The sequence below is a fragment of the Cornus florida genome, unplaced genomic scaffold, assembly GCF_030987335.1.
Source record: "Cornus florida cultivar Cherokee Brave unplaced genomic scaffold, ASM3098733v1 CherokeeBrave_3.0.0_Hap2_Chr07, whole genome shotgun sequence".
In the NCBI taxonomy this organism is placed as follows: domain Eukaryota; kingdom Viridiplantae; phylum Streptophyta; class Magnoliopsida; order Cornales; family Cornaceae; genus Cornus; species Cornus florida.
In genome coordinates this window covers 49,610,415-49,682,503 of record NW_026775577.1, presented here as the reverse complement: position 1 = coordinate 49,682,503, position 72,089 = coordinate 49,610,415, and the positions used below count along the sequence as shown (strand labels likewise).

The window sequence follows — 72,089 nt, the reverse complement described above, 5'->3', positions numbered from 1 at the left end:
AGAATAAAAAGCTACCCAAGGGCCACACATTATTTATCTTTGATTTTTGCAAGATAGAGGAGGGAGAAGAGAGCAAGAAAGGAAGGTGTTCTTGAAGCTAACAAAGGGGAGCTCGAAAATTGGAGATGGAGTTCAAGCTTCTTCTTCATTCTAAGGCTCCAATGGGTAACTAACTCCTCTTCTAGGGAGGTGATGAAACCCCTCCCTTGTAAGCATGTGTTAGTATAGTTTATTTTTGGGGATTACAATGTATTTTTGATAGTCTTTCCATGGTCAAGAGCCTCATTTTTGTTGTAATGAATGTTGAATGTTTATAAATGATTATTGTGAGTTATTCATCTTGTCTTGGATGGTTACTTTTCGTAATCATATTGCTTGCACTTCCATGGTGACAATGGAAGTTAGATCATGGAATGGTTTCAATGGCATGGAGTTGGAGAACCTAGATAGTTCATGGCTTAGGGTTTCCCTTTGATGGTCTATACTTGATTCTTTGCTTTATGTGCATTCACCATTTAAATTAGGGCTTGATAATCCTTGACTTAGTAAGCATGTTCTAAGCTACATTTTAGTTTAGGTAGTTGATCATGTGAACATTTGATGGTTTATTCTTGCCTTCCTATTTAAATGAACTTCTTGAGGATATTATAGCAACCTAGTATTGTTATGTATCATGACTATCATATATGTTGTTTTTCCCTTAAATTATTCTTAACCTAGCATGTGTATAGGGATGGAGGTGGATTCATTTCCCTAGCCTTCTTTACTTGTACTTCACTCCCTTGAATTCTTGCAATTTATTGTTTTATGCACTTTTAATTTCCTAGCTTAAGTGACATCCAACAAACCTCTATAAACCCCTTATCATTCTAAGAACAATTCTAGACACTTAGGTAGCCATAGACTAGCGCAGTCCCAGTGGTTCGACTTACCTGACCAATAGCCCTATTTTACAATGATTCGTGCTATTGCGAAGGTTGATGTATAGTTGATCAACCGATTAATTTTTGGCGCCGTTGCCGGGGACTGCAAACGGTTTAGCAACCAAAGTTCTAGGGTTAAATTTAGTTTGATTGTGAATACTGTGTTTTGTGAATATTTCTTGTGTGGTTTAACCATTTTTGTGTTGTAAGTGAGATTCTAGGAACTCGAAGCTCGCAGTGGGGAATGCTAGCAAATTGTAAGTCTAGAGGCCCCCAGGTAAGTCTCTTGACCTTCTAGTTTCGAATTGTGAATATCGTGCATGTGTTAAGCTTAGAAGTAGATAAATTTCAAGTCCTTGTCGAGGCTTTTTCAATTGTGTATTTTCAATTCCAAGCATCGGTCCTTGTCGTGGCCATTTATTTTCTGTCTTGATAATTGAGGAGAAAGGGAACATCGTATGTGGAGTTGATGATAAAGATTTGTTGTGATGATGTTGTTGTGAATTGTTGATGTTTGGCCGTAGGTCACTCTCTCTTCCCACACTTGACTCGCCTATTGATATAAATTCACTTGAAAGAACTCTTAGACGGAACCTTAGGGAACCTACTCTTACAAGGGACCTTGAAACTGAATTCAATATAATGGGGGATAACGTAGGAAATCCGGGGATGAAAGGGCTGAAATTCCTAATGTAGAAACAATGACTCTTAGAGATCATTTCATTCCTACCACCTATGCTTCTCCTTCTTGTATAGTGATGCCAAACATCGATGCAGCTCAATATGAGATCAAGTCTAGTACCATTCAAATGCTTCCATCATTTCATGGCTTTGATAATGAAGATCCATATAAGCATCTTGATGAGTTCCTTGAAATCTGTTCGACCATCCGGTTGAGAGGTTTTCCGGACAATGCACTTCATCTCCATCTTTTCCCATTCTCCCTAAAGGATAGGGCAAAATATTGGTTGAACTCCCTCACTCCCAACTCTATTACTTCTTGGGCTCAATTGCAACAAGAATTTCTTAAGAAGTACTATCCGGTGAGTAAAACCAACCAAATGAGGCGTTCCATTCTAAGCTTTTCTCAAGTTGATGGAGAACAACTCCACGAGACTTGGGAAAGGCTACAAGATCTTCTTCGAAAATGTCCTCATCATTTGATCCCAAAATGGCAATTAGTGCAAGCTTTCTATGCTGGCTTGACCGAAACCCATAGATTCATGGTTGATTCTTCTTGTGGTGGGATGTTCATGTCCAAGAATGCAGATGAGGCTTGGACCTTACTTGAGAATTTGAGTGAAAATTCACTTCAACACAATTCTCGTAGGGCTCCGACCGCAACCACTCCAAATAACACCAACCCTTGTCAACCAAAGTCAATAAGGGAGGAATCATCTCAAGTGGATGCCATCGCTCATAAATTCTACCAATTGATGGCACCACATCTTCCTCCTTCATTGTCTCAAAATTTGGCAAGTTCAGTTTGTGCTTCATGTACTAGTCCATTCCATCTCTCGGAAGATTGCCCCACACCGGAGCAATTTCCTAGTCCCAACCAAGAGCAAGCTAATGCCATGTTCTCGCGGCCCGGGAACAATCCATATTCCAACACCTACAATCCGGGTTGGCGAGATCATCCGAATTTCTCGTGGCGGCAACAAGCCCCACAGAATTCCCAATTCCAAAACCAAGGGTGGCAAAATCAGCCCTCTTCTCAATATCAAGGTAGACCTTTCCAAGCCTCTTCAAGCTACCGTCCTCCTTACAATCCAAATGTCTCCAATCAACCTCCTGTGTGTCCAACTGACGAGATAGTAGCTGTAAACAAGCAAATGATGGAATCATTAAATAAGCAAATAATGGATGCCAACAAGCAACTCTTGACATCCTTACAGCCTACTCTCCAAATGGTTCACTCTCATACTCAATCCATAGCTAATCTCGAAAATCAAGTGGGCCAAATAGCTAACTCGGTGAATCAATTGCTTCAAAAGGACAAGGGCAAGCTTCCCTCTCAACCTTTTGAAAATCCTAGAGGAATGCATGTGATTGACGAAACCCCTCCTCCGAGTGGGCCGACTCATGAACAAGTTCAAGCTATCACCACCCTTCGGAGTGGTAGAGTGGTTGACAACAAGGTCGATGGAGACAAAAGTGAGGAAGTTTCTCCTTTGAAAAATCCAAATTCAAGCTCTTCTAATCCAAATTCTTGTCCAAATACCATTCACGGAAATCCCACACATTTCTCCCCAAATGTGGAAACTACTTATGAGCCAAAAGCTCCGTTTCCTCAACGTCTTCAAGAGTCGACACATTTTGGGAACAAGAATTGTAAAATTCAAGACATGTGGGAAGTTTTCAAGTAAGTGAAGATTAACTTGCCCCTCTTGGATGCTATCAAGCAAATCCCTCCTTATGCAAAATTTCTCAAAGATTTGTGCACTCAAAAGCGCACTTCTAAAAATCATTTGCCAAAAAAAGTGAAGTTGACTGAAAATGTTAGTGCTATCATTCAGCACAGCACTCCCCCGAAGTATAAGGATCCGGGTGCCCCCACAATCTCGTGCGTCACTGGTGACAGCAAAATCGAGAGGGCCCTCCTTGACTTAGGAGTTAGTGTGAATTTAATTCCATACTCGGTCTACCTACAACTTTGTTTGGGAGATCTTAAGCCGACTTTCGTGGTTTTGCAACTTGCCGATAGATCGGTCAAGCATCCACGAGGTATTCTCGAGGACGTTATCATCAAAGTGGACAAATTCTACTTCCCGGTAGATTTTGTGGTTCTTGATACGGAACCGGTCCATGACCCAAAAAAGCACATTCCCGTGATCCTTGGTAGGCCATTTTTAGCCACGGCTAATGCATCAATTAATTGCCGAACCGGGGTGATGGACATTGCTTTTGGAAACATGCAAGTCAAACTCCACATCTTTCATGCAACTCAACATCCCTCCAATGAGGATGATTGTTTTCTTGTGGATGTTATCGATGAAGTGGTCGAAGAATCTCTCCCCTTCATCCTAAGCAAAGATCCCCTTGAAACTTGCATGTCCCATTTTGACTTCTCAAACTTTGATGTTGATCAAGCCATTCAAGAAGTCAATTCCTTGCTTGATATTAATGCTATCATGGATGTACCTCCTTGGAAAATTCCAAAAGAACCACTTCCCCAACTTTCCACCAGTCCTCCGGTCCCATCATTGTTATCTCCGCCACAACTTGAGCTTAAGCCGCTCCCGGCCCATCTCAAGTATGTGTTCCTTGGTCCAAAGCAAACCCTTCCGGTCATTATTGCCTCGGACCTTCGAAAAGACCAAGAGACCAACCTTTTAGCGGTGCTCCAAGAGCATAAAGAAGCTATTGGTTGGACAGTGGCAGATTTGAAAGGAATTGACCCCTCCATTTGTATGCACCGCATTCATATGGAGGATGACGCAAAGCCTACTAGAGAGGTCCAGCGTCGGTTAAATCCAAACATGAAAGAAGTGGTCATGAAAGAGGTGATCAAATTGCTAGATGCGGGAATCATCTATCCTATCTCTGATAGCAAGTGGGTGAGCCCCACACAAGTTGTCCCCAAGAAATCCGGGCTCACCGTTGTTGAAAATTCAGCGGGCGAGCTCGTGCCACAACGAACCACCACCGGGTGGCGTGTGTGCATTGACTATCGTAAACTCAACTCATCAACTAGGAAGGATCATTTCCCACTCCCATTTATTGATCAAATCCTAGAAAGGTTAGCCGGCCAAAGCTTCTATTGTTTTCTTGATGGTTATTCCGGCTATAACCAAGTGGCAATCGCCCCCCAAGATCAAGAGAAAACAACATTCACATGTCCCTTTGGTACTTTTGCCTATCGACGCATGCCTTTTGGTCTATGCAATGCACCGGCAACGTTCCAAAGGTGCATGATGTCCATATTCTCCGATATGGTTGAAAGGTTCTTGGAAGTTTTCATGGATGATTTTTCCGTATTTGGCTCAACCTTTGACTCGTGTCTCAAAAATTTATCTCTTGTGCTCCAAAGATGCAAAGAGACGAATCTCATTCTAAGTTGGGAGAAAAGCCACTTTATGGTCCAAGAAGGCATTGTTTTAGGACATGTCATTTCTAAGCGGGGAATCGAGGTAGACAAGGCAAAAGTTGAGTTAATCTCTAATCTTCCTCCTCCGAATTCCGTCCGTCAAATCCGTTTTTTTCTTGGCCATGCCGGATTCTATCGTCGCTTCATCAAAGATTTTAGCAAAATCTCACGGCCCTTGTGTAATCTCTTAGCCAAGGATGTTCCGTTCAATTTTGATGACGCTTGCATGGAAGCTTTCATCAAACTTCGCATTCTCCTCTCCTCTGCCCCGATCATGAAACCCCCTAATTGGTCTCTTCCCTTTGAGATCATGTGTGATGCATCCGACTATGCATTAGGGGCGGTTTTGGGCCAACGTGTGGATAAACTTCCGCATGTCATTTATTATGCTAGCGAAACTCTCTGCGATGCCCAATTGAACTACACCACCACCGAAAAAGAATTGCTAGCTGTGGTGTACGCCTTGGATAAATTTCGCTCCTATCTTCTTGGCTCCAAGGTCATCGTCTTTTCAGATCATGCCGCTCTTAGGCATTTGTTAGCGAAAAAAGAGACAAAACCCCGCTTAATTCGATGGATCCTCTTACTTCAAGAGTTTGACATTGACATCCGGGACAAAAAAGGGACTGACAATGTTGTCGCCGATCATCTCTCTCGCTTACTTATTGAGAAATCTTTAGAATTTGCAGCCATCCGTGATTCCTTTCCGGATGAGCAACTTCTTCAAGTTTCACATTCTACTCTTCCATGGTTTGCGGATATTGTCAATTATCTTGCGGTTGGCAAAATTCCAGCTCATTGGTCCAAACAAGAGAGGGACCGGTTTTTCTCCCAAGTCAAGTATTTCTTTTGGGAAGATCCGGAACTATTCAAGTATTGCCCGGACCAAATCATCCGGCGATGTATTCCTGAAACTGAGGCCACAAGCATTTTAAATTTTTGCCATACTCTTGCTTGTGGAGGCCATTTCAGTGCCAAAAAGACCGCTAACAAAGTCCTTCAAAGCGGATTCTTTTGGCCTACCTTGTTCCGGGATGCATACAATTTTTGCAAATCGTGTGAACGATGTCAAAAACTTGGATCCATGTCCCGAAGAGACATGATGGCCCTCACCAACATTTTAATTGTCGAAATTTTTTATGTGTGGGGGATTGACTTCATGGGACCATTTCCATCTTCTTATAGCTATGAGTACATCCTTGTAGCGGTGGATTATGTGTCTAAATGGGTTGAAGCCGAGGCTACCAAAACCAATGATCATAAAGTCGTGATCCATTTCATTCAGTCTGACATCTTTAGTCGTTTTGGTACGCCCCGAGCAATCATTAGTGATGGCGGATCTCATTTCCGAAATCGTTATCTAAAATCCGTCCTTGCTAGGTATTCCGTCATTCATAAGGTTGCTACACCTTACCACCCTCAAACGAGTGGTCAAGTAGAGATTTCTAATCGGGAGATTAAGCACATTTTAGAAAAAACGGTTAGACCGGACCGCAAAGATTGGTCATTAAGGCTAAACGATGCGCTTTGGGCTTACCGGACAGCTTATAAGACACCCATTGGCATGTCACCATATCGACTACTCTTTGGCAAAGCATGTCATCTCCCGGTAGAATTAGAGCACCGTGCTTATTGGGCCATAAAAAGGTTCAATTTTGATCTCAAACAAGCCGGCTTTAATCGTGCGTTGCAATTAAATGAACTTGAGGAATTGCGTAATGACGCGTATGAAAGCGCAAAAATTTACAAGGTAAAGACTAAAGCTTTTCATGACAAACACATCGTCAAAAAGTCTTTTGCCCCGGGACAAAAGGTCTGGCTTTTCAATTCCCGCTTGAAACTCTTTCCTGGTAAACTCCGATCAAGATGGGATGGTCCATACATTGTCACTACCGTCTTTCCTCATGGAGCAATCGAACTTCATGATCCTGCAAGTGGATCACTCTTCAAGGTAAATGGCCAACGGCTTAAGCCTTGCATTGACGGCACCATCCTAACCCGAAAAGTTGAGGAAGTCCTCTTGACAGATCCAATTTATGAGGATTAGTGCCTGCTCTAGCGTTGTCTAGCTATCGACAGTAAATTTAGCAAAGCAAAGGAAGCAATTCTTTCAATTTCCAAGCTTCCGTCTCTTTGAAATTGCTCATGCCTTGCAAAATTTTCTGGGCAACGGTGTAGAAATGCCAAAATTTCACTTTCTCTGGAACTATCTTAAGTTGTGTTCCACATTTTTAGACTGGCTTCTTAGACCGTCTTAATTCTTGTTTTCATTCCCGGAAGTTTTTGGCTCTATCAGGCAATTTTCTCGGACTTTTGACATGGTACTCACATGCATAGCCTCTCATCTTCAATGCATTGTTGGATCATGGTTTCTCAAAATCATCCATGCGTTGGAAAGGTGTTACATTTTGAAAAACTTTCCAAATTGTCCATGCATTAGAAAGAAGTTGAAAAGTTTTCAAAATTTTCCATCCATGCATTACATTGGAATGAAAGTGCAAAGTTTAAATTTTTCCATGCATTGAATTAACATGGAGTTGCAAAGTTTTAAAAAAAAATATATATATTTCCATGCATTTGAGATGATTGCAAAGTTTGAAAAAAAAAAAATTTGCAAAGTTTCAAAACAAAATTTTCAAAATTTCCCATGCATTGGAATGGAATGAATTTGCAAGTTTAAAATTTTCTCCTTAAATTTCATTCATGCTTTGTGTGATGTTGCAAAGGTTTGAAAATTTTCTTACATCCACCCATGCTTTGTGTGATGTTCTGAAAGTTGGCAATTTTTCCATGCCTTAGAAATTGAAAAGTTTGAAAAAAAAAAAAAGAGAGTTCTTTTCCAATTTTCCATCCAATTGAATGAGAGGATGTTGCAGCGTTTAAATTTTTCCCATACATTGGCTTGAATCCATCAACATTGCATGCATAGGAATTTCATGCTCCTCCAAAATTTTATCCTGATCCGCAAAGTTCCTTGCTTGCATGCATTTCATGCATTTCTATTTTTCATGCATGGTTGCATGCATTTCTCTGATGCATGCATTCTTTCCTATCCGAGCCCCCTGCTCAAATTCTTTATGCTTCCATGTATTAATGATCTCATTCCTTGAACCATCCATGCAAGCTCATGCATGGCCATGCACCAACATTCAAGCTCCATGCCGAGAGATTTAGTTTTCAAGCTTCACTTTAATTTGGCTGCAATTTTCGAGCTCTCTCAAACCCATTCCGAGTGCTTGAACCCCCTCTCAACCTCATCCCCAGCTACTGTCCTCATCTCGAGCACTCGAATTCCCATTTCGAGTGCTCGAGCCTCCAACCAAAAATTTCAGCATGCTCGAAACTTCCACAACACAATTCTGAGACTTCTGCTTGTTTTTGGAGCACTCGAAGCCACATTTCGAGTGCTCGAAATCCCACACCAACATCAACACCATCTCTCTCTCGCCAACACACCCAACACTCACCACCCAACCAAACCCATGCAAGCTCACACCATTAAACCAACCTTTTCCCACTCAACCAACCTCTCTCTACACAACCTAAACCTCCATAACCACCACCAACACCACCCACCAACCTCAACCCTACCTCCCCATCCCCACATCATCCTCACCAACCTACCATCGACCACCCTCACTCTCGGCAACTCAAACCCAACAAACTTCATCCACACTCAACCACCAACCTCACCCCCTCAAACCACCCACCCTCTCATCGACCCACATCTCTCTCAAACCTCAACCCACAGCACCCATCTCTCTCTCCCGTAGCCTCAAACTTCACCACCTACCTCAACTCCTCTCTCTCTCTCCACCACACAAAAACACTTACTCATCTCCAACCAAACAACCCACTTCATACAACCCAACTCACTACACACCATGCACCCGCGACCACCCTGCATGCAAGCTTCACCCAACCCATGCATGCACCCATGATCTCAACCCACCATCATACACCACATCAACCCACTCCACACTCCACCATCTCAACCACCCTCTCGACACATCCACCTCCCATCATGCTTGCCAACCATGCAACCAGCTTTCTCTCTCTACCCAAACCAACCAACCCACCACCCCACAACCAAGCAACCAGCTCGCATGCACACCCCATGCATGCATCCCACCTCACACACTACCAAATTCCCTCCACCAACCTTCCTTCTCCTTCTCACAACCCCAATCACCACCTCCACTCTCAGCCACCATGCAGCCATGCATGTCACAACCATGCCCCCCACACCATGCCAACCATCTCCTCAACAAACCCACCACACCAACCCAAACCCACCCCTCTCTGCCGATTTCTAGAGCACTCGAACCCAAGTTTCGAGTGCTCGCCATTGCCCGAGCTCTCTCATGCAAACCAGCCGAGGCCACTGCCCCCATTTCGAGCACTCGAAGGCACCCTTCGAGTGCTGGAACCAAGTCTCTCTCTCCCTCCCTTTTAAAACCCCAGCCCACCACTCTCACTCAACCTCATCTCCTCTCCTCGGCTGCCAACCCCTCTCCTCCACCAACTCCACAACCCAACCACCCTCAACCTCACCACCCCATGCAAACCCACCTTCAGCTCCTCCACCTTTTTCCCCACTCTCCTCTAACCCAAGCACCATCATCAACCTCCCACCCATCCCCACCATTTATCCCACGCACACAGGGCCTTTGGTTCTCCATTGTGGGGTAAGTTTCTCCTTCTCTTTCTCTTTCCCATTTTTGGTATCAATGGAGGATGGGCTTGCATGCAATGGAGATTTGTGATTGTTTGGGAGTCGTTCTTACAATTGCAGGGCCAAAAATTTTTGGGTTTCATCCTCCACCCCACTCATTTTCACCTTCTCCTTTTTGTGGTGCATGCCAGGTGTTCGCTGAAATTCCTCAACCAAGTCCACCTCTCTAAATGTCTCGTGCCGGTCCTTCTCGCCCTCCTCGACCCTCCTCGGGTGCCCGTGCTGTCACTCGTGAGCGACCACGTGATCCTTGGGATCGCAAACAACTCAACTACGAACTCTCATTTCCGCTCACGGATGCCTTTGACATTCTACCCACAACTTCGTGGGCTGTCGCCGAATTGACTAATTGACATCTGCAGCACATTTGCGCTCCCCTTGCCCGGGTTGCCTACCCCCGTGTAGTGCGCCTCTTCTATCAGAATCTCCAATGCCTTGAAGAGCCGCCCATTTCTCTCACTACATCCATTGATGGCACCACCTATGCTTTCACTATGACTGACATCATTCAGGTTTCTGGTTGCCCCATTGAGTGCCCTGATGACATTGTCAATCGTGAAAATCTTCCTTTATATGAGGAGCCGGATACATTAACTGTGGAGCAGATTGCCGCTGCCATTTGCACTATTGACGATCCTACTCGGCCCCGGTCTTTTATCCGCAAAACCAATCTTCCGGAACGCCTATGGTTCATTGACACTGTCTTCAAGCACAATGTCTGCCCTTTGGTGCATAGCACCGAGCGTTGGGGCCTCCTTCTGCAAGCCTTATATGCCATGGACCAAGGCCAATGGTTCTCCATCCCCGAGCTCATTTGGACCACATTTATGAAGTTTTGGCATGATGCTCATAATGCACGGGTTCCGCGAGTTGAAAATCGGAAATTGCCTTTGCCATTTTTCATCACTCGGCTCCTTCAGCACAAGGGTTTCGTTGTTCCTCCCCATGAACCAAAAGGCGAAAAGATTAAAATTTTTACCCAGCACCGGTGGATCAATGTTCTTAGCCATTCTGGTACCCCTCAGCCTCCTGCTCCCCTATTCATCTACGCTCCTCCTCCTCCTCCTTCTGAGGATGTCTCCACCGCCGCAGCCGCTGCAAGGGTAGAGCCGCCGGTCGACTCTCACCAGGACCAGGCTTTCATCCGGGCTTCCATTGCCGGTATTCATGAGCGACTAGATCGTTTTGAGAATTCTTTGTCCGCGTGCACTCAGACTCTATGTGAGACTTCTTCACGTGCTGAAGAAGATCGTCGTCTCGCTGCTGAAGACCACCGTGTCGCTGCTGAGGAACGTCGTTTGGCTTCCGCTGAACGGCGTAAGACTCAATCTCTCCTCCATTCCATCCTCGCCCGTTTACCTTCTGGACAGTAGCTTGTTGCGAGTGTGGACCTTATCTTTTTGTTTCATATGTAACTATTTCTCTTGTATCTTTTGTTTTCCTTTTGAACTGTAAGAATTTGCTATATATAGGTTGCTCTAGTCAACATGATCCCTGTACAGCTTTTTTTGTCATCATGTAAACTCTTTTTGCAATGCAAATTCTTTCTGTTCTGTTAACTTTCGCTACATTCTTTTTTTGTATTTATGCTTGTGCTATTAATGCTGTTTGTGGTTGTTTCTTTTTGTTCTTCATGTTGCTCTCCAGGTTGCGCAGTCCAATTCAAGTTTGGGGGTTTTTGTCTCACAATGCCGTTTCCTCCCCCTGGGTATTGTTGTTCCTTTTTTTTTACTCTTTGTCATTTTTGTCTCTCACTTGACTCCATGTCCCACATTGAGGACACTGTGTAGTTTAAGTTTGGGGGTGCATCAAAGCATTCTTGGCATATTTTTGGTTTCATAATTTTTGCTAAGCAATGATAATATAACCTGACACTTGTCGAAGATGAAACATATGTTTAATACCTTGTGTATAGAAGCAATTGAAATTTTTGAAAATAAAGAAAAATTTGAGTTGAAATGATCATGTAGATTCAAATTAGTCTGTATAAATGTTTCAATTAGATTCTTACTGGATTTACACTCTTATAAGCTTCACAATGCACAGATGCACATTGGAAACTTAACTGTGAGGCATGCAGCTTGATCAACCTTGACCTTGGCCTAGTTAATCTGATTTGATGAACCTGATAGATGAATATCTTTGGCATGATTTAAGTTAAAAATAATAATAATAATAATAATAAATGAATGAAAAATGACCAGTTGACGTTCGTAGCCTTTCCAACTCGAGCTATTAAGCCCTTTGGAGTGTCTCTACACTTAACACCCTAAAGCCGTCTGGTTTGGGAGTTGTTGGCCTAACGCTTGCTACAAGGGTTGGTTAGAAAGCTTAAAGGACTTAAACATTGCACGGTCATTCAAAAAAAATTGTAATAAACATGGTTAGCTAGAGTTCGTAGCCTTTCCAACTTGAGCTATTAAGTCCTTTGGAGTGTCTCTACACTTAACACCCTAAAGCCGTCTGGTTTGGGAGTTGTTGGCCTAACGCTTGCTACATAGGTTGGTTAGAAAGCTTAAAGGACTTTAGCATTGCACAACCATTCTATGTTTCGCTTATGAGTTGAAATAAATTGTTAACAAGCAACAAAAGTTGTCTTGAAAATAAAATCATGCCTTAGGGACTTCATGTAAAAGGGAATTCATTGATTTGAAAACTTGTGCCTTGGAATTGGAAAAGAAGGTAAAAGCCGCATGTTGAGAATCCAATTCACTTTCACTAGAGTTTGAGTTATTTCCATTTAAGAGATGACAATTGAATTATTTATATGGACTATGATGTTGATGCATGCATGTTGAAATGGTTTTTCCCATTTTTTGTATCAATGCTTCATATATGCAAGGTAGTTTTCCCAATGACCCCATCTCCAGTTTTTGTCTGTTTCAAGTTGTATTTGAGCTATGTATCTATCTCATTTTACCATGGATGATATTTTTGTAGTAGCATGCCCATGGTTGTCTTTTCATTATGTTTTTCATTGTAGTTTTGCTAAGGGACTAGCAAAATGTAAGTTTGGGGGTGTGATAAGCGCCGAATATTGTATATTCAAGCGCCCTAAATTACATTAACAAAGTCCAGTTATTAATTATTTTATGTAGATTAACTCCATTTGCATGTTTTTATGCATTTTCAGGTTAAAGTGCAAAAAGGAAACAAAAATGAAGCCTTGTGGAATTTTGAGCAAAAAGGATGCCATTTCTGAATTTCTGGCAGCAGTGATCCTGACTTTTGTCGCCATTTTCGACCTAGCAAACTCAAGAACTAGACTTCCATCATAACATGAAAGATTTAGATCTCTGAATCAGCTTTCCAAATCTTCAAGTGGTTCATCATTCGGAGTTCGGAGCAGAGAGTTATGATCTTCGTAACAGAGGTGCGCAGAACTGCCTGGCAGCACTGAAGTACTGCCTTTCTCCCCATTTTCGACCAACCAGACTTGAGAATTGGGTCTTCATCAAAACATACAGTTTTTAAAACACCGAATCAGCTCTCCAAATCTTCAAACAGATCATCATTCAGAGTTCGGGGTACAAAGTTATAGCAGTTTTCCCAAAATAGGTCAGCGCTGAGCAAGAGGAACATGTTGCACATTGCACTAAGTTAGAGTGCTCGAGATCACTTTTCGAGTGCTCGAAAATCAGGCAGATTGCACTCGGAAATGGCTCAATTTCAGCCACTTGCACATTGGTTTCCTCAATGCCATCTTCCTTCTTTATGAAGTGGTTGGAGGTGTTCCTTGGAGGAGAGAGAGGGTGTGTTGGAGAATAAAAAGCTACCCAAGGGCCACACATTATTTATCTTTGATTTTTGCAAGATAGAGGAGGGAGAAGAGAGCAAGAAAGGAAGGTGTTCTTGAAGCTAACAAAGGGGAGCTCGAAAATTGGAGATGGAGTTCAAACTTCTTCTTCATTCTAAGGCTCCAATGGGTAACTAACTCCTCTTCTAGGGAGGTGATGAAACCCCTCCCTTGTAAGCATGTGTTAGTATAGTTTATTTTTAGGGATTACAATGTATTTTTGATAGTCTTTCCATGGTCAAGAGCCTCATTTTTGTTGTAATGAATGTTGAATGTTTATAAATGATTATTGTGAGTTATTCATCTTGTCTTGGATGGTTACTTTTCGTAATCATATTGCTTGCACTTCCATGGTGACAATGGAAGTTAGATCATGGAATGGTTTCAATGGCATGGAGTTGGAGAACCTAGATAGTTCATGGCTTAGGGTTTCCCTTTGATGGTCTATACTTGATTCTTTGCTTTATGTGCATTCACCATTTAAATTAGGGCTTGATAATCCTTGACTTAGTAAGCATGTTCTAAGCTACATTTTAGTTTAGGTAGTTGATCATGTGAACCTTTGATGGTTTATTCTTGCCTTCCTATTTAAATGAACTTCTTGAGGATATTATAGCAACCTAGTATTGTTATGTATCATGACTATCATGTGTATAGGGATGGAGGTGGATTCATTTCCCTAGCCTTCTTTACTTGTACTTCACTCCCTTGAATTCTTGCAATTTATTGTTTTATGCACTTTTAATTTCCTAGCTTAAGTGACATCCAACAAACCTCTATAAACCCCTTATCATTCTAAGAACAATTCTAGACACTTAGGTTGCCATAGACTAGCGCAGTCCTAGTGGTTCGACTTACCAGACCAATAGCCCTATTTTACAATGATTCGTGCTATTGCGAAGGTTGATGTATAGTTGATCAACCGATCACCTTTTTGGATAAAAACAAATCTGAGATATTTTGAAGATATTTTTGGAAAAAAGACAAAAGTGGTTGGTAGGGTTGTGACAACCCTGATTTTTAGGCCAGCGTGTCCTGTAAGGATAATCTGATAACGGATTCGAATACGGAAGCGAAAATAGAAAACAAGACTCTAAGAAGTCAAAGTGACCTTCCATGAGGTTGTGGAACTCAACAAGAACTGATGTGGAAGCAAAAGATCGAAAATATGACAAATAAGCCCCCAGGGGCAAAATAGTCATTTCTAAAAATTGTAGATTTAGGTACCACCGAGCACATCGCTAGAAGGACAATGAAAAACTAATCTTGATGGACTCAAGAATCGCATGATTCGGAGTCCGGACGAAGGAGAAACGGCATGATGAAGAAAAATAAGCACTTAAGGCAAAAAGGGTAAACTGGTAATTATCCAGTAAGAACCAGGTGCAACCACACTGTTGGAAAGACAGCGAAAAATTAGTCAAGTTCAAAAAAAAATTCACTTGAATCTGAGTCCAGACGAAGGAGAAAAGGCCAAAAGAAGAATTGACGTCGCGGCGGCCCGACGAGGGGGCCATGACAGCCCCCCATGCGCGCCCATGCGCACACCCATGCATGTCGCGCATGCGCTGGGCGCACACATGACTGCCAACAGCCCAAAAGCTGCTATGTGTTTTTTGTTTCAAAAAAAAATACAGAACAAAGGCTAAATTTGGAGGCCTAAATGAATTTTTTTGCAAAAACACAAAGAAGAAACCCCCCTCAAAATTGAGTTTTCTACATGACTCGCGAAGAATTAAAAAAAAAAAAACGCAATGTAGGATGCCCAAAATGCCCCTCCATGAAATCTGGTCATGGAGGTCCAAAAAGCTGCTAAATTGAAAAAGTGAGAGCTGAACTTCGTAAGCGATTTCCAATATCAAGACGACATTTTCTGGAAAAACACGGAAAAGAAACCCCCCCTAAAATCATGTTTTCTATTCAACCATGTTGAAAGAAGAAAATAAAACCACTGTAAAAAGTCTATAATGCCCCTAGATCAGAATATGCAAAAAAAATGCAAAATGAATTCACAAGAGGCTCAAAACACAAACGATAAGGTTTTGCCCGGAAACGACCATGCACGCAAACGTAACTTACCTATTTGGACATGCTACAATGGTCCACGACTTAAAAATGCCATCGATACAAAATTCGACCCCCCAACGGGCAAAAAGGCAAAAATGGAACTTGGAATGAAAACTCGGAATCCAAAAATACAAAACGGGATCAAATGACCGTTTGGCCCTTGGCCGTACTCCAAACACGATTTATGAGACCCTATGAAAGAATGAAAATGGAATTCCCACACCCGATGCAACCATGGTGAAGCAATGACTTGCGATTTTTCAAGATTTTCACAATATTTCATGAAGTTAAAAAGTACACAGAATACAATATAATGGTCATTGGCCTCCGGCCTCATCTCATATATATCAAATACATTGAAAGGAGTGTACTTAAGTACACATTACATACATGGAATCAAATATACCTATTTTGACATATAAGTCTACAAAATGAAATTTCATTCTAACATTTGCATGAAATGGAAACTTGAAAACTACACGACATCCAAGGAATGCTAGGCGTCATGAACCAAGTCTTCGTACCTGAAATATGCCCCAGTATCGTAGGGGTGAGTAACATAAAGCTACTCGTAGGAGATGAGCATGCATCGACCTAGCATTTTACAAATTTATCACCTTAAGGTGAAACATGTTAAAGGGGTTCATGCCACCTAACGTCTATATCGAAATGAGACTCATGGAGCATCTTAAGCTACCTTAGAGTGTTTTTAGCATAAATCACATCATCTATGCCATTTAAACAATATGGAAGCACGTTATACAAAGCAACGAGATATAGGTTCTTAAAGGTATTAACTTGCAATCTCGAATACGGAAACAACTAAAGTGATCATGTTACATAACGTCTATGTTCTAAATAAGTCTAAGGAATCATCCTAGGCCATGCTGAACAATCAAAATGCAATTTACAACTTCAATGCAATCTAACCACATAAAAGCATATTATACAAAGTAACAAAATACAATTTCTTAAAGCTATCAGCTTGAAATCTAAAGCACGAAAATAACAGAAGTGGGTCATGCCACCTAACGTCTAAGTCATAAATGAATCAATAAGGTCAATCATAAGCTTTGTTAAAACGTTAAAACACAATTTTCAATATCGATGCAATTTAACCAACATTGGAACTTCCAATACAACGCATAAGCATAATTTCGCAAAGTTAACATCATGTAACTTAAAATGGAACAACAAATAAGAAACAACAAGTTATAACATCATCTAGTTATCAACTTGAAAATGAAATGCAAAATCAAACAAAGTGGATACTCGAACGTCACGCCGAATCAGACCGACAACATAGTTACTTTAGGGTTACTAGCCCATGGGTAACCTCCCTATGTGCGCACTAGACTATATAAAGGGACTATCCCCCGTACTAGAACCACGTCCTAGCCATAGTCAAACAACGACATCCCCAAGTTTCCAAAATCAATAAGTTATGCAACAACGCATATATCAACAGGAATATGCAAGATAATCAACTATCTACCAAGCACAACCAAATTTGGAAACATATACAATACATGCTCTAAATCCACAACTAATATGATATGATGAATGTCGAATCTTCAGTGTGCGATTCGTTACACGCTATGCATGAAAGATATTAAATACGAAATGTGCAAATCATTACACAAGGCAACAATATATTCAATAAGGGAAACATATTCTCATGAGTGCAACATAGCAACTGCATTATCCAATGTTCAAAACATAACCAAATGAATATACAATAAGTCTAAGTCCATGATTTGAATATAGAAACCACTTCTAAAACACAACTAGATCATGGAGCAAATTGATAGAATTTAAATAGATAAACACCGTTAAATTCTATAGATTCTGATTCAATTCCAATTAACCTCAATTTAACACATGTTAAAGGACATGGCAAAGTCATCACCTATATCCATTCTAAAACTCAATTAGGTTGTTAGAACAACAAAGTAGAACTTTAATTAAATCATGCTAATTTAAATCTCAAGGTTCTAAAACAATTTCAGATAGTCCCAAATTAATATATACTAGTAAACAAGCCATGGTCAATACAAATATCAAGTTAAAACCTTAATTAAGCTAATGGGACCACAAAATAGATTTTAATTAATTCTTTTAATTAAAATCTCTTGATTTTCAAACTTAACCAAATGCTCTCAAATTAACCTATGTTGGAAAGCATGCCAAAAACTAATGTAATATCACATTACAAGTTTATTTCATTCAATTTAAGACCATGTGAATTAAACTTTCACTAAAGTTAAATATAAATTAAAAGTTGCAATTCTAATGCAATTAATCCCAATTTAATATATATGAACAACTATACCTAAGCTTAATTTTCTAGCATGCCACAATACAATTCCAAGTTGTATATCACCATGAGGATTAAATCTTAAACATGGAATTTAATTAAATAAAAGGTTTCAGAACCTAACCGAATATTACAAATCAAATATATGTGAAGCTATATGGCATGTAAATCAAGAATATCAAGTCGGAATTCAAATAAAGTGAATAGTGCACTCGGGGTAAATTAATTAATCAAATTAATTAATAATTACTAATTTTCAAAACACCTCCAATCACTTTCAAATTCAACTATGTTGGAGAGCATGCTAAGGCCTAATTTAATATGCTAACACATATTGATTTTAAGCTAGTTAAGGCCATATGATTTAATATTTTATTCAAGATAAATATTAAATAAAATCTTTAATACTTGTTCAAATTCCCTCAATTTAATATATGTCAATGACCATATTATAGAGCATTATATTACCATGCTACATGTTTAAAACAAGTCATAAGCAACCGGGAAAATCAAATCCAATACAAGAAAATTAAATAATAAAATTTCTAGATTTCATATTTAAGCATGCAATCAAGTTGTATAAGCATCAATAGCATGTTATATAACAAGAATTAAACCTATAACACCTCCTACCTTAATTTGAGATGAAAATCCTAAAGGCCCACCAAAATAAAAGTGCTCCAAATTCGACGATACCGAGAGGTTTTGTCGGGGACAACACTGTGAACAAGAATCCGCAAGAAGCCCCATGAAAATCTCAACTTGACTCCAAACTCGAACTCGAAAAATCGTCGAAAATGGATTCTAATAAGGGCAAAAGGTAGAGCACGTCGAAGGAAGCAATAAATGCTAAGGCCGAATGATTTCTACCAAGGAAAAGTGGACCAAAGAAGGAGAGAGAATGTGGTAGCCATGGCTACTAGGAGATCCGGCCAAGAGAGGTGGAAAGATGACCAAAATCTGATTTTTCACTTTAGGGCATCCTATTTATAGTAAGTCTCAAAAACTGCCCCGAAAGGGCCCCGCCAGGTCCGGAAAAGTGGATTTTGAGTAAACGAGCTTAAACGGCAAAACTCCGTGAACAAAAAAGATTCAAAATGAGAAAATATGAACAACAGAAGAAATGGCGTTGAAAAATGAGTCCCGAACATAAAGTTATGCCCCGAACAAGTTCGGCGGCAACCGGGTCCAGAAACTCTGAAACTAGAGAAAAATGACCAAAAGGAAATTCTATGAATTTACGAGTCAACGAAAAGTGAAAATGAATCCCGTACGAGAATCCAGGCTCCAGACGAGACATTTTGCAATAACTTTCGTTAATTGCACAATGGCCCCTATAAAAAGGGTTAATTGCGAAATTACCCCAAAATGAAAATATCTTCCAAAAAATATTTTCTTAGATGCCCCTGAAATAAAATATCTTCAAAAGATATTTATGAAAAACACCCTAAGAAATGAAAAAGATTCTAAATAATTATGCATCTATGCCCCTGTGGGAACCGGGAGCAACCAGAGTACTTTCTTGCAAAAGTAAAGATACGTATTTCAAGGAAACCACTCAAGATGAAGGCACGTCAAGTCAAAAACCAACTCTGAGCATAAGAAGTGAGGTTGTGCCAAAAACTGACAAACGGAGATAAGACAAAATAGGAAAAAGGACGAAATAGCGCATAGTGTCGAAAAACGAAAAATATGAAAATGACTCGATCCTCAAAGGAAGTTGTCAATCCATGGAAAAGAGTCTCAGGAACCAATTTCGAGCACTCGAGATGACACTAAGCGACACGAAATAGAGTTCAGAAAAGAAAATTAAACGAAAAAAATTCATTCGTAAAATTTCAGGAAGAAGGAAAGGAAGGCAAATGACCGGGTCATTACAAGGGTAGTACAGCTGGATAAGATCTGGCATGTGGATAAGGACAAGAAAGTTCGATCGATCAGAGAATGATGTTGGATCGATCGAACTTTTGGGATCTCTGAAGATGACATCATGGCCTGGATCTATCTTGGAGTGCTGAGATCGGTGAAAGTTGGATCGATCGAATATTTCTTGAGATCGATCGAAGTTGCTGAAATTCCACAATTTGCTTCCTTTTGCTCTACTTTGCTCCCTTCTTTGATTCATTCCAGAATTACTTCAATTATGCTCTTATTTGGTTGAGTTAGCTTATTTTTGGGATAAGTACCTGAAAATGGAAATAACACGAAATCAATCTAAGACGGGAAAATAAGATAAATATAGGTTCTAAAATACCTGACCTTAAGGGGTTTAAATACGCACTTTTTAGCGCTCATCAATCATGACCATTGAGATTGAGAGTCCCAATCGTGACCGGTTATGAGCTCAAAATCTCATCTCAGTCTTAATGGCCTAAAAATTCCACTCTTCTTAATTTCCAGCCTTAAACCTGATCACCCTGATTAGAATGACCATGGGTTGACCAAAGGTTCGGACCTTGTAATCTCTGACCACATGGCATGATTGCCTCGAATTATATTTTAGGTGTTAACAATAGCCCATTTAATTGAGACAGCCGACTTCATTGAGGAAATTTCTAGGTACTTTAATACTTGTTGCATCATACATGGCGAAATTTCTAAAATTCTTACAGACTTTTTTTCATTCCTTTTGTTTTGTTTTTTTTCTTTTTTTTCCTTCCCCCAAAGACATAAATTAATTTTCCATCTCCACAAAAATGAAAGAGAAAGAAAGATTCCTAAATATTCTTATGGTTCTCTGATGGTCCAGTTGAAATTTTTAGGGTATTCTTCTTTTCTATCAAATATTTAAAAACTCTAAATGATCAATGCTTTCAAATTTGTACTACGCTTAAAAGAAGCATAAAAATGGAAGATTGATTTGGACCATTTGGTTGAATTATGGTCCAGCCATCATCTTACTTTTCCGTAAATTCATAAATGCAGACACTTCTCAAATTCTTTGATCGACAATGTGATTTGACAAATTATGAGTGATATATTAAAAAATAAAAAAAAAATGTCAAAATATATCACTTTTAAATTATGACTAACTACTGATCCAGGCACTAAGAACTTGTACACATTATTTACAATATACATCAAACAAATTCAATCAAACTAACAAAGAATAAAACAAACTAATACTGAAAAATATATATATATATATATAATTTATTAAAATTAATTTTATATCTCATTGAAATTGTTCAATCACTTCTAAATTCGAGACAGTGACGACGACCCGAGTAGATCTACATGGAATAACAACATCAATTTGTCTCGCAATATTATACATATGAATTAATAATTCTATATCAATAGAATTGTCTATATAATATGATAATTTAAAATTTTCTTGTAATTGTTCGGCTATTTGTGGAATGTAAGTTTTAAATTTTGAAATAAAAAACACATCCCTAGTTGAAGTAAGCTTGATTTCAATATCCATTCTACCTATTTCAATACCTGTAATTATATTAGATTTTAAGTTTGGCATTAAAATATTATTATTATTAAGGGAAAACTACATATAACACTACAAGAAATGTGGGCTTTTACGACATAGTATTTACGGAGCTTCTTTATTTTGCCTCGTGATTACCACCATTTACGGAGTTTTTAAAAGAATCCTCGTAATTGTTACATGTTTTCACGAGGATTTAGTATAATCTCCGTAGAAAATGTTTTTTACGGTGTATTAAAGAGGTCGTGAATATTTAGATATATTTATGGCATATTTGTACACTTTTCACGGGATAAATGTTGCTCGTTGATAAATATTACATTTAAGGCCTTTTTGTTTCCCCGTAAATAAGCAATAGTACTTAAATTACTAAAATTACTTTAAAAATATATACAGAAAAGAATTAAAAAAACGAACTTAAGTTCTTTTACGGTGTATTATAGACGCCGTGAATAGATTTCACATCTAAGGCGTATTTTTTGCCCCGTAGAAAAGCAATACTATTTTTAGCCTTCCCCTCGCTGGAAACTTAGCGCCAGATAAATTATTTTTTTAATTAAAAAATATTATTAAACATAATTAAGTTCTTTTACGGTGTAATAAAGACGCCGTGAATAAATTTCACATTTAAGGTGTCTTTTTTGCCCCGTAGATAGGCAATATTTTCCAAATAAAATTTTCCCCACTAGCGGGAAACTTAGCGCCAAATAGCAAATTAAATGAATTTTTTTTTAATAAAAAACATAATTAAAAATTTGACAAAAACGACGTAGTTTTTGTCAATACCTTATATATCCCTTTTCTCTCTCTACTCCCCTTTTATCACGTTGAAGCTAACCCTAATTTTCCCTCTGTGCTCTCTCTCTTTAGACGAAAAAGATGCAGATGATGATGTCCCTCTGGTTCGCCTCTCTATTGGAGCAGTGAAAGTCCAATCGAAGCAAAGAAAGGCAAATCGAAGAGCCCTAGAAAACCCAAGGAAAGAGTTCTTAATAGAGTTAGTCTGTCTCTCTCTCACTCACTCTCTCTCTCTATATATATAAATAATTATTTACATCTACAATTTTGCATTATTTATTTATTTGTATATATCGATATTGCTTGAGATTTCTATGTGTTAATTTGGGTTTGGGTGATTCATTTGTTTTTCTTCTTAAATAGAGTTAGTCTGTTTCTCTCTCACTCACTCTCTCTCTCTCTATATATAAATAATTATTTACATCTACAATTTTGCATTATTTATTTATTTGTATATATCGATATTGCTTGAGATTTCTATGTGTTAATTTGGGTTTGGGTGATTCATTTGTTTTTCTTCTTAAATAGAGTTAGTCTGTCTCTCTCTCACTCACTCTCTCTCTCTGTATATAAATAATTATTTGCATCTACAATTTTGCATTATTTACTTATTTGTATATATAGGTATTGCTTGAGATTTCTGTGTGTTAATTTGGGTTCGGGTGATTTATTTGTTTTTCTGCAGAATCACCGGCTGAGTTTTTTACTGAGAGTAAGAACATTGCTGGGTTTGATAATGTGAGTTTCTTAGCCTCCTGTATAATTTCTGTGGGTATTTTTTTTTTTTTTTTTTCAGTACTTGTATTAGTTTGTAGCTGAATAATTTTGATATGTACTATTTGTTGCATTAAATATATAATCTCTCATATGTGATGATGGAAGCATGGTGTTAGTATTAGGAGAGTAATTGGCGAATTTATATCTAGTCCAGTGCCTCGATTGAATTAATTTGATTGGGAAAACTTTTTTGTTGTAAATTTCTGAAATTCTTTTTTTTTTTTTTTTTTTTCGGGGGGGGGGGGGGGGGGGGGGGGAGTTAGAAATTTTCCATTTATTTCTCTATGTGGGTGAAAACTAGATAAATATTCTCCTACTAAGAGAATTTGCAAATTTAAATTGTCTGAAGTTGGTTGTTAAATTCAGTGAATTAGGGGCAAAGTTAAATTCCGGATATCTGTATAGAAATCTATTAGTACAAGTTCGTAGCTGTTCTTTTTCCTTCAATCGTCAATTTCTGCATTTTATTTTGCTTTCAGCCAGGGAAATCCCTCTACAATACTGTGAGAGAACTTGTTGAAAATGCTCTTGATTCAGTAGAATCCATATCTGAGCTTCCTGTAGTAGAAGTAACAATGTAAGTGCATTTCATTTGTGCATATTCCTACTATGGATATTAGCATGACTTAGGTAGGCAAGCTTTAACATATGAGATAATCAAGCATGTCATTTAATACTTTAGTTTTACTATTTTCAATTCTTTGATGCTTTAGTGAAGAAATTGGAAGAAGCAAGTTTAATTCTATGATTGGTCTTGTTGATCGTGAACACGTTGATGAGGAACTTTATGATGATTTTGAGATAGCCAAGGCTTGTGAGGTGTGGGCCTTATACCTAAAATAGCCGAACAAGTATACCCACAGCTTCCCATTTTTAGGTGTTATCAAATCCACAATTTTTGTCTTAAAAGTTTTAAAAAATGTGGCAAATTAGTTTTAAAAAATCATCAACAAATGGCTTGAATAGATAAAAATATTTTTATCAGTTGGTCACAGGATTTGTTAGGTTGAAGAAAAAATTTACTGCCATGATAGATTTTGTGATGTATCCGTTTATTGTACTCTGTACGCTGCTATACCCCAACCTTGACTATACAATATATAGTATTGTGGCATTTAATTCGATGGATAGGATTTTCATTGATTGAGCTTTTATTGGTCCACATGATTGATATTAATTACATTTCACCATGGCTAAAGGAAGCAGAAGGGGTGTGTACATATTTAATCACTTATTGATACTTCTATAAACTTTTACTTATTTCTGGAAGCTGTGTGAATATATCTATCATGTATAGCGCACATATTTCTCATAAACCATGGATAATTTTGATCGACAAGAGTGATTCTGCAAAGGACATTCATGGTAATCATCCAATTTATTAGCACCCTTTAGACTAGAGCCAATCACACCTTTACATAATTCCTTGAATTTTAACATTGATTTAATAATTCACATTTGTAAATTGTGGCTAGTAGCAGGCTACCACTTTACTATGTAATCGTTTCACCATTCATCAACTGGCTGCTTGCCCTATTATATTGTCATCAAATATTTGTCCATAATATAGACATGTCACATGGATGAGACCAATAAGCTGAAGGCCCAACAAATTTTAAGAAGAGAGAAAAACTAAATAAAAATCAAATAGGTAGGATCGTATGATCCTTTGATTCAAATCGTAACTTTGACAACCATGTTTGTTACTGACTCTTACTAATGTAAAACGTGCTTCAATTTAATGCCCTACTTGTTGAGGATCTCTTAAAATCAAATCTTGTATATTTTCAGGTGCAATCACTGGAGCTATAACAACTCCTCTTGATGTCATAAAAACTAGATTAATGGTTCAGGTACAGATAATGGATCTTTTTTCTTACTTTTCTTTCTGTCTTAATCTTTTTCATAGAAGGGGAGTAATGCAAATTCTTTCTTCATTTCATCTTTTCAACCTTTGCAGGGGTCAGCAAACCAGTACAAAGGTATATTTGATTGTGTTAGGACTATCATTAGAGAAGAAGGGACTCCTGCTCTTTTAAAGGTATGCTCTTCCACGCTACGCCTTTTATCCCATAAGATGCAATTCAAAGTATAGTAATCATTCTTTGTGTTCTTTTCTCTCGTTGCTCTTTTCAATTTACATGATAGCATGGGAAACTATTAAGAAAAATGTCCTAATTTTGTTAAGATAGACAGCATTTCTAACTTACGGACAATGAGGGTCATATTTGAATAGGAATTGACTTAAATTAAAATTATATAAAACACTCTTAATCAAAAAATCAAAACTAATAGATACATATACAGAAAGAGATTGACGAACCTTGATTTTTTGCTCCAAATTGATGTGTATAGCCATCTGAAATTCGAAGAAATTGTGGATTCAAAATAGGAACCCTAGTTTCTTCATAGAACAAACAAATACAAGCAATCTTCGATGCCTCCCTCAATGAATTGTCAAACTTTGCTTCAAATTAGAGCAAGGATTAGGGTTCTTTTATGGAGATCTTCGTTTCAAAAACTCATGTCTGACAGCTTCAACAACTTGAATAAGTTAGCTTCAAATCAAATCTCATACATCTACACCATATCAAAATAATTTGTGAAAATAACACCTAGAACAACCCACACATCTACACTTTCATACACACATATATGCATACACGAAAAATAATATCTAAAAAGAAGGCAAAATACCCAAACTCTGCCACACATCTACAACACAAGATCTCATCCACCAACACCATACCAAAGTAAAATAAAACAAGATAATTAAGGACCAAAATCAATAAACTAAAATACGCTCAGAGTGTAGTGAGAGTTATTTCATTACCAACTTACTGTCACACCCCAAAATCATAGGGCGTGATAATAAGGTTAAAACAAAAAAAAAATGGAACAGCAGTTTTCAGCTTAAGAAAATTCTGCACAGCGGTTCCTCAAAAAAACATAGAAAATTCAATTATTATCAAAATGAAACAAACTAAATTTTTTTAGAAACTAGACTCAGATGACAATGTGACCGAGTCACTCCCGGATGCTAGAAAAACACCAAGGAAAACAGTTTTTGGAAGGAAGAAAGCTCTCACAGCTTGTGCTGAAATGGAACCAAGTGTAAAACTTTGGCCTGCTTAGTCTTTTAGAGAGCCAATAAAATTTTGGGGCCTTAACCTTAGAAACTAGACACTTGAAATAATAAAACTGGAAACTTTCATAATTTATTGATTTCGGGAAGGCCGTCAAATTCTTTTCTCAAATTCAGTTTCCAAACTGTGACCAGAAACCAAACAGCAGATGATATAAGATTTTTTAAAAAATATCCACCAATCGAAAAATTATAAAAATTTTGTGAGAGACTTTATACACAAAGGGAAACATATGGTAAAAATTTCACAGCGTTTGAAACACTACAACCTCTGATTAAAATTTGTTTCCAAGAAAGTACTAGAGGAAATTTAAAACAGATTTTTTTTTTTTCTTTAAATAAAACCCTCTAACAGAAAATTCAGAGCTTACCCCCATGAACAACTTATATAATACACAGGCATAACAAAGATCTAAAGAGGCTAAGAATATATATATTGCATAAAGTCATCCATAGAAAGATAATTTCAGTCCAAATTTGTACACCCAAAATAAAGAGTCACAGCTCTGATGCCCAGTCACTAAGTACATATGCTACCATTAGCAGGCTATACACAAAACATCTAGATACAGTACCCTGTCCTAAAGAACACATAGCAGAGAGCATATTGTCATCTTTACTCTAGCACAACAACCACGACCTTAACATTGTTTCATAAGGCATCAAACATGAACAAAATAGTACTTCAGGCTAATATTTTACACAAAAACACCAAGCAGAAGATGCTCCACAAAAGGATCCCATCTATGGGAACTCAAGCTTGGGTCTAGCATTGCCGTCTTGAGTACCAAGACCTGAAAAATAACAAGGGTGTGACAATGCCCAGTAGGAAAGCCTTTAACAAATGCCTCCATGAGGTTTTAACTTTTAGGTACATGATCTGATTAAGCAGAATTATTTTGGCGTAAAATTGATAATATACATCAGTCTACCAACATGCTAAGTTCTGATTGGAAAACAATTTAACCATGTAAAGTTCTGAAATAAAATCATAAGCAATACTTGTATGTAACCAAAACTCAGATCATGACCAAGCATATGTATAATATCTTAGCTAAAATCAAGCATTTGACTACAAGAAACTCATGTACTTGTAAAAAGAAAAACTAGAATTTCATGGAACATTAAATTGGGAAACAGAACTTTAAAAAAATAACTCTCAAGGCTGCAAGAGTTAAAGAGAATCCCTACCCAATTGAAGTTAACAACTGGAGGTGGTGAGATTAGATGGTGTGTGGGTAAAATGCCTACATTTTTAGCCTTAGTCTGAACCCTTCTTCTTTTTCTTCACTTTCTGTTCTTCTTTCTCTCTGTCAGACAACCCACGGCTAGAAGTTTTCTTTTAGGCTTGGGATGCAACAACTATGAGGGAACTAGTTACAAGTGTAGTGCTAAATAATTAAACGTGTCTCCAAGTTTTGCATATGAATGACACCTAGTTCTAGATCCCCTACATGCTGCCACATGCAAACCCACTAAACCACATTCTATTAAAATCTCAATACTCCCTCATTTCCAAAAGTAATCACTCAATGGCTCTACCCATTTTATTTATTTCTTTATTTCTTTATTTTTATTATTATTTGTTAACAACTAAATTCATCCCATGAGTAAAATAGAAAAATTAAATGAAACTTATGACTATAAATTAAATACTAGATCAAAAAATTATATACTAGACAATTAAGGAATTATAAATTGCCAACGAACCGTGCACAACCGATGCATTTAAATAAATTCCAAGCAATTAGGGATGTACTAATATTGAAATGCAACACATGAAATAGGTAGAAAGAAATTTAATCAAAAATCATGTAATTCTGGTCCTAAACATAGGGAAGACTTAATTAAATTTAAGGTTGTCACACTTACTCTTTGAATAGACTATTTTCTGCCTTTATTCACATTATCATGAATATGGTTAGATATTCTTCTTGCTAGAATTTTGATAATTTTTTTTTATCTTTTGTGATAGGTTAGTAGACAAAATAATTAATCAAATAGTGATGGATAAAGAATGGATGCACATGACTTACAGGTTATTATTTGTAGTGGAGTGTGCTTATAAAAGTTAATATTGTCTACACTAATTTTAAGTTTAATTAAATGTTAAAGCTTTAATTTTATAGAGTTGATCCAAAGTATTTAGAAGGAGTACGGAGGTTTGCTGATCAGGCGCAAGCGAATGCGGGCCATCCAGAAAACATTTTATGCCCTTGTAATTGTTGTCTAAATGCAAAGCACCAATACTTCGACATGGTGTTTAGGCATTTATTGGAAAATAGAATGGATCAATCATACACGATCTGGTACTTTCATGGGGAAAATCTGAGTGAATCTCCCCAATATGGAAGTGATGTAAATGACGTTGAAATGCCAGAGACGTATCAGATGTATAGAGATATTTTCTTTGATGGTGGTGATGATGTTTCGGATCCAAACTGTGAAATAAGAGAGGTTGAGTTTAAAAACAAGTTATACTATGCTATGACCCCTTTATTTCCAGAATGCACAAAGTATACGGTTATGTCTGCAATTGTTGCCTTATACAAGCACAAAGCAACAACTAATTTATCCGACACTGGTTTTGATGGACTTCTTCAAATGTTTGGGGATATGCTTCCAGAAAATAACAAACTTCCTAAGAGCTATTATGAAACGAAATTTTTTTTGAAGACATTTGATTTAGGATATAAGAAAATAGATGCTTGTAAGAATGAATGCTGTCTATTTAGAAAAGAGAATAAGCACATGACTAAATGCCCAAAATGTGGTGCTTCGCGGTGGAAAGAGAATGAGCGTACTAAGAAGGTTAAAAATGGTGTCCCAGCTAAGGTGTTGCGGTACTTTCTAATAGTACCAAGGTTTAGAAGAATGTTTCCCCTGAAATAGCAAAACAACTAACGTGGCATTCAACTCATAGAAGTGGGGATAGAAAGATGCGACATCCGGTTGACACGCCTGCATGGCATACGATAGATAAAAAATGGCCTTCTTTTGCATCAGATTCACGAAATTTAAGACTTGGCCTTTCAACTGATGGGTTTAATCCATTTGGTGACCTTAGTTCGGCATATAGTTGTTGGCCAGTAACATTGGTGGTATATAATCTTTCGCCACTTGAACTCATGTCTAAAGAGAATATGATGTTGACATTACTAATCCCAGGGCCGAGGCAACCGGGAAATGATATAGATGTGTATTTGGAGCCACTTATAGATGATTTGAAAGATCTATGGGAGAAAGGTGTGGAAATTTATGATGCATTTGCAAAGTCCACATTTAATTTGAAGGTAATCTTGATGTGGACAATTAGTGACTTTCCAGCTTTTAGTAACCTCTCTGGTCATGTTACAAAGGGTAAAAAAGCTTGTCCAACATGTAGTGATGACACATGTTCAAGGCGGTTGAATTGTAGCACCAAGACCGTTTACTTGGGTCACCGTCGATGGCTATCTCCTACTCACCCATTTCGAAAAAAGAAGAGTTGGTTTGATGGGAGTGAAGAACATAGGTGGAAGCCTAAAATATTGTCTAGGACTGAAATTCTTTATGCTGTGAAAAATATTAAAAATGATTGGGGTAAAAAAGTGAAGGGAAAATTACATATCAAACCAAAAATTGGAAAGAGGAAACAAAAGACAAAAAAGGACGAAAATGTGGCGTGGAAGAAAAAATCCATATTTTTTGAATTACCATTCTGGGAGGTAAGTATTTGTAATAGAAAGTCGTTTAGTTTTTTTTTTTTTTTTAAATAAAATATTATTTATTTAAGTTTATAATATGTTTTAAAAAAACTATTATTCCATTATTTGTGTTTTAGGTATTACTCGTTTGCCATAACTTAGATGTCATGCATATTGAAAAGAATGTTTGTGAGAGTATTATTGGCACCCTATTGAACATAAAAGGAAAATCAAAAGATGGACTCAAGTCTCGTAGGGATTTGGAGGAAATGGGCATCAGGGGGGATTTGCACCCACAAGATTCAAAAGGGAAACATTTCGTGCCACCAGCACCTCATACACTAAAGAAGGAAGAAAAACAGCTTTTTTGTAAGCGATTACAACAATTAAAGCTACCAGACGGCTATAGTTCCAACATTGGGACACATATATCATTGGATGAATGCAAGGTTGTAGGCTTGAAATCTCATGATTATCATGTCCTAATGCAACAATTACTACCGGTAGCGTTACGGGGAATTCTACCAAAGGCTGTAAGGAATGCCATATTTCGCCTATGCGCATATTTTAATGAAGTATGCGAAATGGTGATTGATAGGAACTCAATGGAAAGACAGGAAAATGAAATTGCTGAGACATTGTGTATGTTAGAAAGATTTTTTCCTCCATCTTTTTTCGACATTATGATTCACTTGACTATTCACATCGCACGCGAAGCTCGTATTTGTGGACCAGTACAATTTCGTTGGATGTACCCATTTGAGAGGTACTAATATCAACTTTTTCTTCTTTTATGGAGTTAGATATTTAATATTATAACATATATATAATTTATTTTGTTTTTATGTGTTTTAGGATGATGAAGGTTTATAAAGGATATGTTAGAAATAGGGCGAGACCTGAAGGATACATAGCTGAAGGCTATTTGGCTGATGAGTGTGTGAAATTTTGTAGTGAGCACATCAAACAAGCTTCTAAAATAGGGGAGAGACATTCTCGAAATGAGGATTTTGAAGGTGAGACAACAATAGATGGCCGTCCAATTTTGAAAGGAATTTTGAAAGTCATGTCGAATGACATGTTACAAATTGCTCACCGTTATGTCTTGTTCAATAATGCAGAGGTGGAACCGTACACAGGGTAAGTATGATATCTTCAGGAGTTATTAATTTGTTATAAAAATAACAATGAAAACTTACCAATAGTGTTTCCCTCACAGAAAACATTTGGAGGAGCTTAAGCAGATGGACAAGCGTCTCATAAGGAATGCAAGTGCATTACAAAAGAAACATATGGAGACTTTTTGTTTGTGGTTTGCAAATGAAATTAGTGCAGCTGGTAATGATGTGTCCGATACACTTATGTGTCTTGCAAATGGGCCTAGAAGAGAAGTCATTTCACATTCGGGATATATTGTTAATGGACAACGATTTCACACCAAGGATGTGGAGAGAAGCACACAAGATAGTGGTGTTTCGCTTGAAGCGAAAACTATATGTCAATCTAGTGCAAGAGATACAAATCAAGTTCTAGGAAAAGTATCTTACTATGGTGTTTTAAAAGATATACTTTTGTTAGATTACCACACATTTAAAGTGCCAATCTTTGATTGTGAGTGGGCAAACATTAGAAATGGCATCAAAGTTGAAGATGGATTTGTATTAGTTAACCTTCATGAAGGTCAAAGTCAGTTTCAAAGTGATCCCTTTATTCTTGCTTTACAGGCTAAGCAAGTTTTTTATTCAAGGGAAGATGAAACATCTAATTGGTATGTTATACTTAAAGCGCCGCCAAGAGGTTTTAATGACTTGGAGTCTTTTGAAGAAAATAGTTATGTGTCTTCTATGCCATTAGATGTATCAAGATTGGACTCAAATGATGATGATGATGGCAATGAAGAGTATGTGCGGTTGGATTGTGAGGGCATGACCGTGTAGATGTATTAAGATTTTACTGGAAGTCATTTTATTTTATTTTATTTTGGGACTTTGTTTATGTAATAGCCTTTTATTGTCTTATGTTACATAAATCAGGTTTTTCGCATTCTATTGTAGTGCTTTATGACATGTCTTCTTATAACTTTACACCTCACTCACTCTTTTTATCTTTTAGATACTACTCCATATAGGCTTTACTTTTGTTTAAATAACTTGTACACATGTTTTGTGGGTCTATCTGAAGGTGTGGGTCTATCTGAAGGTGTAAAACACCCTTAATATCATCTATATTTGCAAGAACATATATGTATTTTTTATATTTAAACATTCTTATGCATCTTGTATTGTCTAGACCCTGAGTTCTATCACCAATACACTAATATGCAGGGGAAAAATGATATGTAATGTTATGCTTGAAATATCTATGGCTTGAAATACTTTGTTTTTTTTTTTTTTTCTGGAACTTTTTGTTTTTAAAAATAGGTCATTCTCATTATAAGAGCAAAGGAGTAAGAATTGAAGAGGGAAAAAGATAGATAAATTTCAGCATGCGTGGTCCTGCAGAAGTAAGTAATTAATATATCGATTTTAAATTATAATTTTGTTGCCTCGTATTAAATTTTAATGGTTTTTCTTATTTTCTTATCTTGCATATTTTCTCATATAAAGTCCTCTAAAGTTGGTGCAAAAAGAGGACTAAGAGAGAGGAATTGTATTGTGGCAGCATTAAGGACTTCGGGAAATGAGGGAATTACTATATCAGATCGAGATTCAAACTTTCCCCATACACAGTTAGGTGGACAATCTAGAGGTTCTAGCTGCGTTCCAATCGATCATGATAGGGGAAGCACCTCGGCAAATGATGCTTCAATAACTCCCTCTACTCACAAGGGTCCTCATAAGGGTAGAGGTCCATCAATATTAGCAAATGCAGTAGTAAATGATAACGAGTCACCACTTCCGATTGAATTCAATGAAAGAGGGCAACCAATTGGTGAGAATAGTAAAAAAATTTCTACTAGCATCGGAATAATAGCACGACATGTTCCAATTAGCTCAAAAAAGTGGAAAGAGGCTTCAGCTGAGAAAGAAAGACTCATATGGACATCTATAAAGGTATGTTCTTTTCTTGCATTTTATGTGATATATTTGTTTTATTATAGGTATTTGACCTAAGATTCAGTTTTAGAATTATAATTGAAATAAAAGTGATGACCAAATTTAATAGCACACACCACCATTCATAATTGGACCTAAGCCATTAATGATAGGAAATTTTCCCAAAAACTACTGATTGTTTGATTTTTACACTAAATGCAGCAAAAATTTGAAGTCCCTGATTTTCATAAAAAGGATGCTTTTAGAAGAATGGGAAAGAGTTGGGGTGATTATAGAACACGCCTTACAACCAACATATATAAGTCAAATGAAGATACAGAGGCTATTGATTCATTAAAGCCTGACAGTATACAATCAATCGATAAGTGGCAACAGTTTGTGAGTAATCGACTTTTTGATGACCACAAAGTAAGTAAAATATTGATCAAATTACCACAACTCTAATAACTTTCTTCTTTAGAAATTAGTAATTATATTATTTGTTTATAGCGAAAGAGAGAAAAATCTCAAGAATTGCAAAAGAAGCAATAGATGCCTCACACAACAAGTCGTAAGGGGTATGCTCGTCTAGAGGATGAAATGGTAAGTAGAACTAATTATTCCATCTTTCTTTTCTTCTTTCATCCCATGAATGGATCTTGTTGTTTGATTTTGTACACGTGTCAGACATATTTTGTATCGATATTTTGTATTTAATCATGTGCTTTGGAAGCTTAATTGTGCATTATTAGTGAAAATTTCAGCTCAAAGTATACAACACAAGAAATCTTAGCTTCAATTCTCTACACCAATAGGGAAACAACTTTCAAACCACAATGCAGCTTCTTTTGATGCTCAAAATAGATTCCCACAGTCTTGTCTTAGCCTTTTCTCCTTTAGGGGCACTTTACTAATTCTGTGGCTGGTCCTTCTTGAAACTAGCTTCCACAGCTTACAATCATCATATAACACATGCTTTAATTACCACAACTCAGTTTTTAACAAGTTAGTAATAAGTCACAACCCAAACCAAGCTTCACAATTATTTTTTACAGTAGTGATGTTCTTAGGGACAGAATTGTAAATTTGCTGTGGTACATCTCAATTCTCGATTCTCCTATTCATATAATATCAAACTAGAGGTGCTCAGATGAAAATTATGTCAACTACACTCAAGTATGACAGTCACAGCACTCACAGTAGGCCATTAAATTTAAACAAAACCTGATTTGTTAAGTCTATTAGGCCTGAAACTATAAAGGTTATTTTTCTGATATGTGGCTTAGATTGTACAGCTCTGTATCATCATTATAAGCATGATCAAGCAACAATAATGCATGTAACATAAAGATGTATCACTTTTAAGTTCACATACAGCTACAATGCATCAAAAATTAAATATAGAGCAGGTTTGAGATTTGAGAATTGATACCAGCTCTAGAGTTGTTGTTTTTGTGGCTTCTTGCAGATGTAAATCACCAACTTAAACTTGCTCAGCCCTTGTCTCAGCTCCAAAAAAGACCCTCAACACTCATATATGTATTTGAGACCCTCATTTTATACTCTCAGCCCTCTTTGATTATCTTTGAGACCCTCATTTTATACTGAATTTAGGGTTGAATTTCAACTCAAATGATCATTTAAAATCTCTGTAAACCTCTCTTATTCTTTGGTCTTGAGTCCTCTTTAGCACAGCCTCTCAAATGTAGCTCAAATAGAGCTAAGAACACACATTTCTGTCCTCTTTAGCACAACCTCTCTTGTAATCGCTGCAACACTCGTGTAAGTATTTGAAAAAAAATTTATTAGCAAATTTTACACAAATATTATACTAACTTGTACAATATTAACATGTTCTATTATCTGTACACAAATATTGTTCCTGTGTAGAGAAAAAAAAAGTGATGCACCTGACGCTATAACAAGGGTTGATGTATGGATCGAAGGTCACATGAGGAAGGGTGGGAAACCTTTGAACGATGTGACAGAAGAAGCAGTGGTAATATATATTTCCTACCTATCTTATATTTTTTAAATTTCCATTTATAAACATGCTTAAATGCATAACAACAAACATGTTTAAAATATGGAATTTCAGAAACAAATGAAAGAGTACACCAAAACCCAACCTAAAGGCACAAGCTCTCTTCGAGATGATGGACTCACTCATGTACTTGGTCCAGAACGTAAAGGTCGAGTTAGAGGCCTTGGTTTTGGAGCAATAATCTCTAAAATTGAGGCAAATGGTTTTCAAAGGGTGCAAACAAAAAGGGTAGAAGAAATAGTTGAACAAAGAGTAGAACAAATCAAACATGAAATGAGAAATGAGATTATGAATGAGATGAAAGCCTTGTTGGTAAGTGTTACAACAATTTATATACGTATTATTTTCTGCCTATATAGCATTTGAATTTAATGTACTAGTTTTTTTAATCCATGTTTTCATTAATTGTAGTCCCAAAATGCTAGCGCTGGCTCTCAGTCTAATGCTATGCCAAGTCCTATTATAGAAGATCTACAAGGTTTAAAATGTGAGTTGTTACACTGGAATGGGTCAGGTGTAGTTGTTGCAAAGGCTGAGATAGCAGCAACGGATCCCAATGCGTTAGAAGATCATTTTCCAATTGGTCCAGATTGTTGGAAAGTATGGATTGATGATATCTTGGTCGGCGACTGTCCTTTGTATCGAGCAAGCCTAAATGGAAATTTTTATCTTTGTGATGCTAACACAAGCTCGGTTGTATGGCCTAAGAAATATGTGAAAATTATTCAGGTCAATTAGTCATTCATTAACTTATTATTATATTTCTTAAATTAGTCATACGATCTGATTTTTTATGTTTTTGTTTGCATTACATTTTTGAAATATTTTTTTTTTGACAGGATTGATTATTACCAGTTCATTAGGAGTAGAAGAATCAGAATTTCTATGATTCCAGTCTACAACAGAGGTCAAATACTAAGCTTCTTTTATGATTGCACAATTTTAATGCTTTTTATACTCATACTTAGGGGGTCACGTGCCTTTAAATGACCAATATTGCGGTGTATCTTGAACTTTATTACCTTATTGGTACATCGGCCCGTGTGGAGGCTATTAAATTTTATTTCTTGTTTTAAAATGTTGAAAGCGTGGGAGTATGGGATCATTGTATGTGGAGGTTTTGATTGATTGTTGTGGAGGAGAAGTTGTTGATGTCATGAGATTTTTCTTGGATTGATTACGTGTGCATGATTGATATTTTTATTAAATAATTTTGTGAATTAAAAAAAATAATATAAAGTGCTTTAAAAAAAGAGAATTGTAACATTGTATGGAGTTTTTATATTCAATCTATTTAGTTTGCTCTATTACATAATTCTTTCAAATATATGCACAAGAGTAGAAGTAAAATTCTATTATGAGGACTCAAAATGTATGATATAAGATATGTTTTGCATCACTATGACCACTTTGACTGTGCAATTTCATTAATTGATGATTTAAAAATATGATAAGAACTTCATTTATACCATCTTTCCACTCCATCCGAATTTGACAAAGCCAAATGCAAACACAAAGCCGCCAACAAACAACCACCACTGAGAATAGTATGAGAATAGTAAGTTGTGAGTCATCACTTTTAAGAGTCAAAAGAGTCGTGTGTTGAATGAAGAAATCACAAAGTATATAAATTATTGATGGGAAGGAGATTTCTTCAAAACTTTGGGCCCCCACAAAACAAACACAAATGCACCTTTCCTTTTCTATATAGAATGACAGCAATATGCATATATCAAAAGAGTTAAAACTAAGTCATGAAACATTTGATTTATTATTATATGTGAAGATATTCATTATCATTTAATTCAGAAAAAAAAAATTATAAAAAAAATTATATATTGACATTTGATGAAAATAAGATGTACTTGTGATGAAAATATTAAAAGATCACTAACCATTGGTTTTTATATGTTGAAGTGTACCCAATGTTAAACCAGTAACTTCATAATGTAGCTTCAAAACAGACCTTTACTTGTTTCCCCCAACCTAGGTATCTTCAAAAACACTTGCTCAAAAGAATAGCACAATGATAGGAGTAAGATAAAATAGTTTCTCTTCACAAAGGCTTAAACCCCAAAATTGAGGTTAGACAAGTCTTTTCACAATGCAGCTTCTGTTCAGGTCTTCAATTAACTCCCACAACCTTGTATCATCAAATTATACTTGCTTGATTGTTTAGAACACTTTACATAGCAAGTTACAGCAATAGGCACACACAAGCAGGCTTAATCCCACCAAAACCTAGCTTTTAAGCTTTCAAGGGCAACTTTATGATTTAAGCTTAGGAACACCTCACAGTCCACTCCCCTAGTCTTTAATAGGCTAGATACACTTGCTTAGGTATTAATAACCAATTAACAAGCAAGGTATATTCCAATGCAAGGTTACAACACCATCTTGTGTTAAAACACTGAATTTCAGTTTTAAAAAGAAAACATATATAAATTAAACTACCAACAAACTGAGATATAGTGTTCATGAATTTCAGATTTGCTCATAATTATGAGATAAAGAGACTACATATTATGATATTGTAGTGTTCATGAATATAAATGTCAATACCCCTTTCGAAGCCAAGTTAATCATTTTTCTGCTTAGAACAATGATAGTATTATTTATTGCCCATGCAAGATAAAATGCATGCTAAGAGTTCTAAAGCAACAATATATACATGATTGCTGATACCAGAAATACAGCAATCTTGAGAATTCAGGATCTCTCTAGGAAAGCAATTAGATTGATTTACACATGAGGGAAAGAGATAAATTAACGATGCAAATTCAACAATTTTACAGTTATTCTTAATTCTAAATCAGTCCTAGTCTATAGTCTACATCTAAGTAGGGAATACCGTTAACAAGAATATGAACATCCGGCACTCCCTTCAAACCCCCTAAAAGGGAGGGAGAGAGAGAGAGAGATTAACGGCATGAATCTGACCATTACACCATACCACTTCCCTTCCTCCACATGCACAAACGTTTCATTATATACCCTTGTATTTGGATAGGGTAAGGGTTATTACAAATGCTCATTATTGTGTCAGGTAGGGCGAGTCCCAAGTAAATGACATAAAAAGCGGCTAAAACCGCCATAAAGAAGCCGGCAAAAGAGGAATGAATTGGGGTCTAATGGAGAGAAAGCTTAGATCTGTTTCTTCCCTCAAGGTTAGGCCAAATTACAGGCAATACCTTTAACATTTTAGAAATTACAGATTCCTCCCTCAAAGTTGGCTCCGTTATGCCCTTTTTTCAGCTTTGTGTTCTATTTTACAGAATTTACAGAGATAAGATAGAAGCCAAAAGAAGAAAGGAAGATAAATAATTTGTGTTCTTTTGTTTGATACTTGAAAGAGATAAATTGGAGAAATAAATAAATAAAAGAAGAATAAAGAAGGGAAAAAAAGGTAAGTAAGTGTGGAGGGTGGTTTAAAATTTTGCTTGCATTGTTGAGACTAATTGTGGATAGTGTGTATTTTGTATAGAAGTTGATAAAATATTCACTAGTTGGAGAAGATCTCTAACCCTCCATTATAATTACACATATCCCCAGTCTCCAACTGGGTTAGGGTCATAGGGCTGGCAATTGTCATAACAACCTCATTAGCTTAGATGCAAGTCATGTGTGATGTGTCCATAGAAGGTCCACTTTCCTAAACCAAACTTCAACTTGTCAAGATGTTGGTGGGTTGGTTTGGTGGCTAAGAACTAGCCACTGCATATATGCCATAAAAATGATACAGGTCATTGTGGATAGTGTGTATTTTATATAGAAGTTGATAAAATATTCACTGGTTGGAGAATATCTCTAACCAATCCATTATAATTACACATATCCCCAGTCTCAAACTGGGTTAGGGTCATGGGGCTGGTAATTGTCATAACAACCTCATTAGCTTAGATGCAAGTCATATGTGATGTGTCCATAGAAGGTCCACTTTCTTAAACCAAACTCAAACTTGTCAAGATGTTGGTAGGTTGGTTTGGTGGCTAAGAACTAGCCGCTGCATATATGCCATAAAAATGATACGGGTCATCATCCTTCTTTCTCTAAGCAAATAGTGTGTGTGTGTGTGTGTGTGTGTGTGTGTGTGTATATATATATGAATATAGTATAGAATAAAAAATAAAATAAGAGGAGAGGTTTTGGAGCAACGAAGCCTTCTGAAGAATAACTACAACAACCAAAATTGAAAGAGGGGTTTACCTAATCAATGTACGTACTATGTCACTAGACCTTTTTAATGTAAAAAGATTGAATTTTTAAAAGAAAATGAGAGTTCTGAGTTAAACATATTCGAGTTCCCTTTGATGTACCGTAGAGTGTTTTAATGAGAAAAGATTGAATCTTTGATTGAAAAAACCTCAATCAAGGTACTTGTTATATCACTAGACCTTTTTAATTCTAAAAGATTGAATCTTTGAAAGAAATTGAGAGTTTTGAATTCAACTTATTCGAGTTCCCTTTAACGTCCCAAAGAAGTCCACTCCCTTAGTCTTCAATAGGCTAGATACACTTGCTTAGGTATTAATAACCAATTAACAAGCAAAGGTATATTCCAATGCAAGGTTACAACAGCATCTTCAATGTTAAAACACTGAATTTCAGTTTAAAAAAAAAAAAAACATATATAAATTAAACTACCAACAAACTGAGATAATATATATATATATATATATATATATATATATATATATATATATATATATATATAAGACTTGACTTGTATTTAAAGTTTCAGATTTGCTCATAATCGTTGCACCAAAAACCTACAATGTTTCCGATTTGTTTCAGAATGTTTCAGATTTGCTCATAATCATGAGATAAAGAGACTACATATTATGATATTGTAGTGTTCATGAATATAAAGATATTATGATATTGTCTGTTCTCATACATCCTTTCAAAAATCTAGTATTCAATTAAGGAAAATTATCTGCTTCAAATATAAAAGCAGATCTAAGGAAAAAATTCTTAGCAAAATGTTTGTGTTTGATTCATAAAATGATAATCTTGTTATTTCCTTTTTTATTAGCATTCTGAATTTAAGACTTGTGTGATATAGTTACTTTCTTGGATTTTGCAGCTACTTCCTTGGATTTTGCAGCTACTTCCTTGGATTTTGTACAATGAGCTGGTTTTTTGACAAGTGCAGACTGAAACTCAAGTGCTAGAAGGTTTATCAATTTTTCAACAGAAGTGTTAAGAAATTGATGATTTTCTTGACAAATGGATGTATTTTCTGTTTTGGAACATTGATAAATGATGAATTGTAAAAATGTTTTAACTCTTTTGATATATTTAATGGGATATGTATGTTTTTTGAATTGAAATGAATTATAGCTGAAAGTGATGTGAATTATAGGTAGTGGATGATTAATAGGAATTAATTAAGGGTGCATTATTTATAAAATATATTTATATATATATATTTTATTTACGAGGAGCTTGAAATACCGTAAATAAGTGAAAATCTTCCTTAAATAACTTTTCTACGGCATGTACGGCAAGTCGGGAGAATGGTTTATATTATTTACGGGTACCTAAAATTTGCCGTAGAAAAGTTTTCTACGGCATGATTTAATGGCTCGTAATATTATTTACGGGTAATTAAAATTCGCCTTAGAAAATTTTTCTACGGCATGGTTTTGTACCTCGTGAGATTATTTACGGATAGTTACAACTTGCCGTAGAAAACTTTTCTACGGCAGCCGTGGGTACCTCGTGAGATTATTTACGGGTAGTTATACTTCGCCGTAAAAAAATTTTCTACGGCAGGCGATGGTGTCTCGTGAGTTTTCTACGGGTAGTTACAATTCACCGTAGAAACCTTTTCTACGGCATGCCTCGGCACCTCGTAGGTTAATTAAATAAAATTTAATATATATAAACGAAATTATTTTCTACGGCGACTCTATTGTTTTTCTACGAGGTAGATTTTTTCTCGTAAAAAAAATTGAGTATTTACGGAACCCTCATACACGAGTGCCTAGAATGCGCCGTGAATAGGTTTCCACGGCGGTTTTGGCCCCTCGTAGAAGTCTTTTTTTCTTGTAGTGTAAGTAGGATTTTTTTTTTTTTTCACGGCAAGAATAAAGATTTATTTCATAGTAAATCAATTGATTACAAGCTTATCCCGATCCTGAATACCATCAGGCAAAACATCAGTAAAAATAAACTCTCTATGTGACCCCAAAGCCAACTGCCACCTGATGGACCATGTCATTAGCTTCACGAAGGACAAACGCTACTGAGAAGAACTGATGAAAAAGAAGAATTCATATCATCAACCACAATATTTAAATATGGAGGGCAAGGACCGGACTTCAGAATAGCTTTCACCATTACCTCCGCATCGGTTTCAAAAATGACTCTATCAAAACCCCATTGAAGTGCCTGAAGCAATCCTTTTCTTAATATCAAAGCCTCTGCAAGAGAAGGATGTGAAACATACGGGAAAAGAAACCCAGCTCCTTTTAAAACAGAACCGGCATGATTATGAACCACAATACCTCCCCCACCAGTACACGATTTAGAATCAAAAGCGTCATCACAATTAATCTTTACAAAAGAAATAGGAGGAGAATTCCACACAATACTTTGATGCGTAACATGCTCTTTTGATTTTCTGGAAGAAAGATGACCCACCCCAAGAGCATCAACATACTCGGTACAATGCTTACTTGCCACTTCGGCTATATCATCAGCTTTCCACCATTCCTGTTTGTAAACCCAAGCATTTCTCGCTTTCCAAATCTGCCAACAAATGCATGCAACCAAACTCTGTAATTTACCCAATGATCTCGAATGGAATAATAGTGAATCTGCTCTCTCCACCATGCATCCCATAGCCCATGAGATACATCCCCACAATCAATTCCAATTTTAGAAGCATTCCAAACTTGAATAGAACGAGGACATCAACAAAATAAATGACTCACTGTCTCCGGAAATAACAAATTGGTTAATTTTAAAAGTTAATTTTTCACATTGATTGAATAAAATAAAATAATTACAAATGCATCAAGAATTATTAGTAAAGTCCAAAATATCATCACACTCTTATTACAAAATACAAAAATATCCCTTTTAAAATTATCTAATTTTAAATATTAAAATAAATAATTAAGAATTAGTTTAATTAGCAAATAAAAATTCTCCATCTCTTCTCTTTGTCCTCTATGGCATTGGATTGCCCCTTGGGATTGAAGGCAACTGATCTGAAAGGTAAGAATTGAAAAGGGAAGCTCTACAAGTTTACTATGGCAGTGGTGATATAAGAAGATGTAAAAACTATGGCAAGGATTTCATATCCCTGTTGGATAGTAGGGTAATGAAGTGTGTTTTTCTTTTTTTATTTGGGGGGGGGGGGGGGGGGTGGTATCCACATGTGCCTTTCTTTTTTGTTGTCTAGAGATCTCTAGTTGTTTCTTTCATTCTTCAATCAATTATAAAAAATCACAACAAATTTTGAGATGTCAAATTGATAACCCTATGCAAGAACCCAAATTTCATAAGGTATAACATACTTCTAAAGCCTATATCTGAAACTTGTGAACAAAAATGATTACATATTTATATTTATATTTATATATGTGTGTGAAGAGAGGGAGAGGAGGACCTAGAAAACCTGGGTGGTGCTCTGGACGTTAGTGCTGATTGACGACGAATATAAGTGATAAAGAATTGTTATTCACTAATCAAACTAATTTTTAATTATCTATTTTATTATATAAGAGAATATTTTGATATTTTGAAATAAGAGTGTGAGGATATTATGTATTTGTAATTATTTTACTTAATCCAATGAAAATAAAAAAATTACCTTTAAAAATTAATTGATTTGTTATTTAAATGTCTTAACTTTACCTATATGTAATTTTCCTATTATTTTTTAATATCAAGCTGAAGTGATGTGGACTCTCCTTGTGCTCTCAATAATCGGTTATTGAGAGTGGCATTCAAATTTTCAAATGTAAGATATGTTGCAAAATGGGCTAAAGATATTCTCCATTATCACGTTTGCTTCTGACTATATTTCTTTTATATAGAAAAGAGATCTCGGATGAAAGCCTGCTCGTCGGCTAATCAATTGAAAGAAAAGTCAAGCAGTACATATTGCGCGGTGAGTTTCCTAGATGCCAGTTCATAGGTGGATTGATGGCAGAGTTTTGAGTCAGAGAGGGTTCATCAATCAGATGATGCGAGATATGAAATCGAAGATCCAGCGGATGGTGCGAACAATTCGAACGAGTAGACTCCACGGCTCCTTCTTTCAGGTTCTCTTTATTGACTGATCCTTTCGAACATGAGAGCGTATGAGCAATCCATTACTTAGTTCAGCTTGAGATTGGAAGAAATGAATCATGTAAGCAAACAATTAAAAGAGTGCAAATCATCCGATTTCATATACTAAAACCCTAATAAAAATTCAGAGACTAGTAAAAAACTAGGTTTTTCACAAATTAGCAAATGAATTAATAAAAACAATCTGAAACAGAAAATTGATTATATAAACTGAACAAGCAATATGAGAAAAGACATATTGGTGATCAAATCAAAGCTAAAATGTCGCCTCGGCGAATGGTACCGGATTGGTGATGTTGGCCGAGACATATTATCATATACAGTCCATAGGGCTTCTAGACTACTGGTGTCTTAGTTTTACATGGTATTTCCATTATTAAAAGGATGAGCATATATATTATTTCAATGAAGCCCTAAATATAATTCAGAAAATTTTCCAGGAAAAAATAATAATTCTATATCTGGAAAATAAAGAAAGGGTGATTTATTTGGGATGCTAAAGTTTTCGATTCTTAAAACTTCACAAAGACCAAAGAGGAAACAACAGAATTTTTTTTTGTTAATTTGAAAACTCTTCATCAAAAAACAGCGAAGTTATCTGAGGCTCAAGAGGTATAAGCACAGAACACTGTAATGCAAGATTTACACTTTTTTTCACTAAAAATGGAAAACTTTCTATAGCAATCAAAGGAAACATACATAGAGATGTAGAGAGAGAAATAGTGAGGCATATGGAAAGAGAAAATACAAACCTCGGAATTGGAAGACTCAAGAGAAGATTTACTGGGTGTCTGAAGGAGGCGGAATGGAGATGATAGCTGCTAGTTTTAAAGAGAGAAATGGAACAGTGTTTTAGAGAGAGAGTATGGGAGTAATAGGTGAAGTGGGGGACGGAGGTTGCGTTGTACTGATGAAAAAGACGAGTGAGGGGACCGTCTGAGTTTTTTTTTTTTTTTTTTTTTTCCGGTGTCAAAGAAGCAACAACAACCTAATCAAAACACAAAATTTTTGGCTCCAAGAGCAAGAATATCAGCAGGAATATAAATTAAAGTAGTATTCTAAAGAATGTACAGATGAGAAAGCTAGGTAAGACCATGGGTGACCTCATTACCATGCCTAAGCATATGGCTAAGTCGAGAAAAAGAGAATCACCGAAGTGCCACTCGAATATCAAACGATACAGACTGAATCTCAATTGGACCACAATCATTTCCATCAACTGCTTGGACCACCAACAAAGAATCGCACTTGAACCAAAACTTAACAGAAGACAAATTTGAGGCCCAGAGAACCGCTTTTCGCAAACACATAGCCTCAGCCATAGTAGCAGTCGAAGCCTGAAAAGGAGAAAAAACCACTGCCTGAAGAATAGTTCCCCTAGAATCCCAAAAAATAGCACCACCGCCCCTAATCTGAGAAACCGATGAAAAGGAAGCATCCACATTACATTTAATAATACCCTCTAGTGGAGGCAACCAACGAGAAGGGGAGGGATGGGGACACAAAGCCGATCTAGGCCTGACCTGATAAGAAGTCATATCAACGCCTGCGGAACTGGAAGCCTCCTTAAACTCCCATCCCACCTCAACCTATCTTCTTTAGAAAAGAAACTGAAAGGACAACTAAGAATAGCTGTAACAATAGGGGGCGGAAATAAAGATTGAATCAAGTTGATGTTCTAACCAGTCCACTGAGAATCAAATAACTCCCCCACTAATTCAGGAATCACCAACTGAGGAGGTCGTATCAACCTACCAGACATACCAGGTACCCATTGATCATTCCAAATATTAATAGATATTCCATTTCCCATAACCCATTTAGATCCAACAGCAATAAAAGATTACGTAGACCTAATACTGCGTCAAGCCCAAGAAGAATTTGATCCCAACTGCGCCTCTAAAAAGGAACAATTGCAAAAATATTTGACTTTAAAGAGCTTAAAAGCCATCCCATTATGGTGGACCAGAAAATTCCAACCCTGCTTAGCTAACAAAGCATCATTATAGACCTCAAAGTTTCAAAACCCTAACCCCCCTTCCTCTTTAGCATCACATAAAAGCTCCCATTTAACCCAATTGATAGTAGCAGATGCACCTTCTTTACCCCACCAAAAGCTACGAACATACTTCAGAATGGAATTGCAAAGGTTACGGGGAAGCTTAAAGCATGACATAACATATGTGGGCAAAGCACTCAACACTGATTTAATTAAAATTTCCTTACCTACGGGAGATAAGAGCAGAGATTTCTAAGATACTAATCGAGTAGTGACACGTTGGGAGATATGTTGAAATACATCCCACTTTGACCGACCAATAATCACAAGCATTCCCAAATATTTTGCACGCAGACCCTCCTCTAGAATGTCCAGTAACTGACACAAAGCAACACGATCCTCCAAACAAGTATTACGTGAAAAGAAAATAGAGGATTTAGAAAAATTTATCCCAGATGCCCTTTCATACCTCTGCAATAGGTTCTTAAGAAAAACAATCTCAATAGTAAAGGCTTGATATAATACAATAGAATCATCCGCAAAGAATAAGTGAGAAATAGATCGAGCTTGTGGACACACCCGAATCCCAAATAAAACTCGATGCTAAAGGGCCACCTGCAAAGAATAAGAAAGAGCTTCTGCACACAAAATAAATAAATAGAGAGATAAAGGATCCCCTTGTTGGAGGCCTCGCATGGGACGAAACAACCCCACAGGTTTACCATTAATCATCATAGAATACGAAACCGTTGAAATATAGGCCTGAATTAAGTTAATCCAATGAGCATGAAAACCCAATTTCTCAAGCATAGCCAACAGAAAAGGCCATTTAATCCGATCATAAGCCTTACTCATATCCAATTTCAGGGCAAGGAATGATTTTTTACCTTTACGTTTATTTTTAAGGTAGTGGAGAATCTCATGAGATATAAGGATACTATCCATAATTTGACGTCCCGGAATGAACGCACTCTGAGATTCACTAACAATAGAGGGAATGATTTTGTGAAGCCTATTAGTAAGCACCTTAGCGATAATCCGATAAGCAACAGAACTTAATGATATTGGTCTATAATGGGAAATATGGGCTGGGGATTCAATTTTAGGAATTAAAAAGATATTAGTGTCATTCAGATTAGACAAAAGATGACCCGAATGCATAAAACTACATACCGCATCAATGAAATCCGCCTTAATAAGATGCCAATATCACTAATAGAATAATGGAGTCATATCATCAGGACCCGGAGCTTTACATGGCTGCATATCAAAAATAGCACCACGAATTTCCTCCTCAGATGGCGGTCGAATTAATCTATTATTCATATCTAGAGTAACTCGTGGTTGAATGTGCCGTAGGAAATGATCAATACCAATCGAATCAGATGTATGAAACAAGTCCTGAAAATAGTTGAGAAAAAGATCCTGAATCTATGAATCCTCTTTAATCTAACGACCAAAGTAATCCTCTATCCCAGATTTATGATTTTGCCATTGCCGATGAAGAGTAAATGTATGAAACCAATATAGTTCCTCCTGTCGCCACGAAGAGTGCAACTGGCGTTCCACTAGATGGACCTGCTCAAGATCGTAGTCATCCGAGTTCTTTTTCAAATGTTGCAATTGAATTTTAGCTTGTCCAATCTGTCGCCGAGAGTTAAAAGCTTTAGTCTTAGCCCATTTGATCAATGAACGTTTACAAGACTTGAGTTTTTTAGAGCACCTAAACAAACAGGACCTGAAAACTGGAACACTCTAAGCATTCCTAATGATATCCTTACATATAGGATCAGACACCCATCAGGCATTGAAAAGGAATTGACAAGATTTCTTATGAAAAATTGGTACAAGCTCAAGAAGTATAGCACAATGATCAGACCCCGCCACCGTAAGATGACGAAGTCGTGCCTGGGAGATAGTTGTCTCCACTCCTTACTACTTAAAGCGTGATACAGGCGTTCCTTAATATTGGCCAAACCACTACGGTGATTACACCACGTAAAGGAATATCCCTCAAATCCCAAATCCAATAACCCACAATCAGACACCAAATATGGCTTTGGAATACCACCTCGTTTTTCAACCGAAGATAACAAATCATTAAAATCACCAATAATAAGCCACCTATTACCCCACAAAGGCTGCTGTCGTTTAAGGTATTCCCATTGGACTGCACGAATACGATCATCAGTGCTTACATAAATGAAAGTAAGAACCCAAGAGCCTTTCCGAACTGAACATAACTCCACTATAATTTGATAGTCACAAAAATCCACTATTTTAAATAAATGGTTGACCTGCCAAAGGAAAGCGATACCCCCTGCCGTTCCCACTGAATCCACACACCAAACAAAATGCATCTTTAGTCCTCTTTTCAACCATTGAAGGTGTGATACCCCCAGATTTTCGGATGTGGGTTGGCCAGGCCCACGCCCAATTACCCAAGAATATCAAAACAATTAGGCAATAATCGAACATAGAGTGCAAAGTAAATAAACCAGAATAAATAAAAGACTGAAATAAACTAAAATGATACTCCATTAATAAAAATCCTCCGAATAAATTTTTATAAATAAGAAAATATTCTGATACATCCAATCCTCCGTTACTAATACAACTCGGGAATTCATACTATGTAGACCCCTAGAAAATCCCAACTGAACAAGTGACTACATTAGAACATTAAAACATAAAGAAAACTTCTATGTAAATAATCCAGAAGAGTGAGTAGATGATCCCTGCTCAGCACGAACAATCCCTACTCCTGACGAATACCTGAAAAATAAAGGTGGGTCAGGCCCATAAACAAGTTCTACTCTACTACAGTCCAAGCAGAGACCCGATACGCAGATACATACTAGATAACCTCAAAATAGCAATATAATCCATAACTATGTATACATATATCTACACTAAAGGACTCTCGCTGGACTACAAAGGGGGTAAAACACATAATCCAAATAAACAATCAATCAAATACACATATAGCCACATAACCAAATAAAAATGCATAAGAAATAAAAATTTAAAATTCTAATTATATCCTTTTGAAAACTAGGGGTATTACAGAAGGTTTCGTAGACTAGTTTTAGTTTCAAAGAGAGCTATAATATCTGGATTGTGAGCCCTTTGAAGTTTCATTAATTGTCGAACAATAATAGGATTACCAATACCTTGACAATTCCAAACCAACACTCGTAGAGAATTATGATGAAACACACATTGAGATATAACTGGAATATTATTAAGAGATGGAGCATCAGAGCTACCTAAGAAAGATACAATACCGAATCTAAAAAAAAATGGTCAGCCCAAATCATTAGAAACCAAATCTGAATGGCGACTTAAACTAAAATCCCGACTTGGGCTCGATCTAGAATCTGACACCAGATTTGAAACAGAGGCCCAACGGGATTAAGAAACATTGCCCACAAAGTATGGCTTAACAACCTCATATACACCATACGCTTGAGAACTTGCTTGGGATGCGTACACATCACAATGGAATCCGCCGCTGGGCAAACCATCACCCGATCGAGCAATAACTTCAAGAAATCTCCAAAAAGCAATACTAGTAAGTGAAAAAGACACCAAGAGATCAACCACTTCATAAACAAGTGATCAAAGCCACCCACACAATAGAAATACAGGAACCTTTTCTCCATGACTACCCAAATCTACCAGAAATAGAAATTCCAGACTAACAAATACACCAGATACTCCACCGGAACCAACACCATGAAACAATCAATCTAACAAATCCAAAGGATAGCAACAGAGTAAGATGAAATTTGGGAAAGAAACAAACCCAACTAAATCAAGAAAGAGGAAGGAGCAAGAAGCCCCCCAAAATGCCACTTTAACAAGTAGAGAAACTCCTATAAAAGGAGAGAACTCCTATAGGAAGGAGAAAAGTTTCTTTATTGCTTTGGTTTGTGGTCTAGGATACCATCTGAGTTTAATAGCCATATATAGATATAGACTTTGCCATTAGCTGTACGGACTAAATATTCATTCTTTCCTATTTTAGAACATTACATTTGACTATAGAAGATTGTAAGGCTGTAATTTAGGGATATAGTTTGATTCTAGGGAATTATGTCTAGAAGCTCCCTATATATACTCCGTACATATTCAAATGATATATGAAAAATTAAAGATACAATTCATCAAAAATGGTATCAGAGCAAGGTTCAAAACCCATCTGATTTATTCGTTCAAAATTTTTTCTTCAAAAAACCCAAAAATTCATACCTGCCTATATCGGCATATTATTCCCTATATTAAAACCCATTTCAAAATCTATAAGCATCAGAAGTTCAAACCTATTCCCTATCAAAACCCGGATTGTTCAGATTGTTCAAAAATCAAAACCCATATCTTTCAAAACCCAAAAATCAAAACCTATATCAAAACCCAGATCTAGATCGTCAAAACCCATATCTTTCAGCCGGAATCTTCAATCCTCAGACGTCGCTGTCGCCGTCGCCGTCGCCGATCTCATCCAGACTATTCAGCAGTCACCGAACGGATTGCATTGCCCGCTGCTTTATCGCCTGTTGCTTTATCTCTTTTACCACTGCTCTATCTTCGGTTCTTGGCGCTAGAAGAAGGGTGATCTCACTGTGGTCCTCTAACGCTGCTCTTTGCCGCCCCTCTGCTCGAAGTCTCTCTGCTGCCAATATATTTTTTCTATATTGCAATATTTTTTTTTTCTTTCTTTCTATATTCTGCTTGAAAGGGGGGGGGGGGGGGGGGGTCTGAGTCATCCGGGATTAAATCCATTCCAGTTGTAGTTCATTCGGAGTTTTTAATGCAGGAATTACCCTTACCAAATCAAATTATGACATATGATCTCAACTGATGGAAATGGAAATTGCTAAAAGGGACAAAATATCATACATTCGTGGCAAGACTAAGCCACCTGCAGAATCTGATGAAGGCTATGAAAAATGGTATGCTGAAAATCAAAAGGTCAAACGATGGATATTAATGTCTATGTCTCCAGAAATTATAAGGCGTTATTTACGCTTACCCACCAATGCCATGTCAAAAGCATTTTACGCTTACCCACCAATGCCATGTCAAAAGCATTTTACGATGGAATTGATAAATTGTGTAATACCCTTAATTTTAAAAGGGTATTCCTTGTATTTAATTGCATATTTTTTGGTATTTAATTGCATATTTTTTTATTGGATCATGTGTGTTTTATATTGTAGTACTTTAAGTGATTATTATGCAGTTTGAATTATTTATTTAGTTTGAATTATTTGTTTAATTTGAATTATTTGTATTATTAAATTAATTATATTATTTATTTGTGATATTTGAAGTAATTAAATTAAGTGCTTTAATATTACGTAATTTAAACTGTTTACGTTAACTATTTTAATAGTATTAGGGTTTTATTTTACACGGATGTCGCCGACTTGGTTAGAGAATGGATTCTAGGATTATGTTTCCTATTCCTAAAGGAATTAGAATTAGGTTAAAGTCTAGTGGTGCCTATATATATATTCATTATACGGTTGTTTAAGGTTATACATAAAATCCTATTCACTTATACGATGAGACAAAAAGAAACAGAGAGCCAAAACTAGAAAGGTTACCAGAGAGGTTCAAGGATAATTGGACAAGGTGTTTCTGGGTTAAACCAAAGCACTGGAGGAGCAGACTTGCAGTTTAGGACACAAACGTATCATACAGAAACTGTGGAATTAGAGTTTCGAATCTGAAACTCAAAGGCAAGTCTCTGTTATTCTCTTTCCCATTAATCTGTGTTCTGTGCATGCTTAGTTAGACTCCAGGAATTAAACTAAGTCTTAATTACATTGCTTATACATGTTAAATCAGTTTCTAGCATCATTGAATTAAGTCTGTTGCTCTGTTGTTACAAGTTCAGGTTGTATATGGTGGTTGTTTGATTTAAACATTGATGAGTAATTAAATTTTTAATTGCATAACTCTATCTTGTGATCAATCTGGGATGAGGATGGGACTTTAAAACCTGTAATAAAACTGATTTTAAAGACTGATAACCACCGGAGTCGGAGGAGACACACGCAAAACAGCTATGGCTCTTCTTGAGATGGAAAAGGCTCTCCTTGAGATGGAGAAGGCTCTCCTTGAAGTGGAGAAGGCTCTTTTGTTTCAGAGCCTTCTCTTTCTCTTGTTTGAAGCAAAAAAATGATGTTTGAGGTCTGTTTGGCTAAACTGGATTTTTCAAAGGCTATCTATGTGCTAATGTATGATGTAATTCACTGCTTAAGACTTATAAAAATGTTGGGAAGCAAGCTCACATTCAGATATTGGAGATAGAATTAATCTAAGTTTAAACAGAGAATTCCTAGGTGGATGAGTGGAGAATTAACTTCTGTTGCTTACTGTTTTTTTAAAATTTTGATTTCTCTGAAAGATCTTAAATTGCAAATTATGTTTCCAGTTGTGGTATAAGCATATAGTAGTATAAATATGTGTATGCTTGGATGGAACTAACTGATGGTTTAAATTTACTATAGAATGCATCAGTTAAGGCACTGTTCGGAGGAGTTAAGTGCATGGTTTTACTTTGCCAATTTAATGGACTGTAATTAGGATTTTAAATCCTTTTTGGGATGCCTAATTTAGTTACACACATGTTAAACTATACTTACGCTTATTTTGGAATGTGGTTAATAGATAATTATACTATTTTCGTTAACTATGTTAACTGGAGGATAGTATGCACCGATATGGGACGGTGGCATACTAGGTATAGATTAGTTTAGTCACTAAGCCTACCTAATCTGGATTGAGGTTTGAATTAACAATAAAAGTTAAGTTCGGCTTCTGTTAGTGTCAGGTCGGGAAATAACTGAATGACATAATTGAATTTCTAGGATTAATGGTTATATAGATATCAAACCACTATATCAAATGGATGATATTTTGTATTAGGAGGACACAGACTTTATATATTTATGTTATGATGCCATGGTATGAGCTTTAGTCTCATGACCATGGTTATGGTGCGTATATAGCCTAGGATGGATAGCTGAACAGTAGTGCTGTTCCCTGGTAGGTCTAGGTACACATGACCACGTAATGTGCGATTTGCATGGTATCTCTACTCAGGCTGAGACAGACCTATTGGACTAGTGAGCGTTCTATAGTGTGTATTACATACATATATGGACTACTCTAGATATTATTGAGTCTATCTAGGATGTATCTGCGTATCGGATTCTTATTTAGATCGTAGTAGAATAGGACTTGCATATGGGTCTGACCCATTCTTTTATTTTCCAAGTGCTCGTAAGTTCCAGGGTTAGAGCTTGATTGTGCAGAGCAGACACAGACTTCCATTCCACCGACTACGTAGGACTGCATCCTTACTAGTTTGGATTTTGATTACAGTTATTGTATTTTACAGTTGGGAATTTTATTAGGGGTCCTCTAAATGGATTCCCGAGTTGTTAAACAATTGGAGGTTTTGGATTAATAAATTTTAATGATTATACTTTGAGGATTTTTCAATTAGAGTTCTTTCCACCCATTTATTATTTATTTCTTATTATTTCAATTTGTATTCTGTGTTTGTTAAATATTAATTGTTTGATATTCCCTCATATTTGGGCTTGGGCCTGATCAACCCGTGTCTCAGATCCGAGGGGTATCACAAATTGCAAGTTTTTTCTCTGAATCAGAAGCCTTTTTTGCCAGACAAAAGGGAAGAATCATCTCTGTATATTATGGAGAACTGACTGAAATTTTTCAAGAGTTGGACCATCGTGATACGATGGTTATGAAAGATCCAAACGATGTCAAAGCCTATCGCAAATCTATTAAATGATTAAGAGTTCACATATTTCTCATTGGATTGGATGAGGATTTTCATTCAATCCAACGCAAGATCTTACAAAGAGATCCAGTGCCAAATCTGGATGAGTGTTACTCTTTGGTTCGATGGGAGGCTGTACGGATTACCACCCTGAAAATTGATTCCGAAGCATCTGAATCAAGTGCCATGGTGGCTCAGAACCGATCTAATCAGGGCTAACAAGATCGAGGATGACCCAACATGGTAGACTAACCAATGGTATTGACAAGTCTTCCTACAAATGCACTCATTGCAGTAAGACTGGTCATACCAAAATTTATTGTTTTGAGTTGGTAGGATATCCAGAATGGTGGGATCCTAGTCATGTAAAGAAAAATCAACAAAAGCCTTTCACTACAATAGTTATCCAAACAAAGACGAGGAGATGAAATCTCTAAAGTAAAATGAAACATGTGAACTAGTTGATCCTCTACCAGAGAAGAAACCATTTGGATGTCGGTGGATTTACATCGTGAAGTACAAGGCTGATAGCAAAATAGAATGCTTTAAAGCAAGACTGATGGAAAAGGGATACACTCAAACCTATGGGATTGATTACACAAAAACATTTTCACATGTAGCCAAAATTAACACAGTTCGTGTCCTGCTGTCTTTAGTTGTAAACTTGGGTTGGCCATTACAATAATTCAATGTGAAAAATACTTTTTATATGGTGAATTATCCGAAGAAGTCTACATGGATCTCCCACCAGGATGCATAATCCCCGAATAGCATAGTCAGAAGGTGTGCAAGTTAAAGAAATCATTATATGGGTTGAAACAATCTCCGAGAGAATGGTTTGGAAGGTTCAGAAAGTCTATGATAGCCTTTGGCTACCATCAGAGCAATTCAGACCATACTTTATTCCTGAAGAAACAACAGGGTAAGATCACTGCACTCATTGTATATGTGGATGACATGGTGGTTACAGGGGGTGATCCTAAAGAAATAAAGACTCTCAAGAATTACTTGTCCAGAGAATTTGAAATGAAAGATCTAGGTCCTTTAAAATATTTTCTTGGGATTGAAGTATCTCGATCTAACAAAGAAATCTTTCTATCTCAAAGAAAATATGCTTTAGATTTATTACAAGAGACTAGAATGACAGCATGTCAACCAGCTGATACACCGGTGGAAGAAGGACAAAAGTTATGTGTTAAGTCCAACCAAGTACCTGCTAATAAAAGAAGATACCAAAGACTTGTAGAGAGATTGATGTACTTAGCACACATAAGACCAGATCTGGCATATGCATTGAGTATTGTTAACCAATTTATACATGATCCTGGAGAGCAACATATGAATGCAGTTATACGTATTTTGAGGTATCTGAAATCTACTCCTGGAAAAGGAATTTTGTTCACTAAAAATGCTGATTATCAAAGCATAGATGCATATACTGACGTTGACTGGGCTGGATCCATAGATGATAGGCGATCTACCTCTGGTTACTTTACTTTCGTAGGAGGTAATCTTGTGATATGGAGAAGCAAGAAATAAAATATTGTAGCTCGCTCAAGTGCAGAGGCTGAATTCAGAGGTTTGGCAAATGCACTTTGTGAGGCTTTATGGCTAAGAATCCTCTAGCATGATTTGGGTTATTTATCTGAATAACCAATCCGACTGTTTTGTGACAATAAAGCAATATGTGCAAACATTAGTACCCAGCAATACGTTAATTTATTGACTAATGTATTACATTTTTACCCTTTTTCTCTCTACTGGGGCGATTAAAATTTCCTAAGGTTTCTTTGGTTTACAGACGCGATGATGGGAAGGGGCAACCCTCCTCTCCAGCGGGTAGTGTATCTCCCATGAATAACCCACCAAATTGTCCATCGTGGAGTTCTTTGCTTATCAACTCAACTTCAACAGGTTTCACTCAATTCACTTATTATAGTGACGGTCATGGAAATGATGTGGTGATCATCGAGGATGAAGACATTGTGGAAGAACTGAAGTTTTCGAAAAATTCAGTTATATGTTATGTTTTAGCACGGTTTCATACGTTTCGAGGGCATGCAATCATTGTCAAAAAATGGCATAAGAGTATTCAACTTGAAAGGGATATTTTGGCAACGGTTCCAATCTGGATGAAAGTATGTGAGTTACCAATGCATGCACGTAGTGGGACATTGATTTCAAAGGTTGTTTCAAATATTGCAAAACCGATGTATATGGAGGATGCTATACAAAGCCGAGACAAAGGTATGTATACTCATGTATTGGCTAAGATGGAGGTTGATGGTGTATTTCCAGAAATCATACAAACTCGATTACATGGGTTACCTTGTAAAGTGAAGGTAGAGTATGAATAGAAACCTCAAGTGTGTAATTTTTGTAAGAAAATGGAACATAATGAATCCATGTATCCACTTGATAAGGCAAAAGCATTTAAGCCAAAGGAATGGTAGGTGGTAAAGCCTAAACCAGTGGAGAAAATTGATTTGGTGAGCATTCAACCAGGTGTACCAACTGAGAATTAAGAGGACCTGGAAGGTTTCACAGTGCAAAAGAAGTCAAAAAGGAAGTCAAAGGTGGGACAACAAAAACCACAGAACCAAATCTTATCTATAAATGCGTTTTAGGTGCTTAAGGAAAGTGCTGAAAGTGAAGAGGTTTTAGAGAAGGGGGTTATTAATGGGGATACAGAGAAGCAAGATAATGTGATTGATAATTCCTTTTCCTCTCTATTGGAGAAAAGAAGCGTCCAGAGAGGGACAATAATGGAATAAGTGATTGAAGCTAAGATATTGAAAGGGATCCAGTTTCTCCATGTGGGACACCATTTTCTAAGAAAGTGAAAAGAAGAATAAAAAGAAAGAAGTAAAGATTGATCCAAAAGTGGTGAGAATCACTAAAGGGATAGTAGCAGGTGTGGCTGTGCCACCAAACCCAATTGTTTAATGATTGGTTTATGGAATGTTAGAGGACTTAACGAGAAGGTTATGTAAAAATAAGTGAAAGCCTGGTTGAGTAATTCCTCTTTATCTTTGTGTGTTCTAGTGGAAACTAGAGTTTAGAGTGGAAAATTTCAAAGATTAACAGATAATTTAAGAAAAAAAAATTAGAATTGGGTGAATAATTACACAGCTGATTCAGGAGGCTGTATCTGGTGTGGTTAGGATCCAATGAAGCTTTTTGTTATAGTTATTGAGGTCAAGGCACGGATGATGTTATTGCATGTGGATATTAGAGGGTCCAATAACAGGTTCTTTGTTACTTTTGTGTATGCCAAGAATATAGCAACTGAAAGATTGTTATTATGGAAGGATCTTGTAGAGAGTGCTCAGCATATAACTGGGCCATGGATGTTGATTAGGGATTGGAATATTGTGTGTTTTAATTCTGAAAAATTAGGAGGTAAATACCACTCTTCTAAAGTTTTGCTGATTTCAATAATACTATTGATACTTTATGTTTATCTGATATCCCAGAGACAAATAGGGGTTGATGAATGAGGATTGGGAGCAAGCATTTCCTCTCAAATTATGTTAACTCCTCCCTTGACCTCTGACCATTGGGGACTTTATTTGAATTTTCCATTGAAGATTGATGATGGTCCAAAACCATTCAGATTTCTATCAGTGTGGAATCAACAACCTGTTATTAAGGATTTAATTGTTGATGCGTGGAAAGTCAAGACTTCAGGGGACCCAATCAAGAAGCTTATTTATAAGTTAAAACAGGTGAAGCAAGCAATGAAAAAGTGGAATAAAGATAAATTTGGTTCTGTGAGAGAAGAAAAATCTGACTTTTTCTCTCACCTACCCTATTTATAGAATTCTCAAAAAGTGCCCCGAAAGGGTCCCGCGTGGCCCCAAAAAATGAAATTAGTCCAGACGCACTCAAATAGAAAAACACTGTGAAAGAAAAAGAATGAAAATGAGAAAAAATGAACAATGAAAAAAACAGCGTCAAAAACCGTGTCCCTAGTAGAAAGATATGCCCCGAGCAAGTTCGGCGGCAACCGAGGTCAAAAACACTAAAACTGGGAAAAAACACCAAAGGCAATTCTAAGAGTATGCGACTTGAAAAAATGTGAAAATGAACCCCATACGAGGATCCAAGCCCAAAACAGGACACTTGGCATTAACTTTCGTTAATTGCATAACCTTCCACATAAGTATAACTGAACAAATGACCCAAAATAAAAATATCTTCCAAAAGTTACTTTCTTAGAAACTCCCGAAATAAAATATCTTCAAAAGATATTTACGAAAAACAGTCCAAGAAAAGAAAATATTTCCAAAGAAACTCTGCATCCATACCCCTACGAACACAGTGAACAACCAACGTACTTTTCCACAAAAGTAAAGACATGCATTTCATGGAAACCAAATGGAATGAAGGTACGCAAAGTCAAATATCAAATCCGAGCATAAAAAGTGAGTTTACATGAAAGGAAACAATAAGCGGAAAAAAGACGAAAAAGAAAAATGTCGAAAAAAGTGAGGAGATGACATGGTCCTCTCAAAATGAAGCAAAATCTCAAGAGGGAAGGGTGTCAGAGACCATTCCCAAGCACTAAAGACAACCCGAAGGGAGAAAACTCAAACTCAGAAAGGAAAACATCAACGGAAAAAGAAAAAAAAAATTATGCATAAAAATAGGAAAAAAGAAAGGAAGAAAAATGACTACAACGTGGATAATATGGTATCAATAAGATCATTCATACTTAATCTATCTTCTTAGCCTTGCCCCTAATTTTTTCTTACAAACCTCATTTCAGCTATAGTAAAATTATGAACAAGTTTATTATTTGTTTAATATTCTATTTCATTCTACATGGTTGGTTTTATTGTTGGCTTACTAATTTCTTAATTACCATACTGTCCATCTAAATAGTTGGTATGGAAGATTTGTTTTTTGCTTGTTAGCTTTTATCAAATGTGATTATTGACAAAAGGAACATTTTCTAGCTTCCCCTCCTTTACCTTTTCCTTCCCCCTACTTCTTTAAGGATTTTTAATATTTTCGTTATGTGACACAATTAAATTACTAAACTTGATATTTTTTTTTGGTTACAGAATGTGATTGAAGGATCGATTGTTACCGTCAAGATATTGTACGGACAAGGAGGAGCTAATATATATTCAAAATTGATGGTTATGTTCTTATTTTGCAAAAGATGATTGTTTCTTTTCGAATTTAGTGGTTTAATTTTTATTCCTTGTTGACATCATCATATTGGATGGCTGGGAACTTTTAATATTCATAGTGGCTTTAAATTTTTTTTTTCTAACACGGTACTAGACTTAATGTTTTTGGTTTAATGAAAAGTAATGGATTTTTGTTATTCTTATTAATACATGTTATGTTGTATGTGGTTATATGATATGATGTGCGCCTTATTTTTTCAAATTGAAGACAGGTATCATTTGTCATATTGAACACAGGTGCAAGATAGATTGTTAGATCCATTAGAAAGAAAATGGATTCTATATAATTTATATATATATATATAAATATATATATAAATAATAATAATAATAAAAAAAACCCCATTTGACGACATGTGATGCATGTTGTAAAAATAAAAATAATTAACAACATATATAGAATGTTGTAATGGACGTCGTGATAGGACGTAATAGTAAAGTAATTAAAAGGGTAAACACAAACACAACATACTTCACGTGTCATTAATGCATGCATAGACGACTTTTAAATCACGCTGTTAAAAAATGTATATTAACAACGAACGAGAAAAGTCGTAAATGTTTGAAAGCAAAATCCATTTGATTGTTTAATGACGTCACATTTTAGCATTAACGACTTGTAAAGTACACCATGAATAATATAGACTTTTCACGGCTTGTTTAGTAAGAGCATGCATATGCATGTCATGAAAAGTTTGCAACGACTTGCATCACATGTCGTTAAAAGCCTTTTTCCTTGTATTGTTTATGAGCAATTGTAACTTGAAACTGATCCAAACTCAACTCTGGGCTTAAATTTTCTATCCAAGTTCAAAAATTCTGAATCATTACTACCTACCTACCAATCTAACCCTCTTTTTTTCTCTCTTTCGCGTACTCTCACTCTGTGTCTGTTCCTTAGAGCAACCCCAGCGCAAGGCAATAGTGTACAATATCTCATACTGTGTTGAATGAAAGCCTTTACTATGCACATTACACACAAGTGGGCCCCATGTCATATTACACACTGCACACTCCACAGATGAGGAATGGAGTAGTGCCTGGCGAAGTGGGCCATTGTGTGTGATAATGATATAAAATGCGGAAGTGATATTGTGTAATGATGTATAAAATAATTATTGTATGTGTATTATATTAATTAATTAATGTAAAGATAGTCATAATTTAATTAATTAAAAAAGAGTCATTTAATTTGCATAAGAATTTAATTAATTATTTTTTAAAAAAAAAAAAAAAAGTTGTACTTTTTGACTTATCAATTTAATTTATTTATTTATTACACAATAATTTAATTAATTTGCATAATAAAATAAAAAATAACTTTTTATTCAATTAATAAATTTAAACATTTTCATCACGTAATGATTTAATTAATTTGCATAATAATATAAAAATTACATTTTATTCGATAATACCAAATTTAAACATCTTCATCACCAAATTGATTCCACAAATGTTCCATCATATGTCTCCTGTAATACCCCTCGGATCCGAGACATGGGTTGATCAGGCCATGCCCAAACGCGAGGAAATATCAAACAATTAAAGTATTTTAAAGCGAACACAGAATATTAAATGAAATAAGAAATATAATAAAGCTATCAAAAATATCCAATATCAAATCCTCAAAACTATAATGAATAAAGTGAATCCAAATCTCCAAAACCTCCAAGAGTACAACTCGGGAATCCATCTAGTGGACCCCTAAATAAAATCCCAACTGAACTGAAATAACTGAAAGTAAATTAAACTAAAACATCGAAAGAAGTCCTACGTAATCTGATGAATGGGAAACTGTCCTCGAACAGCATGATCAATCTCTAAGGCTGGAACCGTCCTACACCTGAAAAGAATAAAAGAGTGGGTCAAGCCCATGAACAAGTTATAATCTAACTGCAATCCATACAGTGACCCGATACGCAGATACACCCTAGATACCTCACAATATCTATTTAGTCCATACATATATATATATATATCCACACTAAAGGACATTCACTGGACTATAATAGGGGTCTCAACCTGAATAGAAGGCAACATACAAAAACGCACTCAAAGGTGGGCATGAATACCTAGACCTAACAGGGCACACCTACCTACTATATCCAGCTACGCATCCACTGCATATACGTACCCTAACCAACAAGCCTGAGACTCAAGCTCATCTCATGGTACTATAATCATATATCTAATGTCCGTTCGAAACCCGAGTATATCATTCAATTATTCATTGAGGAGACATACAAACACAGTTCAGATAGTCACTCAACTTATTCAGCTGATATGACTTAACTACAACCCACTAATCCAGGAAGTCACTCAACTTAGTCAGTTGCTCTGACTTAAACACAATTTAGGATTCAATATTTTACAATCCATTCCTTTAATCAGATAGGTTAGGTTAACGTTTTGAACTAAACCATCCCTAGTATGCCACCGTTCCATACCGGTGCATACAATCCTCCATATCCATATAAATTACAACACATAAATAATAATTTAGTAATTTACAGTCCAAACCATTATCCACATATTTGCAGAAAGACATTTAATATTCTAGCAATTGACATCCAAACCATAACCCATGTAATTGCAGAAAAATATTAAGATTTCAACAATTAACATCCAGAGCATGCATAGATCAAAACTAATAAACAGACAACCCTATCATGCATTTAGAATAAGTTTTATAAACATATTAGATCCCACTAAATTGCCAAAATTAAGCTTAAGCAATTAAGTTTCTTTCTTCCATTAACAGTATGCGCAATTGTATATTTTTCTACTATTTCATCCTTTAGCATAGAGACATAAATTATGCAATAAGAGGCTTTAATAACACTTGAAATTGGAATTAAGAACCCCAGTATACTCACAACATAGTCCACACAGAATTAAAATCATCCAAACGTCACCTAGAAAAGTCTAGAAAACTTCAATGTGAGAGAGCCTGCTTTTAACTTGTAGAGCAGGCTCCAAAACTAAAAGAGCAGGCTCCAGAATTTCTTGGAGCCACCTTTAGGTGGGTAGAGCCTTCTCTTCCAAATCCAGAGCCTTCTCTTTTCCAAAGAACCTTCTCTTTCCAAATCCAGAGCTTTCTCTTTTCCAACGAGCCTTCTTTTTTCCAAAGAGCCTTCTTTTTCCAAATCCAGAGCCTTCTCTTTGCTTACTACATGTCTTCTGCTTCATCTCCGGCAACTTCCGACCTTACTGTTCTTCCTCTAGATGGAACTTAATGGTCTTAAATCACAGCTAATATCCATTCAGAACTTGGTTCATTGCAGTAAGATTCAAAACAAAATTAAAGCAGTGGGACGTTTTATGCCGAAACAGAGATGAGAAAAACATACATGCTAGAATTATTTTGCAAATAAATTTTCACAGATAAAAGACGATCAAGTAAACATATACAAATCATGCATGGTTCAGTTAATGGCCAATTAATCCCCTAGAGACTATCTAGGTGCACAGAATACAAGCCAAAGGGAAGGAGGAAGAAAAGAACTTGCCTGTGATTTCAGTTATGAAATCTCGGCGTCGTGTCCACTGTTCCGGCAACACTGAACCACTGTCAAGCCTCCTCTAATTCTAGATAATCCACCACTACACTCCCTTGGTCCTCTATATTCTTCCTCTTGACAACCCTTACAGTGCATCCGTTCTCAACCCTCTGTTTTGCACTAACTCTCTGTTTTTCCAAAACCCTAAACCAACGTGATAACTATATTTATAGACTTAGCAATAAACCCTAATCCTTGTTTAATTAGAGTTAGAGCCCTAATGTAAAACTCCAGTCAGTCGGCCCATAGAGCAACCTAGGTTATAATATACTCGGCTGCATAAACGTAACCTAAACTTAATAACCTAATTTTAACACTACAAAAACTACATTAATTTAATAACCAAATCTTAAAACAGTGAATTATAAATAGAATAATACAATTAACAATTTACGAAAATAGCACACAACAATTAAAAATTTAAATAAATCAAACCAGGCACATAAAACCATTAAATATCAATTAATAAACGCAAATAAATAATTAAACAACCCAAAATTAGCAATTAAACAATTAAAAAGACAATAAAATTAAAATTAAAATGCCGAGACTATCCTTTTAAAATTAGGGATATTACATCTCCTGAGATCAGCATTATCCCCTCTATTGCGAATTCTACTAAAGCGACCGAAAATGTGTGCCACCAACATTGTTAGATTTTTAATGTATTGTGGGAGTGATATTGGCTCATCCGACAAAGGTGTCCATCGCAAAATGTGTCCGCTCTCATCTTCAATTATCATATTGTGCAATATAATGCACATTCTCATTATCTTATTCAGATCTTCTTTATCCCAATAATGCACGGGTCGTTGCGTTATAGCCTACCTGGTCTGCAACACACCAAACGCTCGTTCAACATCTTTCCTAATGGCTTCTTGTTTTTTAGCAAACTATTTCTCTTTGCCAGTTGTTGGGTGTTATAATAACCCGGTCATTTTCCTTCTTTTCTTTTTTCGACATTTTTTTTTTTCCTTTTTATCTTTTTCCCGGTTATCGTTTGCTTTTGCATAACCTCACTTTCCATGCTAAGATTTGATCCCGGCTGTTATTTGTTTACTTTTCATGTAAGGGTATGGTTGCATAGTTTCTTCGGAAACATTTTAACTTTTGGAGTAATTGTGTAATTATCTTTTTGTAATTATTTTTCATCTTAGGGACCATTTTGCAATGTAATTTACAAGCTATTTTGGGGAAGGACCTTTTTACAATTTCCAAAAAGTGTGACAAGTGTCACACTCTCACTGGTCCACTTATAGGCAATTGTGTGGTGACAGTTGGACGCCTTAGATGTTGACAAGTGGAAGGCCTAGATTGCCTTGTGAGGGGGCATAGGATGTTGACAAGTGGAGGGCTTGGATTAGGCCTTGAGATGAGGCCTAAGATGATGATAAGTGTAGGCTTTAGATGAGATCTTGTGAGGGTGCTTAATTAGTTGACAAGTTGAGGGATAAGATGAGTTGTGTGTGTGTGAAAGGTAGTGCTAGTGCACCTAGTGAGTGGAGAAATATACCAAAATCCACTAACTTCATCACTTTCCTACCTTTGCTCTCAAAACCCTAAGCTTGCCTCCATTGGTGTTCTTGAAACCCTAGGCTTACCAACTTGAAATTGAACCACTTCCCTTCACTTTTTGGCTTAACCTTTGGAAGGTAAAAGTTTTCCCTCATCCTTCTTTACAAAACCCTTGTTCGGTTTTCCGGTTTAAGCTTGGTTACCTTAGATTATAGAGATTCAATTTTCTATTGAGGTAGGAGTGGATGTATGTTTATTTCCTTTGGGTTTTATATATATTTGAGGCTTTATATATATTGATTACATACTTTTCTTGTATTTGAATATAAATAGAGATTTTATATGCTTGACTTAGAATTTATGATTTAAAGCATGTATAATTATAATTATATTGTGTAGTGAAATTGTTGTTTAATGACTTACTTAATACTACAAATTTCATTGAGGGTGTATTATGAAAATCTTGAAAATTGCACTTGTATTTACTTTGTTGGTTAATTACTATTTTGTGTGGATTAGTAATTGTGGCCTACATAATCGGTTTAGTGTTATATTTAGTGTCATTAACTTGCGTGTAACGAATCGCACATTGAAGATTCGACATTTGACGTTCATTGTAAGTGTAACAAATCGCACATTGAAGATTTGACATGGTGTATGCGATTTTAGACATGAAACCTTACGACATGGTTTGTGTGGTTTCACCCTACTTGTGCTTCGTAGGTAATTTCATGCATTATCGTGGTGTAAATGTCATAAACTTGTTCATTTTTTTAAGCTTGCAAGGATATGAAATATGTGATGGCTAGGGTTTGACTCTAGTACGGAGAATAAGAATTCTTCCTATGTCATAGTGCGCACTAGATAATACCTTGTGGGTCGTAATTGCCTGGAATAACTCGTGTGGTCTTGAGGCCACATATCTTAGTCTTTCCATTACTTGATTTCGCATTCAATTCCAAGATGTAAATCATGGATTACTTGTAACTTGTGATTTAGTACTTTAAGTTTTAATATGGTTTAGTGTACTTGTACTTGTATACTTGTATGCCTTGTTTTTTATCATTTCAAATATTTGTGTAGTTAAAAATGATTCCTTAGTTCACTTTGAAAGCATAGACGTTAGGTGGAATGCTCTTTTGTAATGATCTATATTGAGCTTGCATTATATTTGAAACTAGGTATACGTATGCACTTCTTCCTTCAAGTAACTTGTTTCCTCACCCTCGTTGTTTGGGACATTTTGCAGGTAAAGAAACTTTGTTTTGGGATGCACAATATCCTTAAGTTATCTTACATACCTTGGTGTATTTTGATGAATTTTTGGAAAACATGCAAGTGTTAACATGTAGCTTTCTTTTGGTTTAGTATGTTACTTTTTCTTTGAAACATGTAACGTGTACCTAAGTACACCTTTTGGCACTTATTTTATATGTATGATATGTGACCAAGGGCCAAACTTCATTTAGAATTACACGTATGCACTTGGCATTGAAATTTACTTTTAAAAGCAATATTGTGAATTTTGAAGTTTTAATATACCATTTTTGCTTTGGAGTATGTATTGTGTATTCAAGTTTACTTTTGAGGTTCATATTATATGTATGAGGTGTGGCCAAAGGCCAAACATCTTTCCATTCTCATTTATACCCATTGTCTTCATAATTTATGTTTTAAGGCCATTTTATGAATTTCGGAGGTTTGGCATGTCATTTTTTGCATTGGGTGTATTTAAGGGACGTGGACTATTGTAGCGCGTCTTAATAGGCATATTACGTTTGCGTGCATGTTCACTTGGGTATACAATACCCTATTTTATGAAATGAGCATCCATTGGACTCATTTTTCATTTTTTTTTTTTTTTTTGCCAAATCTGGTTTAAGGGCATTTTGGGGATTTTACCTTGAAAAATAAATTCGTGTCTTGGCATAGTCACTTAGAAAAAGTGATTTTAGGGGGGATTTTTTCACGGACTTTTTCAAGAAAATGTTGTCTTGGTCTCAGAAATCTAGTTTCAAATTCAGTTTTCTGGTTTAATCATTTTTTTCTAAAATTTAGAACTTAAAACTCGATACTATTCATTGACTTTTGTTCGAAAATTGTGCTAACCATTCCGGAAGTTCCAGGGGTCTTGTGGGTGTCTTTTAGGGTTGCATTTACCACTTAGGTAATTTTTTGACCACTCGATCACCCTTTTTCACTCCCTTAGCAATGCATTCAGCAGTTTGGCATCCGAACGCAGCCTCTTGCATCCGAACACAATGCATTGGCTTGCGTCTGCCCGACCCCCTTGGCATCCGGATGCAAAGCATAAGGTAGGAGCCCTTTTGGGCAGCCTTGGCTTAAGATATTGTTTGGGCCTTGACTCTTTCGTTTAGACTCCAAATCAAGTAATTCTTGAGTCAAACTTCATTGATTTTTCATTATCCATCCAATGGTGTGCACGATGGCACCCCTTTCTGTGTGAAATGACTATTTTACCCTTGGTTCATTTCTTAGAGGGTTTTAAAACACTAACTCCTGTCTTTCTTCTGCTGAGTCATGGGACTCCTCGGAAAGCCATTCTTGCGTCTTAGGGATAACGTACATCCCTAGAGTCTTGTTTATGTTTTGCTTTCGCATTCTTGATCCGTTAACAGGTCAACTTTCGAGTCATCATAAGACGCATCAGGTTTGTAAAACCAGGGTCGTCACAAGTGTGGGATGGTCTGGATCAAAGTTGTCCACTTTGAATAAATACCATCAGATAGGTAATACCCCATTGTACGTCGATGCCCATTTACCTCGTAATTAATCAGAGGCATTGTGCCATTGATCAGGCTATTGAATACTGGGGAATAATCCAAAACATTCACATTATTGTTTGAACCAGCCATACCAAAGAAAGTATGCCAGATCCACAGATCTTTTGATGCAACCGCCTCCAATATGAGGGTAGGCTTTTGATTTTTCCCCTGTGTATGTTATGCCACCCTGTAGGGCAGTTCTTCCATTCCCAATGCATATAATTTATAGAGCCAAGCATACCTAAGAAGCCTCTTTCCTCCCCTTCTCGAAGCAAACGTGCAATGTCATCTTCGTTCGGTGTATGTTAATACTGCCCTACATACACCCCAATTACAGCGTCACAAAAGCACTTCAAGCTTCAACCGTAGTGCTTCAACCGCAATGGTTTTAGAAATCTTTATGTACTCATCACAAAGATCTACTGAAATTCCATATGTGAATATACGTATTGCAGCTATCATCTTCTGTATAAGAATGAAACCCATATGACCAAGGGCATCAGGCCTCTGGATGAACCATTCGTCATATGCTATAACACCGTTTAAAATACGAACAAACAATTCTCACCGCATCCAAAATTGTCTACGAAACATCTCAAGTGGAAAAGTGGGATTTTCAGCAAAATAATCTTGGAATAGCCACTGGGCTGCCTTCTCTCGATCACGTTTAATATATTTTCTCTTACGACGTCAAAAGAATGCCTTTACCTTCTTAGGTGATAACAGTTGCATCACCGCATTCATAATTTTTTAACGTTCTTAAAAAAAATCTTCCCCGTTAGAAGATGAAAAGGAACTCAATGGAGAAACTAACCAGGACACTGGAATAGAGTGTGATGATGAAGCCATTTTTCTATAATAAAGATAAAGACTCAAAGAAGAGAAAATGAATTCGAAGATGTAAAGAAGTAAACTTGATAATTGAAAAAATGAGAGAATCAATGGTTTATATAGCGATTGAAAATATAGTTGTCGAAGAAAAAACAAACAGAATATAGTCATTAGAAATATAGCCATTAGGAAAAAGACAAACATAGTATAGCCGTTAGAATAGGACAAACATAATATAGCTATTGGGAAAAAAGCCATTAGGAAAAAGACAAACAGAATATAGCTGTTGTGAAAAAAAAAAAAAAAAAACATAGCCGTTGAGAAAAAACAAAGTGAATATAACCGTTTATAATATCAAATATTCTCTATAAATACGACTACAGTTCTATCAAAATTTATCATCATTGTAATGACCCGGTTATTTCCTTCCTTTTCTTTTTCCTCAGAATTTCACGGATGAATTTGTTTCGTTGAAATTTCTTTTCTAAGTTCAGTTTCTCATCGCTTAGTGTCGCCTCGAGTGCTCGGAAATGATTTTTGAGACTCTTTCCTTTGGATTGACAACTTCCCTTGAGGACCGAGTCATTTCCACAATTTTCGTTTTTCGACACTATTCACTTTTTATCCTCATTCCTATTTCGTCCTTTTCCCTATTTCGTCTTTTCCCCGTTTGTTACTTTGTTGGCAAAACCTCACTTCTTGTACTCAGAGTTGGTTTTTGACTTCACGTATCTTTATCGTGAGTGGTTTCCACGAAATACGTATCTTTGCTTTTATAGGAAAGTACTCTGATTACTCCCGATGTCCATAGGGGCATGGATGTATAATTCTTTGAAATTAATTTATTTTCTTGGGGTGAAATTAATTCTTTTGAAGATATTTTATTTCAAGGGTATCTAAGAAAATATCTTTTGGAAGATATTTTCATTCTGTGGCAGTTTTGCAGTTAACCCTTTTGTGGGGGGCCATTGTGCAATTAATGAAAGTTGTTGCAAATTATCTTGTTTTGAGCCTGGATCCTCGTACGAGATTCATTTTCACTTTTCTTCAAGTCGTAAACTCTTACAAGTCCCTTCTGGTCGATGTTTTCTAGTTTCAGGGTTTCTAGCCCTAGTTTGCGCCAAACTTGTTTGAGGCATAACTTTTTGCTCGGGACTTAGTTTTTGACGATGTTTCTTCCGTTATTCTTATTTTATCATTTTAAATCTTTTTCATTCACAGAGTTTTGTCATTTGAGCTCGTCTGCTAAAATTTCACTTTTTCAGACCCGGCGGGGTCCGTTCGGGGCATTTTTTGGATTTTCCTATAAAAGGGGGATGAGATATTTTGATTTTCATCTTCCCCACTCATCTTGCATGACCAGAACTCCCATGGCAGCCCAAGGGAGGCTGCCATCTCCTCTCTCCTCTTTTGAACTTCATTTCTTTGTTAAAAAGTTGAAGTGCCTTTACGTTTTGTATTCGTGTTGACTACGCGCTTCTTTCACCCTTATTAGAACCCATTTCTGGACAAATTTTTGAGTTTGGGTTTGAGGTGTTTTTCATGGGTCCTCTTTGGAGTTTATCGTGCACGGCGTTGTCCCCGACAAAACTCCGAAGTATCGTCGGATTCGGAGCCGTTTCATTTTGATGGCTTTTGAGATTTTCATCTCAAATTGAGGTAGGGGGTGTCTTAGAATTATATTTATGTTGTATTGATTGATATATAAGCATATAAAACTTGTGAGCATGCCTTTGTCTAAGATTTAGAATTTAATTTAATTAATTTCTATATTTGGGATTTAATTCATATGTTAGTGTATATAACTTGGAATTAAATTGTGGCTTACTAATAAATTAGGCCTTGGTATGTTGAATAACATATATTAAATTTGGAGTATTTGATTAAGAATTGCAAAACTTATTTAATATTTATCTTTGGTGAAAGTTTAATTCACATGGTCTTAGCAAGCATGAAATCAAGATATGATGTGATATTTGGATATGTCTTGGCATGCTCTCTAACATATATTAAATTGGGAACATTTGGAATTGATTGAAAATCTAGAGAAAAATTAATTAATGAGCTTAATTAATTTTATTTTAAGTGTATTGGCCACTTAAATTGTTGTTGGATGTAATAAGTTGATAATCCCATGAAATGTAGTCCATTTAATCACCTTGTAAGCATGTTACTAATTTGATATAGAATTAGTACTTGAGACATCTTGAAATAGTAATTGGACTTAGCATGATATAGAATATCATTGACTTGTATAGCTTGTTAGAATATTACAATTGTTTACCTTGGAAGCTAGTTATTAAATTGGGACTTATTTAGTACTTGTGGCTTAGTGTGGTAATGTGGTTCAATTGTTGTAAAATATTCTTGTTTTGGTGTATAAATTGCATTTTGGAAGCTTGACATGTCATATGCTATCTAAACTTGAATTATAGGACATGGTTTGTATGGATTCAACCTTAGTTGTGCATGGAAGATGGTTTTATGCATTAGTGGATTTGGTATAAGTTTGGTCTAATTTATTGATTTTTGTATAAGTTTTGGACTTATTGATTTTGGAAAGCTTGTAAGGACATATTTCACGAGATGGCTAGGGTTTGGCTCTAGTACGGAGATAAGAGTCTTTTAAGTCATAAGTGCGCACTAGGTAGTGATGAGCACTGAAAAGTGCGCATTTAAACCCGTTAAGCTTAAGCATTCTAGTACCTTTATCTATCTTACTTTGCCGTTTTAGACTTATTACGTGTTACTTATATTTTCAAGCACTAATCCCAAAATTTAGCTTACTCAGCCAAATAAGAGCTTAATTGAAGCAATCCTGAGATAAACCAAAGGAGGGAGCAAAGTGGAGAAAGAAAGGAGCAAAAAGGAATCAAGTTGTGCAGCTGAAAAGTTCGATCGATCCAACTTAGAGTTCGATCGATCGAACATCTATGATCGATCACAGTACCTCTCGATAGATCCAACCTTGGCCTTTGCTGAAATTCCAAGTTCGATCGATCGAACCCTATTTTGTCCTATTCAAATGATTGATCTTATCCACAGCTGTACGCCTACCAACCACTTTTGTCTTTTTCCCCATAAATATCTTGAAAATATCCCAGCCTTGTCATTATCCGGAGGAGTCAAACCACTTCGATCGATCCAAGATGCAGTTCGATCGATTGAACCCATTTTCGATCTATCCAAGTTAAGGTTCGATCGATCGAACTTCCTCCAACGAGAAAAAGTTAAAGTCCTGCTCATTTATTCCGTCCTTCATCCAATCATTGGAGAATATGCCTTGCACGACCACAGCTCATCATGGGGTGTATTTGACCTACCTATATAAGGAATATGATACACTTTTTGAGGGAGTCTCTTGTCACACATTGAAAATTGATCTTAGAGGCTATTCTTGGAAAAGAAGAAGAGGAAGAAGAAGATGGAGCCATGTTTGGAGCTTGATTCCATGACTACATCCACCTCCTCCATGATTGACTAGATCTACACTTAGGGCTTGGATGAGCCCTAAGTCTTGTGTAATCTAAACCCTTGTATTTCTATTTTTGGGAATTTTTATATATATTGTTGTGATTAGTGTTCTAGCCTTGTGAATTTCATTAATCTTGGTATATTTCTATGATTTCCATGGTCTAATTCTTCCTATTAATTCTCTAGTTTATTTACATGTCTATGTGTGATTAAATTAGGAATTATGTCTCACATGATTCATATGGGTTAATTCTTCCATTGATTCTTTATTTTAATTACATGTTGTCTTATGTGTGATTATTTGGGGAATTGATCTCTACACTAGTTTTTCTATATTAATTGCATGTCTATGTGTGGTTGATTGAGAATCTAGTGATGGCTAGACATTAGTGCTTAATGGAATGCTCTTGTTATGTCTTTTGATGGTTCATACTTATTCCTTGATGGATTGTACCTCTCCCTTAGTTTATTTTCATGCTAGTAGTGTAGTTGTAGTGTAGTGTAGTGTTAGATGGGGGAGACAATTCATGCTTGTTCTTTGATGTTCCGTGCTTTTGAATGCAAGAAGCATATGCTCTAATATTGTGGTGTAATGGAATTTTGAGCTTAATGAAGGATTAATGACTAGTTATGATATGTTGTATCTTTCACATGTGTTTAGACAATTTATTCCTCTCCCAATAGATATATTGTGGCCTCTCACATGATGTTTAGACAATACATGTTTAACTAAGTCATCCTTGTGAATTATTTGGACTATGAGCTTAATGAAATGTTTAATGACTTGATTTGATATTTTGTTCTCTTCACATGTTATCTAGACAATATATTCCTCTTCCAATAGATATATTGTGGCCTTTCACATGTTGTTTAGACATTATACACTTGTTGAGTCACCTTTGCTAGTCGAACCAATTTTGTTCACAACAATGTATTCCCCATTAATGGAAAGCAAGTGGTTAATTACACAAGCTTAGTGGTGATTCCAACACCCTAAGTCCTCTCTTCTCATCTCTTAAATCCATATCTCTACTTAGTTTTATTTTAATTGCATTTTAATTAATTCTTTTCTAGTAGTAATCAACCAACCCAATTCTCTTTTGCAATCATTTGGTACGCTAGAGTCGAAGTTGAAATTCCAACACGTATAATCCCTTGGGACAATCCCTACTCACCCTATCTATATTTTATATAGAGAAAGGTAGTAGTGGCTTTCTATAAATGTAAAACTTGACCACCTCCTAAATTCACAACTCTTCAAGCTTGACTTGGTATCGCGACCCTTGTAAAGGACCGGTCAGGTAGTACCTTGTGGGTCGTAATTGCTCGGAATAACTTATGCATGTGCACACTAGGTAGTGCCTTGTGGGTCGTAATTACCCGAAAACACTTGCTTGGTCTAGTGACCACATGTCCTAGTCTTTCTACTTTGATTTCGCATTCAATTTCAAGTTGTTAATCATGGATTACTTGTAGCTTGAGAATTAATGCTTGCTTTGGATATTTGAATCTTACTTAGTATACTTGAAACTGTATACTTGTTTTGTGCATTTAGATATCATATAGTGTACTTGAACTTGTATGTTTGCTCTGTGAGTTTAGATTTCATTTAGTATGCTTGTGCCGTGTATACTTGTTTTAGGCGTATCTCTTTTAGCTTAGTATACTTGTGTTCGTATACTTGATTTACGAGATTTTCATATAAAATGCATACTTGTGTAAATATGCTTAGACAT

General features: G+C 36.3%; 2 protein-coding genes and 2 long non-coding RNA genes across 4 annotated transcripts; 3 read left to right on the top strand and 1 right to left on the bottom strand.

Annotated features, from left to right (window-relative positions):
* The first annotated feature begins 23,433 nt into the window (after positions 1–23,433).
* LOC132267670 (uncharacterized) lies at positions 23,434–24,987 on the top strand. The gene is made up of 3 exons (XR_009469046.1): positions 23,434–23,525; positions 24,740–24,801; positions 24,909–24,987. It is a non-coding gene; the product is annotated as an uncharacterized LOC132267670 (long non-coding RNA).
* A 4,045-nt stretch (positions 24,988–29,032) lies between these two features.
* On the top strand, positions 29,033–31,716 carry LOC132316707 (uncharacterized). Its single transcript, XM_059815179.1, has 4 exons — positions 29,033–29,800; positions 29,917–30,545; positions 30,635–30,919; positions 30,999–31,716. The coding sequence occupies exons 1-4, from the start codon at positions 29,033–29,035 to the stop codon at positions 31,714–31,716; spliced, it is 2,400 nt and encodes a 799-aa protein (XP_059671162.1).
* Positions 31,717–32,767: 1,051 nt separating this feature from the next.
* Positions 32,768–34,998, top strand: LOC132267669 (uncharacterized). Its single transcript, XR_009469045.1, has 3 exons — positions 32,768–32,832; positions 34,705–34,813; positions 34,913–34,998. It is a non-coding gene; the product is annotated as an uncharacterized LOC132267669 (long non-coding RNA).
* A 6,091-nt stretch (positions 34,999–41,089) lies between these two features.
* LOC132316706 (uncharacterized) lies at positions 41,090–41,707 on the bottom strand. The gene has a single exon (XM_059815178.1). The coding sequence runs from the start codon at positions 41,705–41,707 to the stop codon at positions 41,090–41,092; it is 618 nt and encodes a 205-aa protein (XP_059671161.1).
* Between the last annotated feature and the right edge of the window lie 30,382 nt (positions 41,708–72,089).

Coding starts and splice junctions, on each gene's coding strand:
- LOC132316707 (XM_059815179.1), top strand. CDS start 29,033: ATGCGACATCCGGTTGACACGCCTGCATGGCATACGATAGATAAAAAA. Junction 30,546..30,634: donor TGGATGTACCCATTTGAGAG/GTACTAATATCA, acceptor TATGTGTTTTAG/GATGATGAAGGTTTATAAAG. Junction 30,920..30,998: donor GAGGTGGAACCGTACACAGG/GTAAGTATGATA, acceptor TTTCCCTCACAG/AAAACATTTGGAGGAGCTTA.
- LOC132316706 (XM_059815178.1), bottom strand. CDS start 41,707: ATGGGATGCATGGTGGAGAGAGCAGATTCACTATTATTCCATTCGAGA.